The 60948-nt window shown below is 41.5% G+C and overlaps 2 protein-coding genes across 5 annotated transcripts; both read right to left on the reverse strand.

Annotated features, from left to right (window-relative positions):
• Window positions 1–23712: 23712 nt before the first annotated feature.
• Window positions 23713–47897, reverse strand: SESN2 (sestrin 2). 4 transcript variants are annotated; one of them, XM_074305620.1, is made up of 10 exons: window positions 47871–47897; window positions 32263–32328; window positions 31059–31253; window positions 29428–29610; window positions 28725–28937; window positions 28440–28590; window positions 27620–27738; window positions 27099–27289; window positions 26264–26408; window positions 23713–25555 (listed from the first exon to the last, which is right to left on the reverse strand). In XM_074305620.1, the coding sequence occupies exons 1-10, from the start codon at window positions 47880–47882 to the stop codon at window positions 25436–25438; spliced, it is 1395 nt and encodes a 464-aa protein (XP_074161721.1). In that variant the 5' UTR covers window positions 47883–47897; the 3' UTR covers window positions 23713–25435. The 4 variants fall into 4 exon arrangements, with proteins under 4 accessions (XP_074161721.1, XP_074161718.1, XP_074161717.1 ...); XM_074305617.1 differs by lacking the exon at window positions 47871–47897 and adding an exon at window positions 43354–43735 and having other exon boundaries at window positions 23713–25522; XM_074305616.1 differs by lacking the exon at window positions 47871–47897 and adding an exon at window positions 43354–43735.
• A 6640-nt stretch (window positions 47898–54537) lies between these two features.
• Window positions 54538–57916, reverse strand: ATP5IF1 (ATP synthase inhibitory factor subunit 1). Its single transcript, XM_074305621.1, has 3 exons — window positions 57732–57916; window positions 57538–57644; window positions 54538–54826 (listed from the first exon to the last, which is right to left on the reverse strand). The coding sequence occupies exons 1-3, from the start codon at window positions 57828–57830 to the stop codon at window positions 54679–54681; spliced, it is 354 nt and encodes a 117-aa protein (XP_074161722.1). The 5' UTR covers window positions 57831–57916; the 3' UTR covers window positions 54538–54678.
• Between the last annotated feature and the right edge of the window lie 3032 nt (window positions 57917–60948).

A 60948-nucleotide genomic window follows, 5' to 3' on the forward strand; every position in this document is an offset into this window, starting at 1 on the left:
GAACATAGTTCATTGTACATTCCTCCTCTCCCCCCCCCCCCCAGTCCATTAGAATGTGAAACCCTTGAGGACAGGAATTGGTTTTGGCTTTTTTTGTATTATTTTATATTATCAGACTGCCTAGCAAATAGTAGAAGCTTAAATAAATGCTTGTTGATGGATTTGGTGAAGATTTTCTGTAGGAGCTTTTCTGAGTCACAGAATCAGAAATAGTGCAGAACTGGGAGTGGCCATAGAACATGAAATATCAGAATTCAAAGAGCCTTAGAGCACAAAATGCCAGAACTGGGAGGAGCCTTAAAACATAAAAAGTCAGAGCTGGGAGGGAATTTAGAACACAGGATGTCAGAGCTAGTGGGGTCTTAGAACACATAACGTCAGAGCTGAGAAGGCCTTAAAATTTATCTTTTTTAGCCCTTTTCTTTTACATAGGAAGAAACAGCTTCAGACAGAGAAAATACCTTGCTTAAAAGACATGATATAGGAATGATTAACCCTGGCAAATATTTGTCTCTGCACTTCTGCAAATTCTTTGCAATTAATACTTCCCATTTTATAGAAGAGGAACTGGGACATACATTTTTGTATCAGGCTTGTGCTCAGACCAGTGAGGAGTCTACTATAAGCTCCCCAGGGTCCTCCCAAGCTGCCTAGGTATCAGGGAGCTCCACCTCCTGGCTCGTTTCCCTTTTTTACCTGGCTCTGACAACATTCCATCACTTGTTCCCTGGGAGAGAGGAGACACACTTAGTAACCCACAGTGACCCCATCAGCCTTCTTGACACACAAATGAATTGTGAAATACACTGGGTGGTGACTCAGCCTCAAGGCTTATTTCTCTGGTCTGCTTGGGCTAGGAGTGTTTTGCTCTTGGATTGAGCCCCAAAAGGACATTTTGTTTAACAAACAGCATGCTTGTCAAGCCCGCTTTGATGATGTCCAAAGTAAAAGGTGAACTCTGGTCTTGTAGATGTCGTGGATGGTTGGAGCTGGGTGTGTGGCCTCCAGCACGTTTTCAGGATGTCAGATGTCAGGAAGGAGGAGGCTGGCCTGGGAAAGGGGTAGGCCTCCCATTTCTTTGTGTCTTGTACTTGTTTTTTTGCACTTGTTCACTGGGGCCAACCGGTATTTTTCCTCCTGCTGTAGGTGAGAAAGAACATTTGCTTACTCATCACTAGTCTGAGAGGAGGCAGAAGGGGCAGCCAGTCCATATCCTAGTATTGCAGCCATGCCAAGTGAATGGAAGACTTCAAGCCTGAATCTAGGGGCTTAGAGTTCTAGGGGCCCATCTAGTCTCCCCTCTTCTTCATTGACATTTCTCTCTCCAATTTCCCAGACAAATAGTCCTGTAGTCTTTACTTAAAGACCTCCAAAGAAAGGAAAGATAAACTTCCCCTCAGCACAGTTCCCTTCCATTTCTAGATAGCTCTAAATAATTAGGAAGTTTATCTTTCTTATCCATAGAATTATACTCTAATTCTGTTACCCATGTGTCATAAAATCAAGAATTAATAGTTAAGAGTAGTTGGATAAATTATGGTAAATGGATGTGATGGAACACTATTGTGCTATAAGAAATGCTAATGATTATGGCTTCTGAGAAATTTGGGAAGACTTGTTTGTAGTAACTGATTCAGAGTAAACCAGGAAAGAACAATTTGTACAATAGCAACAATGTTGTAATGACTTAAGAATTCTGATCCACACAGTGATCCAGTCACAGCTCCAGAGCACTCATGTTGAAACCTGCAACATTCCTCCTGATAAAGAGGTGATGGGTTCAGGGTACAGATTGACATGTTTTTCGAACATAGGCAATATGGAAATTTGTTAAGTTGACTACACATGCCTATAACAAAGGTTTTTTGGTTTGTTTGTTTGTTTCTCAGTGGGAGGAGTAGGGAGGAGGTGAGAGAGAAAGAAGGTAGATTTTCATTCATTAAAAAAATCAAATTAAATTTTTAAAAAGAATTAATAGCTGGAAGAAACCTCAGTGTCCATTTATTCTAATCCATAATATTAAGAAGAGTCATAGTATGATAGGTCTAGAAAGAATTATAGTGGCAATGTAGTCTAAATCCCTCATTTGTAGATGAAGAAACTGAGGCTCACCTCAAAGAGAAGTGATTTACTTTGAGTTTTACTGGTAGTATGTGTAAGAGACAGAATTTGAACTCAAGTCCTTTGACTCAAAAGTCACTAGTTTTTCCACTGTACTGTGCTCTGTCTACTTCATTTCTTACAACTGGCCACCTAGTTTTTTCTCAAAGACTTCCATGGAGAGGGAACTTACCACTTCCCAAGGCAGCCCATTCCATTTTTGAGTAGCTTAGTTTGTCCAGAATTTTCTCCTGATGATCATACAAAATATTCCTATCTAGGATTTCAGTTCTTTTCTACTTTGCTGCCCTTTATGCCCTTCCCTTGGCATACTTGCATCCAATGATATTTTGAAGAGCTTGACTTCAGATGGAAAATGTCATCTTCATCCAGAGAGATAATTATGGAGACTGAAGATAGATCAACACTTAAATGTTTTAACCTTTTTTTCTTCTGATTTTTTTTTCTTATAGTTTTCCTCCTTTTTCTGTTTTTTCTCTCACAACATAAATCATATGGAAATATACAAAGAATGAATGTACACATATAACCCAAATTTTTTTTTAATTTTAAAGAGTTAATTTGAAGGACAAATCACATTGACAAGCTAGTTCAGGTTTCCTAAGGGAATAATTAGTGCTGGTTACAGTAATGTTGACTGAGTCTATGACAATTCACTTGCCTATGTGACAAGAAAGTCACTTATAAGCTAGAAGCCAAATTTCCTATATATTTTTTTCTTATTCCTATCTTTCTTCCTGCCCTTCTTCCATTTCTTTCTTTTCTTGACTATATATGAATCAAGAGCTTCCTTTTTCTCCTTTCAATTCATTCCACAGAATGAGAAAGTTTTGAGGATCTGTAAAAGGTTGGGTGACTTTTAGACTGAAGAAGAAAAGACTTGGTGGGTGGAGGTATGATATCTGCCTTCAACTATTGAAGAGCTGTCATGGGGGAGAAGAAATTGACCTGTTCCATTTGGTTCTAGAAGAAAGAAGTGGGAGAAATGAGTGAAAATTGCAGGGAGACAAATTTTGGTTTGATAACAGAAAAAAACTTCTAAGCATCAAGAATTATTACCAAAAAAATGAAATAAGATGCGTGGAAACAATGGGTTCTCCCTTGCTGGAAATTTTCAAGTAAAGGTTAGATCATCACTTGTCTGGCATGTTGCAGAGGGAGTTTGTGTACAAGTCTGGTCTGAACCAAAAGGTCCATTTAAATTTTGAGATTATGTGAATCACTGGTAATTCGGTCTGGCCACCAGGTTTTGGTCTTCAGAAGCAGAGGGTTGACCAGTAGGAAGTTTGCCACCTTGGACAGTGCTCCCTAAGCTTTTTGAAGCTGTGTTGAATCCTGGAATTGGGGTAAGAACTAGGTCTTAATTCTGGCTCTGTCTGCTACTAACAATATGATCTTTGACCTTCCTCTCATTATACTTATTTAGATTCTTTTTTTATATTAAAAAGTTATACTCAATTTTTAGGGGGAGAGTAGTAGTCTAGACCTGCCATTTAATTATCACTGGGTTTCAACATAGGAAATTCCTAATATGGAAACTCTGTCCACTGATGCATATCAATAACTTGCTGCCAAGTTATAGCCTTGGAAAGGTGCCGAGGGCATTGAAGTGTCCTGTCCATTAACCTATAACCAGGATGTATCAGAGGACTTGAACCCGGGGTTTTCTGACCCCAAGGCCAGCCTTCTGTTTACTATATTGCATTGGTGAATACAAACACTCAAATACTTAGACAAGAACAAAAAGAAAAAAAAAACTGTAAATTACTTTGATTTATTGATGATACTGTAAATTGCTGGTATGTACAATTCCTTTTGAAAAGTGTTTCTAAACTTATACCAGAAAGTCACAAGATTACTTCATTTGTTTCCAATTCTCCTTTTGGTCTTTTTTGTATTTACAGATGTTTCCACATCTGTTAACTGGTGATATTTGTTTATTTTTAGCTTTTTATTTTCAAAATATATGTATAGTTTTCAACATTTATCCTTGCAAAACCTTGTGTTTCAAATTTTTCCTCCCTTCCTTCTCTCTACTCCTTCCCTTAGACAGCAAGTAATCCAAAATATATTAAATACATGCAATTCTTCTATTCAGATTTCCACAATTATCATGCTACACAAGAAAAATCAAATCAAAAAGGAAAAAAATGAGAAACAAAACAAAATGCAAGCAAACAACAACAAAAAGAGTGAAAATGCTATGTTGTGATCCACACTAAATTCCCACAGTCTTCTCTCTGGGTGTGGATGGCTCTCTTCATCACAAGACCATTGGAACTGCTCTCAATCATCTCATTGTTGAGAAGGGCCAGGGTCATCAGAATTGATCATCATATAATTTTGTTGTTGCCATGGACAATGATCTCCTGGCTCTGCTCATTTCACTTAGCAAGTCTCTCCAGGCCTTTCTGAAATCATTCTGCTGATTGTTTCTTATAGAAAAATAATATTCCAGAAAAAGAACTCTAGGAGATGATTATGAACCACTACATAGAATTTTCAATCCCTCTAATTTTGTCCGCCTGCATTTTGGATTTCCTTCACAAGCTAATTGTACACTATTTCAAAATCCGATTCTTTTTGTATAGCAAAACAACTGTTTGGTCATATATACATGTTAGGTTCTTACTAAGTGCCCTATTCAGGTGCCAAAATGGTAAGAATCTAATATCTCATTATCTCATTAGCACTTAGTAAGAACCTAACATCTACATAGATTTTATTTAACTTCTACTCTAACTATTTAAGATGTATTGGTCAACCTTCCATATTGGGGGGGGGGGGAAGGAGGGGAAAAATTAGAACAAAAGTTTTGGCAATTGTCAATGTTGTAAAATTACCCATGCATATATCTGGTAAATAAAAACGATTTTAAAAAAAAGAAAAATAATATTCCATAACATTCATATACCATAACTTATTCAGTCATTCTCCAATACTGGGCATCCACTCAGTTTCCAGTTTCTTGATACTATAAAAAGGGCTGCCACAAACATTTTTCACATGTGGGCCCCTTTCCCTCCTTTATCCTGAACCAATTTTAACCTTATCTTGGTATAAGGTGTTAGGTGTTGGTCAGTGCCTAGTTTCTCCCACACTATTTTCCAATTTTCCCAGCAATTTTTGTCACATAGTGAGTTTTTATCCCAGAAGATGTGATTTTTGAGGTTTGTCAAACACTAGATTACTATAGCTATTGATTATTGTGTCTTGTGAACCTAACCTATTCTACTGATTGACTAATTTATTTCTTAGCCAAACTAGTTATATTTATGCTTTCACTTAAGGCCTCACAGAGTAGATGTGAATGTCAAATGAGGTCAAGGAAGCAATCACAAAGCATTCTATAGGTGTCATTTAAAAGTCTGTTATATACTAGGGGATGCTGAGTACCCAGCCCCAGACTTGTCTGTGTGTACAACAGGGATCGCCTTGGAGCTGTCAGAGAATGACTCCCTTAGCTTTGGGATCATAAGCACTCTAACCTCTAAGATCTCCCATGCATTTATCACGTTCTATTTTGTGTTGTAGTTATGGGAGCACAGAATTGTAGTCCAGGCCTTCCATTTTGTAAGTGAGGAAAATTGAGACCCTGAGAAATTATGATTTGCCCAGGGTCAACTAGGCAAGCAGAGGGTAGCAGAGCATGTTTTATACCTAAGCTCCCTTGCCTTTAAATTCAGAACTCTTTCCATCATTCCATAATGGCCACACAAGTTGTGTTTACGTCTGATCATCCTTCCTCAACTGTAAGCTCTATAAGAGCAAGGAGGGTGTCTTGTGTTTTATCTCCCTGCTGCTAGCACCTATAACAATAAGAAGAAATAGCTAACATTTACATAAAACCTATTTTGTGACAGGCACTGCTAAGTGCTTTACAAATATTATCTCTTATGGTTCTCAAAACAAGGTAAGTGCTGTTACCACCCCCATTTTACAAATGAAGAAACTGAGGCAAACAGAAATTAAGTGCTTTGCCCAGGATTGTATAGCTAAGACTGGTTTTGAACTTAAGTCTTCCTGGCTCCAGGCCCAGTGGTCTATCCATTCTATTATCTGGCTGAACTTAGCACAGGAGCTAGTACATAGTTGAGTATATTTTCCCCTTTCCCCCTCCCTCTTCTCCCTTTCCCTCCTTTGCCCTCCATTCCCCTCTCCTTTTCTTCCTTTCCCTTCCCTGTCCTCCTGTCCTCTTCTCTCCTGTCCTCTTCCTCACCTTTCCTTCCTTGTCCTCCCCTCTTTCCTCCCTCCCCCCTTTCTCTTTTCAGTCTCTCTCTCTCTCCCCTCATCCCTTTCCCCTTCTCTCTCTCTGTCTCTCTCTTTCTCTCTCTCACATTCTCGCTCTTGTTCTCTCGTTCTCTGTCATCTCTAATATCTCCTTAAAAACTACCAGCTTTTCCCTCTTGACTACAAATAGGAACATCTCTCCTATTCTTAAAAAACCTTAAGTTGACCCTGCTATTTCTTTTTAGCTCTTCTTCTAAATCTTTCCTAGACAAACTAGAAAAAAATCCTCTCCTTTTGTTGTTTCCTTTTCTCACCATGTGTGACCTTTAGTAATATAGGGCTAGAACTTCTCTGCTAAACAGAAAATAAGGGAAGGTCCTTTCCTCTACCTTTTTAAAATGTCTTGTAGCTTGATCAGAGACAGTCCTATTTCAGGGACATTTATGACATCTGTTTTGAACCTTGTCCATCATTTCCTGTATCACCATCTGCTCCACCATTTCATCACGTCTCCTGGTTCCCTTTCCTAACTCAGGTCCTAGAATGTTTTGCCACATTCTCCAACCCTCAGCTCCATGTATGACATAATGAATTTAGACATTTTCCCACAGATCTGAGAGTTGGAAGGAACTCAGTAACCATCTGCTCCAACCCCTACCTGAACCAAAAATGTCTCTGTGATACATCTGACAATTGGCTATCCAGCCTTTATTTGTAGAATTTCAGTATGTCCATCAAAGAAGAATTTGCATGTTGTTGTTATCCCCTCCCCAGTATAAGCTATGCAGAAGTATGATATATTTCATGGAGAGCTGAACTTAGAGCCAGGAAGACCTTGATTCCAGTCCTGTCTCTGACTGATAGTCTGTAAGATCCCTAGACAAGTCACTTACCCTTTGACACCATAAGCTGCAGAGAATCTACCTAAATTGGTGAGGGAGTTTTTTCTCAGAAATTCTCTGCTAAATCACTTTGAGTATAAAACCAAAATAAAAATTAGTTTCTGCCCTCAAAATGCTTTCATTTACTTTTTCTAGTGAGGGAGAACCACCATGGCCACCCATTCCATTTTAGGACAGCTCTAATGGTTGGAGACTTTTTTCATTAATTATACCTAACTAGATATTTGTTCCTGGGCTATGTTCCATTAGGTGGTACAATGGATAGAGCCCGGGCCTGAAGCAAGGAAGACCCAAATTCATTTACTAGCTGTGTGACACCAGAGCAGAGGACCTCAATTCTTCCTTAACTAAGCAAATCAGTCACCCTCTGTCATGAGCTCCCTCTTCTTACCTACTCTGTAACTCAAAAGCCTGTTCTCTACTCCTTTACTCTAGTTTCCAAGAAAGAAGCAGCCCTTTTCTTTACCAAGCCCACTCCCTTTACTTATTTCTTTTATTCCATTCCTTCTTGCTTTTTCCTGGGGAGCTTTCCCTTTTGATTATCTCTCCCTCTCTGTCTCTCTTTGTCTCTTTCTGTGATAGCCTTAACCTGTTATCTTTCTGTCTCTGTCCCTGCTATTTCTTGTCTTTCTGTTTTCTTATTGTCTCTCTGTCTCTGTCTCTGTTGTCTCTGTCTCCTTTGGGTCTCCTTCTCTGTCTCTTTTTTTATCTGACTGTCTCATCTTTTTCTCTCCCACCCCTTTCTCTTTTTCTGTCTCTCTGTCTCTTTTTTCTTGTCCTGTCATCCCTTTATAAGACTGAGATTGAGATTGAGAAAACAAAGGATAAAAGAAGATCCTATAAAAATAACAGATAAATAGATTCAATAAAAGAAATTCTAGGATCATATAATATATTGAAGGCATCACTGGGCAGGCACTTTCTATTGCTCTGCCTAGAAGCAACAAGGTTTCCTATGGGAAATTTCCCAAAGTCCTTTAAGAGAAAGGAACAAGCATTTATTAAGCACCTGCTATGTGCCAGGCATAATGATAAATGCTTTATAAGTATTACCTAAGTTGATTCCCACAACAATCCTTGGAGACAGGTTCTATTATTATGCCCATTTTCAGCTGAGGCAACAGGCAGGGAGAGGTTAAGTAACATCTTTAGAGAAATATCTGAAACTGGATTTAAACTCAGGTTTAAACTCCAGATGCGAAACACTCTCTACCGTCACCTAACTGCTAATTCTTCAGCTGTCTAGATAACTAATTGACCCATATTCCTTTTCAGTAATGTCAAATGTTAAAATCTAAAAGAAAAAGATAAATCTAGATTCATGTTTCCTCACTGTAGTATTGATGGGTATTACACTGAGAAAGTAATTCATTAGCTTTCCTCATTGAGAAGAATTGCAAGGATCAAATGAGACAATGTAGGTAAAGCATTTTGCAAACTTTTTCAGGTTTCATTGTTATCATTATTATTGGCCACTGAATAGCTGTGGTTGGTGAGGATGGAGTTGGGTTTTGGATTACTCTGGGATTTGCCTCATAAGTAAGTGGGAGGTTGACTTTACTCTTTACAGAGGGAGTTTGGAACTAGGGAATAAAACGATTAAGATGAGTAACCTGGTACCATGGAAAAATGATGGATTTCTATCCAGAGTACCTCAGTTCAAATCTATGGATTCTGCTCCTTCCTATGGCCAGTATGTTACTTTCCCTTTCTGGGCCTCTACCTTCTCACACGCAAAATAGAGAATTTGGATGGCCTTTGGGCTCCCTTTCAGCTCTTAGGTTGTGCTCGATGATTCTACAATCTTATGATGAACTTAGAATCAAGACTTGTTGAATTGGAGGGGCCAGCAGGTTCACTGGTTAAATGGTCTATCAATACTAGAAAGAGGGGTTTCATATACCTCATGAGAGAAGCTGCAACTGCAGTCTCCCAGTTCTCTTCATTCTCCCTAATTTCAAACTCAGATCAAGTGCAACCTATTACAGGAATCTTTTCCTGACTTCTTCAAATTGTTATTGCTCACTCTGTATCTCAACCCAAATCGTTCTGTATTTATTTATTTGGGGAAGTAGCTAGATGGCTCAGTGGATAGAGAGCTGGGACTGGAGTCAGGAAGATCAAATTCAAATCTAACTTCAGATACTTACTAGCTGGGTGACTTTGGTGAAGTTTCTTTCCCTTAATCCACTGGAGAAGGCAATGGCAAACCATTCCTATATATTTGCCAAGAAAACTTCATGGACAGTGTATTCCACAGGGTCACAAAGAGTCAGACACTGCTGAAAAAAAAAAAAAAAAAACAAACAAACCAATTTATTTTGTAACAACTCACCTGAATACCTATTTCCATTCCCCATCTCTAGCCACCTCCTCGGTAAGTTACATGAAGGTAAGGATTGTTTTGTTTTTGTTTATATTCCCAGTGAGGAAAGGGAGATGTTTATTGGTTTGATCTGAACTGAATTGAAACACAGTGAGAGATGATTTTCCCCAGTAGGCTTTCATTCAGAAGGCATGCTCCCTTCCTGCTTCATGTTCCCTCCTGCTTCACTATCTCATTGTAACTAGCCTTAAACTGACTTTCTCAAACTGACGGGGAGCTGGAAAAAATCCATCAGGTGTAAAAACCTGTTGCTTGCATAGTACAAAGGTCTCCTTTTCTTCTGTGCAGACCTTGCACAGCTGAGACTTTGGCCCAGGAATGGTAATTATGAGGGAGTAAGGAAGTCTGAGTCTTCTCATTCTCAGACCATTTGTGGTAGAAGATGTTTACGTCTTCATTTCTGGGATGAGGACTTAGCTGTGGATGGTGCTACCAAAGTTCTTCTTGGTAACTGTCCTCAAGCAATCAGGAGACTCATTAAAAGCCACTGAATGGAGTGACCAGTTTTCAGCTAGAGGTTGAGGAGAGTGGATAGGATGGCAATGCACCAGCCACATCCCCCCAACCCAGAAACACTCCAGACACTCTGGCCTATTTTGAGTCAGGTCTGATTCAGAGCCCTCCAGTGGGACTGGAACACAATGAACATCTAACCTTTAACAAAAGGAGCTTTATTGAGTAATAACATAGAAAGGATATCCAGGAAGGATGCAGCATTGGGAATTCAAGGCCAAGATTCAAAATGAAATCCTATGACTCTCAAGTTCAGGGCTCCATCCATGTTTATTACTCTTCCTCCTGAACCTAACTAGCAGAATCATGAGCTGGGACAGGTCATTCCTGAGCTGGAAGATCTTCTAGTACAATGTAATAACAGAATTTGTGTATTTATCTCTTCCACATTACAGAGATTAAGGAAGAGGTGTACACTCCCAGGATCTGGAAAATCTGCATAAAAGTTTTTGATCTTCCCTTTGTATCAGAGAAGAAATCTGAATTTTTTCTTTTTCTTTTGTGGGGTTTTGTGTATTTCTGTATTTCTAAACTTTTTTTTATGAAATCAGCTTGACTGTGTGTGGCTTACAGCTTCTACAACACTTATGCCACCTCCTAATTCCCATTTAATTTCTTGTGTCAGCCTGCAGTCTATTGAAATTGCAATGGGGAAAGTCATGATGTAGAAGAGATAACTGAGGAAATGAGGTACATCAGCAGAAAGCTTTCTGCCCTATCCCCTACTACTAGGGAATGGATCTTTTGGGCCATGACAGCTCCTGAAAATCTCCTGTTTAAGATGTAATGCCTTTGATCTGTGTCAATAAGAAGAATGACCACAAAAAAAAATTAAAGGTGACCAAGGGTCATTAGAAGTATTTGAAATATGAATGATGCCCAGATGTTTGTATCTCATGTATGTTTAGGCAAGCCAGAGGTGGGGAATTCTGGGAAGGGAGGAGTAACTCTGGTTGTACCCAGCCTTAGGCAAAGGATAGGGCCATGTATCTATTCCCTTCCAAGTCTTTTGATCAAGCTTGACCAAAAGGAGTACAGATTACTAAAACAGCTCCTGTATTGAGTTCCTCTTGATTCTATCTAAATTATCTTCCCATAAGTCAGCTTGCTGCCAGGAGTAGACTTCATGCCCTCTCTTCCCTTTCTAGGTCTGGAATTGATCAAACTGACATGGCTACTATGGCTCTATCATAATCTCTGTACTTTTCTAAACTTCAATATGTTCCTTCTATATGCTGTTTCTCTCTATTAGGATGGAAGCTCCTTGTGAGCCAGGATGATCTTTATGTATTCTGTACATGGCTTAGCACGATACTTGGCAAAGAGCAAATACTGAATGATTGATTTTCATTTTTTATTCATTATTATCTGTTTTGAAATGATGGCTTATCATTATAATAATATAATGAAATAATTATAATAACAATAGTTTACATTTGCCAATGCAAGGCTTTACATGCTTCCATTTTCTTCTTTTTTAAAAAATTTTTTTCATGCACCATTTTTCTCCTTATGCCTTTAGGAATTATTTTTACAGATGAGGAAATTCAAGAGGCTTTTCTGGAACTTTTCTAAGATCATCTGACTAGTAGTCCATATAGCCACAAAATAAGGCAAAAGAAAAAGGCAGAAAGCGCATTTTTGCATCTCCCTATTAGGAGCAGGGGTATGTTTAGGATTTCATCAGTGCCATACAGTACAAAGAGCATTGCATTCAGACTCAAAGGATCCAAATTTGAATCTTGACTGTTCCCTGGGCCTCAGTTTTGTAAAATAAAGAAGTTAGACTCTAGATCAATGATCCCGTGTAGGAAGCACTTCTTTAGTATGGAAACTCTGCTTATGACCAGTATTATCTCCTTGGTAAAATACAGCCTTTGAGAGATGCCTAAGATCTCTGGGCAGCAAAGGACTTTCTTTTCCTAAAATTACCTGGCCTCTATGTGTCACAGCCCACATCTTCTCAACTGCTATCCATTGTTTCAGTTTAGTCTAACTCATTTGGGATTTTCTTGGCAAAGATACTGCAGTGATTTGCCATGTGCTTCTCCAGTTCATTTTACAGATGGGGGAACTGAGGCAAACAGGGTTAAGTGACTTACCTAGAGTCAAATAGCTACTAAGTGTCTGAGGCCAAGTTTGAACTCAGGTCTTCCTGACTCCAGGCCCAGGCCCACTGAGTTACCTAGTTGCCCTCTATCCAGTAAAACTCTTTTTAATTTTCATTTATTTTTTAAAATTAAAGCTTTTTATTTTCAAAACATATGCATGGATAATTTTCCTTTTTTTTCTTTTTTTCTGTTTTGGTTTAAAACCCAGATCCTCTGGCTCTAATTTTTTTTATTAAAGCTTTTTATTTTCAAAATACATACATGCATAATTTTTCAACATTGACTCTTGCAAAATCTTGTGTTCCAAATTTCCCTCGCCTTCCCTCCACCCCCTCCCCTAGATGGCAAGCAATTCAATATATGTTAAACATGTTAAAATATATATATATATATTAAATCCAATATATGTATACATATTTATACAATTATTATGTTGCTCAAGAAAAATCAGATGAAAAAGGAAAAAAATGAGAAAGAAGACAAAATGCAAACAAACAACAACAAAGAGTGAAAATGTTATGTTGTGATCCACACTCAGTCCCCACAGCCCTTCCTCTGGGTGCAGATCATTGGAACTGGTCTCAATCATCTTATTGTTGAAAAGAGTCATGTCCATCAGAATTGAACTTCGTATAATCTTGTAAAACTCTATTTTATAGGTAAAGAAACTATAGGCTCAGTAATGGTATGTAAAGTCACACAGCTAATCAGCCAGAAAAGGAGCATTCATTCTAGATTTTTTGACTCCAAGTCTGGGCTTCTAGGCCTGGATACTTCCCTATTAGGAAGCAAATTCAAAACAGAATAATCTTAATCAGGAGAAAGATCACTTCTCCAGTGGCCTAGGGTCTGCCTTTTTTTTTTTTTTTTTTTGCCACTGGACCCAGCTGGTTCTGGAGGGGAAAGTGAGGCAGGTGACCTTGCACAGCCCTTCCTCACTTGAATCCAACTCACTTGTATGTCATGACATCAACTCCCTGAAGTCATGGTCCTCTTTGAGAAAGAAGTATAAACAACAACCTGCTGATGGGGGCTTTCTCATCGAGGACAGAACACTATGGCAAAGCTTTGAAGAAACATCTTTGCCTAGCAGCTGTTAGCTGGAACCCCCCCAAGGTCACTGGTTTCTTGGCAGGCCAGACTATTATTTTCAGTTCCTCCAGTGTTTGAGCTTTGACCTTCAGCTCCAGGGAGTGATGAGTTGAAAAGGAGTTTTATATCATTCTGAAGTTAGGGGCCTGAAAGACTCACTAAAGAAGTCCAGTGACCTCATTTTCGGGGATCCAAGCTATCTTGTCCCAAAATCGTCTTTGACTGGAAGAACTCATTGCCCTCTCCTTCATCGCTACTATCAGGCATAAACCAGAAACTGAAAAGCAATGCAATACATTCTTGGGGATAGGAAGAAGTCCCCATCCTATTATACCTTTTTTTCTCCCTGCCTTGGTAATTTTAGGAGGTCACCCAGTTAAGAGAACTTATTACAGTTTGGAGAAATTTGATATATTTATTTGTTTTTTTCAATCATATTTTATTTTTCCAAATACTTGCAAAGGTAGTTTGCAGCATTCACCCCTGCAAAATCTTGTGTTCCAAATTTTTCTCCTCCTTCCTCCCTTTCACCCTTTCTAAGACAGCAAGCAATCTGATATAGGTTAAGCATATGCAATTCTTCTAAACATATTTCCATATTCATTATGTTGTGCAAGAACAATCAGATCAAAAGGAAAACAAAAAAGGAAAAAAGAAACAAACAAGCAACAACAAGAAGGTGTAAATACTCTACCTTGCTCTATATTCATTGTCCATAATCCTCTCTCTGGAAGCGGATGCCTCTATCACAAGTTTATTGGAATTGCCTGGAATCACCACATTGTTGAGAAGAGCCAAGTTCGTCAGAGTTGATCATCACAATGTTCTCCTGGTTCTGTTCACTTCACTCAGCATCAGTCCATGGAAATCTTTCCAGGCTTGAGAAATATTATTTAGTTCAATTTAGTATCATAAACCCTTGGAAGGGGGGCAGAAAAAAATGTGAGTACAGCAATCCTAGGATTAAAATATCTAAAGCTAAAAGAAACCTCATTAAGTCCCCTTTTCCCCCCCTCTCCTTTTACAGATGAGGAAACTGAGCTCAGGAACTTGAAGTAAATTGTCCAAGGTCACATAGGCCTGATCATTCACACTCATGTCAGACACTTAGTAAACATATATTAAACACTCACCATGTGCCAGCTACAGCACTAAGCACTAGAATACAAAAAGAGACAAAAGTCAAGGAGGTAACCATCTAAATGGGGAAATTTAACAAGCAAACAACTATGCAGCAAACAATATATTCAGAATAAACTGGAGATTGTCAATAGAGGGAAGGCAATAGAATTTTTAAAAAAAATGACATTGTGCCTGGAGTTTATCATTTAATAGGAAGTATAAGGTATACACAATATTGGAGAATGATGTGATACTAAGTGAGCCAAAAAGTTACCTGCTGGAAGAGGGGAGTAGCTAGTCTCTCCAAAAGATTATAAGGTCCTTGAAGGTAGAGTATTTTTGTGAGGGTGGGGACTGAAGGAAAGGGGGCGCATTATATACAACTTCTTTTTGCATGTCTTTTAGTTGTTCAGACCTATCGAACTCTTTATGACCCCATTTGGGGTTTTTTATAACAAAGATATTGAGTAGTTCATCATTTCCTTCTTCAGCTCATTTTACAGATGAGGAAACTGAGGCAAACAGGGTTAAGTGACATGCCCAGGATCACACAGCTGGATTTGAATTCAGAAATATGAGTCTTCCTGACTTATACACTATGGCACTCCCATCTGCACACATAATAGATGATAATTAATTAATAAATTAATGGAAGTTAACACTCCCATTTTAGAGTTCAGAAAATTAAGGCATAAGAAGGGAAAGGGGCTTTCTAAAGATCACAAAGGGGAAGAACCAAACGAAATCCATTGTTCTTTCTATTACAATGAAATGTGGGGAAGATTTCCAAAGGGAGAGCAGATTTTTAGTATGGATAGGAAGGTGGAGGAAGAGGGAATCAAAGAAAAGCAAATAGATTGATCCCTTTTGAATTATGCATATTCAGGTGAAGAAGATATGTAAATGAAACAATGTTATCTTATCTGTCTTAGCTTATCCACAAAACCAAGGCTCAACCTTTACAAAAACCTAACATGTCTTGGGTTCTAGCTTCCTTTTCTTCCTAGTGCACTCTCAAAGTTATCACTGTCCTGTTGCAAGAAAGAGTCAGGATGGCCATTGAAACAAATTGTTCTCATCTACCCATTCCACCAGAGGAAGTCTTCACATGCTTGGGATGTACAACCCCCTAACTCACCATCCTTTCGTTACCTTCAACCTGGTTAGCCAGTCTGCTAAAATGGTTTACCAGAGTGTGACCACTGTGCATGCTTTTGGAGCCATAGATGAGTTAGGTGGATTAGATGAGCATGAATGGTGGGAAAGCAGCCCTGTTAAGGGTTCAGCAGCTCTCACCCAAAGGTACCATTCTTCCCTGAATAGATCCTCTACCTCAGAAGGGACTGGAGAACAGTAGATATGTTATTTGCTGCCCAATGACTCCAGGAAAAATGCCAGGAGCAGAACAGAGGTCCATATACAACATTTGTAGATTTGACCAAGGCCTTTATTACTTCCTATCTTGAGGATTTATGGGAAATTATATCAAAATTTGGTTGCTCAGAGAAGTTCATCAGTATACCACATCAGTTTCATGATGGCATGCTTGCCCAGGTCCGGGATAATGGACAATACTTTTGAGCTTTCCCAGTCACCAATGGAGTGAAACAAGGCTGTGTCTTTATTCCCACGCTTTTTTAGCATGATATTTTCAGCCATGTTGTCAAATGTCTTCAATGAGGACAAATATAGATAGCATCAAAGTCACCTACTACACTTGATAGTAAATTATTCAACTTGAAAAAGCTACAGGTCAAAACATGATTTTTTTATTTGTGGATGCAACCTCCAAAGCTGAGATACAACAAAGTATGGATCAATTCTCTGCAGCTTGTGCTAATTTTGGCCTAATAATTAGTAGCAATAACTCAATCAGCCAGATCCATCCATGTATGGAACCATCAGTTACAGCAAATGGTAAACTTTTTAATGTTGTGGATAAGTTCATTTGCATTGGCAGTATACTTTCCAAGGATATGCACATTGATAACAAGGTTGACACACTTTGTCAGAGCTAGCTCAGTGTCTGGGAGACTGAAGGAAATGTGGGGAGAGTTATTAGACTGATTACCAAACTGAAGGTTTATGAGCCATTGTGCTGACCTCATTATTGTATGTCTGTGAAACTTGGACAAGGTACCAAGGCCATGTAGGAAACTGAGTTGTACAGAGGAACAACAAGATCATGTGATGATCAGCTACAATAGACTTAGCTTTTCTCACCAATACGATGATCCAGGAAAATTCCAATAGACATGGGGTGGAAAATTACATCCACATGAACTATGGGAACTGAATGAGGATTGAAGCACACTATTTTCACCTTTTTGGTTTGTTTTGTTCTTTTATTTCTTGTGGTTTTGGCCTTTTGTTTTGATTTTTCTTTCTCACCTTTTTGGTTTGTTTTGTTCTTTTATTTCTTGTGGTTTTGGCCTTTTGTTTTGATTTTTCTTTCCTAATATCACAATTAATATGGAAATATGTTTAAAATGGCTGTTTAACCTATGGCAGGTTTTTGCTATCTTGGGGAAGGGGCAGCTAAGGGAGGGGGAAAAAATTTGGAACTCAAAATCTTATGAAAATGAAAGTTGATCCCCAGTTGATAAATGGTCAAAGAATATGAACAATTTTCAGATGAAGAAATTAAATGCCATTTCTAGTCATATGAAAAAATTCTCTAAATCACTATTGATTAGAGAAATGCAAATTAAGACAGCTCTGAAGTACCTCTTCATGCCTTTCAGATCGACTAAAGTGACAGGAAAAGGTAACAATAAATTTTGGTGAGGATGTGGGAAAACTGGGACACTAATGCATTGTTGATGGAATTGTGAACTGATCCAACCATTCTGGAGAGCAATTTGGAACTCTGTCCAAAGGGCTATAAAAACTATACATACTCCTTGATCCCATCGGTGTCTCTACTGGGTCTGTATCCCAAGAGATCAAAAAAAGAGGAAAGGACCCACATGTACAAAAATGTTTGTAGCAGCCCATTTTGTGGTGTCAAGGAATTGGAAATTGAGAAGATTCCCCATCAATTGGGGAATGTATATGAATGTAATGGAATATTATTTTTCTATGAGAAATGACAAACAGGATGATTTTAGAAAAGCTTGAAAATACTTACATGAACTGATGCTAAATGAAGTTAGTAAGAACCAAGAAAATATTCTTCACAGTAAAAGCAAGACTACATGATGATCAACTGTGATAGACTTGGCTCTTTTCTCTTTTTTTATACATGTTAAAATATGTTATAAATACAATATATGTAAACATATTTGTACAATTATCTTTCTGCACAAGAAAGATCACATCAAAAAGGAAAGAAAATTAATAAGAAAACAAAACGCAAATGAACAGCAACAAAATTGGTGAGAATGTTATCTTATGATTCATACTCAGTTCCCACAGTCCTCTCTCTCTTGGTGTAGATGGCTCTCTTCATCACAAGATCATTAGAACTGGCCTCAATCATCTCATTGTTGAAAAGAGCCACATCCATCAGAATTGATTGTCATATAATATTGTTGCTGTGTACAATGATCTCCTGGTTCTGCTCATTTCACTTAGCATCAGTTCATGTAAGTTTTTCCATATCTCTCTGAAATCATCCTCCTGATCTTTTCTTACAGAGCAATAATATTCCATAACTTTCATATATCATAATTTATTCAGCCATTCTCCACCTGATGGGCATCCACTCAATTTCCAGTTTCTGGCCACTACAAAAAGGGCTGCTACAAACATTTTTGCACATGTGGATCCCTTCCCAACTTTAATATCTCTTTGAGATATAAGCCCAGTAGAAACACTGCTGGATCAAAGGGTATGCAAAGTTTGAGAACTTTTTGAGCATAGTTCCAAATTGCTCTCCAGAATGGTTGGATCCGTTCACAAGTCCATTATCAATGTATTAGTGTCCCAGTTTTCCCACATCCCCTCCCACAGTCATCATTATTTTTTCCTGTCATCTTAGGGATTTGTCTCTTTTCAATAATGAGTTGATTCAAGGTAATTTCAATAGATTTGTGATAGAGAGAGCCATCCTCATCCAGAGAGGGAACTATGGAGACTAAATATGGATCAAAGCATAGTATTTACATCTTTTTGTTGTTATTTGTTTGCCTTTTTTTCCATGTTTTTTTCCCAGTTGATCTGATTTTTCTTACACAGCATAATGAATATGGAAATATGTTTAGAAGAAGAATTGCATTGTGTTTAGAATTGTTTCCTGTCCAGGGGAGGAGGAGGGAGAGAGGGGGGGAGAAAAATTTGGAACTCAAGGTTTTGCATAGATGAATGTTGAAAACTATCTTTGCCTATATTTGGAAAAATAAAATAGTATTTAAAAAGGGAAATGAAAGTTAGAAATCATCTTTACATGTAATTGGGAAAAATAATATACTTTCAAAATAATTTTTTAAATTGAAAAAAAAATTTAATTGACCCTAAAGTTCTCTTATATTATCAAATCATTTGCAAAAAACAATAATTTTGTTTTTCTTTGCTTACACGTATTTTCCTCAATTTCTGGTTTTTTTTTTTTTTAGTTATGTAGGTAGCATTTCTAGCTCTATATCAAATCGTAATGGTGATAATGGACATTCTTTCTTTACACCAATATAATTGTTAAGATGTCTGATTTGTCCTAATTACATATAATACAGGCTCTTGGTTTTAGATACATACTAACTATATTAAGAAAAGATCTATTTTATTCCTATGGTTTATAATATATTTAACAGGAATCTTCAAAAGCTTTTTTGTCATGTTGATATAATCATGATTTTTATTGTTCTTATTGTCATCAGTTACATTGATTGCTTTCCTAATCCTGAACCAGCTCTGTATTTTTATCATATTGATCTATGGTTTTCTTTCTCTGTTTCAACTCTCCCTGATTTAAGTATTAATGTCACATTTGTATCATTGAAAGAATTTGGTGAGATCCCTTCTTTTCATATTTTTAAAGGAGCTTTTGTAATATTGAAATTATGGTTCTTTAAATGTTTGATAGAATTCACCTGTAAATGTATCTGGTCCTTGGATTGTTTTGGTAGTTTATTTATTGCTTGTCTTGTTCAATTTCTTTTTCTGAGCTTCTTGTTCTTTTCCACTTCCCTCCCTCCTCCCAATCAAATTAATTAATGGTTTGAGATTCAAAGAAGAAATACAGTTCCTGCTCTAGAGCCCACAGTTCAGTAGGGCAGATGGTATGCAAGCAACTTATCTACATACAAGATACCTATATATATAAACAACAGGTAATTGCTAATTGACCGAAAAAACTTTTTACTTCTTGAATATGTATGCCATATGAGTCAATATTGTTAGGTTTCCAAGGAATTTCCCACTTGGTTAAATTTATTTTCCCATTTAATCCTTTGCTGGGGAATGTGGGGTAGTGGAATTTGCTTAATTAATTAGTTAGCATCAAACACCTATTGTGCAAAAGTCCTAACTAGAACCAGGCCTGAGTTAGGCACTGGGGAAACAATGAAACAATCCTTGTTCTCAAGAGGTTTATATTCTATCAAGGAAAACAACATCCACACATAGAATTGTATACAGAACATATATACAAAGTAAATACAGTAATTCTAAGGAAGGAGGAGGCAGTGGCAACTTGGGTTATGGGGATAGAATCCAGAAACAGACTGATATATAGACTATTAGCTTGTCTTGTTTTTTAGAGGGATAGTGTATCTTTATTCCCCCTCCTATCTCTAGCACTTAGGACAGTGCCTGGCCAATAGTTGTTGCTGTTGTTTGTCCTGGAAGAGAACCATGATATCAGGGAGGTAATGTCATGATATGCAAGTGAATTAGATGCAAGTACAGGAGGGCTATGCAAGGTCACTTGTCTCACTTTCTCCTCCAGAGCCATCTGGATCCAGTGGCCAGATAGGCATTTAATAAATGCTTATTGTTATGACTGAGCTTCAAGTAGAGCCCACCCTTTCTTAGCTATATTATACCTTTCCAGCACTGAGACAGTGTTCTTGTACACATCAGAGACAGTACAGGTGAAGTGATTTTTCCAGAATCACTAATCAGGAGAGTCTTTACTTATCCCCCCTTCTCTTCCTGCATCCTTTCACCCCAGGCAGAACTTGAAATGGTCTGTCTGACTCTAGGAACAAGCCCTACTAATAGAGCCTTTATTTATCTCATTTAAGCCTCACATGAATCCTGTGATTTTAGAATATATATACGTTTAACATCCTCTGATGGAATTAAGTTCCCAGGGCTCCAAAAAGTTATCAAACTGTGCATACTCTTTGATCCAGCAGTGCTACTACTGGGCTTATATCCCAAAGAAATACTGAAAAGGGGAAAGGGACCTGTATGTGCCAAAATGTTTGCAGCAGCTCTTTTTGTAGTGGCTAGAAACTGGAAAATGAGTGGATGTCCATCAATTGGAGAATGGTTGGGTAAATTAGGGTATATGAATGTTATGGAATATTATTGCTTTGTAAGAAATGACCAGCAGGAGGAATACAGAGAGGCTTGGAGAGACTTACATCAACTGATGCTGAGTGAAACGAGCAGAACCAGAAGATCGCTGTACACTTCAATACTGTATGAGGATGTATTCTGATGGAAGTGGATATCTTCAACATAAAGAAGATCCAACTCACTTCCAGTTGATCAATGATGGACAGAAACAACTACAACCAGAGAAGGAACACTGGGAAGTGAATGTAAATTGTTAGCACTACTGTCTATCTACCCAGGTTACTTATACCTTCGGAATCCAATTCTTACCATGCAACAAGAAATTTGGTTTTACACACATATATTGTATTTAGGTTATACTGTAACACATTTAACAAGTATGGGATTGCCTGTCATCTAGGGGAGGGAGTAGAGGGAGGGAGGGGAAAATCTGGAAAAATGAATACAAGGAATAATGTTGTAAAAAAAAATTACCCATGCATATGTACTGTCAAAAAATTATAATTATAAAAAATTAATTAAAAAAAGGAAAAAAAGCCCCCCCAAAATAATAAAATAAAATAAATTCCCAGGGCTCTATTTGTTTTATGTCCAGCATTTAACACAAAATGCTTGTTAATTGATGTAAATTCTTCCAGTTGTGCTTATTTCATTCTGCCTTACTTCACATATCTCTTCCTAGGTTTTTCTGAATCTTTTATGCTTATGAATGCTTTTATGCTTTTCTACTATAAAATAATAATCCATTCTATTTACATCCTACAGTTTGGCCATTCTTCAGTCAATGGACACTGTCGGTTCTCCTTGTTATCATGAAAAGTGCTTTTATGACTATTTTGCAATACATTGAACGCTTCTTTGTCTTTGATATCCTTGGGGTTAGTGGAATTGTTGGATCAAAGTATAAACAGCTCACTTATCTTGAAAATTGTAAATTGGTTTCCAAGAATGACTGGGCCAATTTACAGTTCAGTCCATTGTGTCTGTGTGTACCTGCCTTTCCAGTTCCTCCAACAGTTTCCTTTTCTGAGACAGGTCTGAGATTGAGGAAAATTAGCAGGTTACTGTGTGACCCTGCACATGTCTTAACACAGTTTCCTCATCTGTAAAATGGGTTCTAATTACAGCATTGGCATCTATTTCATAATAGGTGAAGTTTCAACCATAATATGAATACAGACCTCAAAGGATCCTGGTGAACTCAATCAACTAACTTTACTGAATCTGGAGCACAATCACACACAAATGCCCAGATATAACATTATGGGAAACAAATGAGATAACATATGTAAAACTTTAAAGAGCTTACATGTAAATGCTGGTTATTTTTTTTTTTAAACCTATCTTTGATAGGTATAAGTTGAAACTTTACAGTTGGAAATTCCACTTTTTATTTTTCCAGTGATGCTGGAGAGATGGGGATACTCAAATGTAAAAAGGCTTTTTAATGGGCAACAGATAATATGTTGACAGATATTTAACAAATGGCTGAGTCATGTGAACTTGTTTGCAGAAATGGGGTTATCAGGATAATAAGGATCAGGTCATTGTCACCAGAAAGGTTATTCTTAAGGAGTTTGGACTTAGAAACCAGTATAGCAACAGATCACTGCAGAGTGTAAATATTTAGTATCTACCATAAACCTAGCAACACATAATGACCTGATGGCTAGAATTATGCGTGGGAAGCTCACTACCTCTCATAAACTGAGAGAAGACTGTCTATATATGAACAGGGAACTTAAAAATTCTGCCTCCCACTTCTGCAAAGGAGGGATGTTCCTATTAGTGGTTATGAAACATTCCTAACATCGATTTGCACAAGAAATGCTGCAAATTATTCAGGGGAATGGGTGATTAAAAGTGGGCAGATGAGAATGAGGAATGACAAATAGTCAGCCCATTATAACAACCCAAGTAATGTCAAAAGACGTCCCCAAATGTCCCCTATGGAGGGTGACACAAGTCACTCCAGATGAAGGGTGGGCAGCTTGTAATCTTGCACCACTGGGAGGTCTTCTCTACTCCCTCCTGAGCTTCAGGTTTGTCTCTACTCCCTTCTGAACATTGTTTTTTCAGTTCTGACTCTTCATGACTCCATTTGAGGTTTGGGGGCAAAAATATTGCTTTGCCATTAACTTCTCAGTCTCATTTCATAGATGAGAAACTAAGGCAGACAGGATTGAGTGACTTGCCCAGGTCACACAGCTTGTAAGTATCTGAGGCAAATTTGAACTAAGAAAAATGTTTTCCTGGTTTCAAGCCCACTGGGCCACTCATCAATGGACAAGCACAGTCCTAGGTGCTGGGAAGACGATACATAAATAAGGATTTCAGATTTTAGATGGTATTATTTCTGGCATGAAAATGAGAATGAGCAGAAGATGGTCCCAGAGAACCATGAGATCCCAGAGAAGGGATTAGATTGGTTTAGGAGAGGACACCAATTCTCTGAAAATGGAAGACAGGCCTGGAAGTCACATGGCTGATGGCCTGCCAGCCGGCCCAGTCTACTTCCCCCTAACTCCTCTTAGTCACAGACTGGAGTCGTTTACCCTATTCTATGACGCCAGGCCCATTACCAAAAGGGGCCTGGGCACTACCCATGTTTAACTCTCAGGAATGAAGCGGAGATGGGAGTTTTACAGTTGACTCCTGCCCAGGAATAATAGCAGAAGAACACCTCCACTTCCACTTCCATCCCCATCTTGGGGTGGGGGAGACCCCAACGAAAACCAGATTATTAAAAACCAAGCCAAACCAGAAGAAAAACAACCTCAACGAATCTTTTATTTGTCAATATGGAGTATGTAGCAAAGTAACAAACACTTCTGCATTGAAACACTGTTTTCCTCCCCAGCTTTTTTCCTTTGTGAAATTCATAGGGACAGTACACATCTTTGGGGTCTTGGCTCAGGGCCAAGTGGTCCACAGCCTAGCCTCAACATACCAGCCATTTATGTCACCATGACCTGCATGATGAATAGCGCATCTGGTCAACATCTCCCCACCAGCTCAGCTCCATCCCCCTAGCCCCTCAGCGTGGGTAGGGTTGGGAGAGGAACACTGAGGGAGTAGAGCAGGAACAGCAGCTTTATTTATGAAGGATGGCAACTCCCAAGTGTCCAAGTGTAAGAAACAGAGCAGGAGGACTGAGAAAAGATGGCAAACAGAATTCACAGTTTTGATAATAGAGAAAGTGCAATGCAAAATGGCTCCAGCCCTTCTGGACCCAGGGGCAAATGGGTATGGGGTAGGGATGAGGATCCAAGGAGAGAGATTCTCCTTCTTGGCAAAGGAAGGGAACATTCAGGGTCCTAAGAACCTCTGGGTTTGCCCTTATTTGGAAGCTGTATAGAACAGTTATAAATTCTGGAACCAGAAGCTTTTCCATTTTATAGATGAAGAAGCTGAAGTCTAAAGTCTCACAGTCAGAGGCAAAGTGGGGCCAGGGAACTTTGGGGAAATATCCTGACCCTCTCCATGTAACACTTATTGTGTCACTTACTTGTCAACTTTATTCCCCAAACCCAAATTCTAGTAAACACAAGGAGTGAAGGAGGTGGGTCAAGGTGCTAGTTTGGACAGAACCTGATAGCTCTGGACAGAATTCACCCTATGACAAATCCAATTTCCCTAGGCACAAGTCAAGTAGAGATGGATGAAACCCGTCCTAAAGGAGCTTTTCTTCACATCCCAGGCCCATCCAGAAAGAAAAGACCACCCACTTCCTCTCTTCTCTCAAAAAAGCAAAGTTCTGTACCAGCCTTCTTCCTATCCTCCTGCCTTGATCTCTTCTGAGGAGCCCCACTGCCAGCAGTGGGAGAAGGGAAACAAGGCTGGGAAGGGAATCAAGAAAACACATCAGGGAGCCACAGATAATTCCTCTGACTGCCCAGGCTCCATAGTGTAACAGGGCTAGAAGAATAGGTTTGGGGGCAGGGGCCTTTGAAGTGCCCCCGGGGCTCCCCAAATCCCATGGAGTGTCAGCCCAGTTTTGTGCAGGTGCTATCCCAGGCTGTTTCCTCTTCATCCAGGTGTCCTAGTCCGTTGAACCCAGTACACATCTTTAGGTGACAGGGTTGGGGGAGAACATACAAGGTGCAGTCTTTCTTTTCAGAAACTGGGGCTTAGAACAGTCTTCCTTGAAGTAACTTCTTCCCCCTGACCGTGATGGAGGAGGGGAAGGAGGGGAGCAAGGATGAGAGAATAGCCTGGATGTTTCCTGCCTACTCTTCAGCTCCCAGCAGGGCAGGATTGGGACCCGGAGCAGACAGGCCCTTTTGGTTCCACTGGAGAGGGTGGGGAAAGGATGGAGAAGGGTGGGGGGCCCAGAGGCACTTGATTTCCAAGGTTTCACAGACAAAATCAGACTGGAACAGAGAGGGAATGTGATATGGGCAGAGACCAATAGTCTATAGATCAGAAAGGAAGCTGGCCCCCCCAGCCAAAGTAGTGTTCAGTCTGGAGGCAGGGGTCCATGGTGCCCACCATCAGGTCATGTAGCGAGTAATGGCTCGCAGGGCGTAGAGGAGGGCTGCTTGCATCCGAGCCTCCAGCAGCAGCAGATTCACATGGACCTGGAGGAGGGAAGGAGGGGTGCAGAGAGGATCCTGTTGATAGAGTTGAGACACTCTCACCTTCCCATTTTTCCAGGACTGTCCCCCATCTTATCTCCTGCGCTATCTCACCCCAGAAATCAATCAGTGTAACCAGGGGGACCTAAGAGCTCCATGTCTCAAACGCTTAGCCCAGAAGCTAAGGTGCATGGCCTCCATACATACACAGAGCCGTCTGTCTGACTCCCTGCCTTGGTTTCTGAGATGCCTTCACTATCTCCAGACCTATAGCAGGTTCAAACTGGACAGACCTTCTGATAGAAAGTCAGAACTGGGAGGCCTTAGAACCCGGGATGTCAGAGCTGGGAGGGCCTTCCTTGGAGTATAGAACACCAAGGCTAATAGGGACCTGACAGCATAATTTTAGTGGTGCAGAGTATCTTAGAGAATATCAGAGCTAGGAAAAAACTTAAACTAACTGGTTTAATCTTTCATTCTAAAGATGAGAGAACTGAGGTCTAGAAAATCTAGTCACATACTAAGCCTGTAATGAAGCTGGGACACTAACCCACCAGCTCCTCGAGCCGTCCCCCTTCCCACTAATCTTTCTACCAGTTTTTTGTTCCAGTAATTACACCCACCCTTGCCTGCGCCTGACAAGCTAACTCCAGGGCTAACTGCTTTCCCTCAAGTCCCAGCACTTGGCCCCCCCCCACTTGCTCTATTCCCTGCCATACTGCCTCCAGCAGGAAGACCCTTTACCTTCTCAGAATGCCGAAAATGCCTCCAAAAATGATTGTACATCCTCTTGGTTGTCTTCTCTGGATAACAGGCTACAGTTTTAATATAGACCTTGAGACTCCTCTCCAAGAGCTGGTTCACCTCCCCGTAATCATAGTCATCATACCTAAAGAGGATGCCCCCAAATAGTATCAATCCTCTGCTCTCAGAGGGAAGCCCAGCCTCTGCCAAAAGGAGCTCCCCTCCCAACTCCTCGAACTCTCAGCAAAGGAGTCCCAGAGTCCCAGGTCAGGGAGCCTGCTGCCTACCTCCTCCCCTTGGAGAAGGGCTGGCAAAGGAAAGGTGAGCTAGGTGAGGAAGCTTCTCAGGCCAACCTTCCTGAGTAGTCACCTGGAGGAGGGCTCGGGAACCAGCAAGTACTGCCTAAACCCACTAGAGCTGAGGCGTCAGATCCCATTTCTATGAGAGTTTCACTTTATTATAGGACCCTTCCAGAAAGATTATAGAAATGACCCCAAGACTGGGAGAAGTGAGGAGAGGGCACAGATCCCTCCAAGACCAGGGAAGGAAAGGTGGGAAATAGAGCAGGTCCCCCTTTTTTTTTTTTCCTTCTCAGTCTCTCTACCTCTCTCCTCTTTTTCCTCTATCTCCCCCCTCTGTGTCTCTTGACTTCATCTTTCTCTGAAAGGGACAAAAAGATCTCAGACAAACAATTTAGGATTTTAGGGGATGGTTCACTGCACAGAAGCCTCTGGGTGGGCAGGGTACATCCCTCTCCCCCAGGACACCACTTAAGGGGTAAATGATCGACAAAACCTTGTTGACCATCCATGAGTGGGTGGAGGCTACTTCTCACCTAATGCCAAAGACACAATGGATGTAGTTCCAGATGGCCCTGCGGAGCATAGAGGTGTCCACGCCGCTGTGCATGGCGATGGTGTTGTAGGTCAGGTTGTACACCACCTGAAACTTCTCATCCAGCAGCTGCCCCCCCTCTGGGTAGAGTCGCTGGATCAAGGAGTAGCCGTGGTCTTCCCAGGTGTAGTCCTGAGGAGCAGAGGGCAGGGGATGAAGAAAAGTCTGGTGAACACTGGGAGCACTACTGCCAGTAGCAGCCCAGGCACAAATCTTTTGGACTCTCAATGCTCACTATCCCAAAGCAAATTTTCATGTCCCTAAAAGGGATTCTGGATCTCAGTGAGCCTCCTCCATTACTATCAGCCTTGTTGGGGCTTCTTCACTAACCTCCAGTGACCACTGTGTCCAAGGTTAGGTCTCTACACTGAAAACAATTTCCAGGGTTCCAATTATTCCCTCCCCACCCCTCCTCTCCCTACATGAGTCTGGAGGGATTTCTCCAAGGAAAGGGAAGGCTACCTGAGCACGGAAAGTTGGAGGGGCTTGGGTGCCTCGCCGGGTGAAATCCTCATACCCAAAAGTGGGATCTTCCACAAAGCACAGGACATCAGGGGATGGAGTAAGTTCTAGAATATCACCTGTGGACCAAGCCAGAGGAAGGTAAGAGTAGAGCCAGTGTAGGGGCATCTGGTTTCCAACCCTCCTGCTAAATAATGTAGAAAGGTTGAGAGAAGAAACTCTAATAAAGGTACTGCTGTCAAGACCCCCACATCCCAGATCCGGCACAAAATGGTCTCCTCTACCACAAAGTCTTTCCTTGAAATCAATGGCCAGGACAGATCTTTCCCTCCACTGGCCACCATACCCTTTTTGCTCTCTCCCTTTGTGCCAGATCTAACCTTCTCCTTCCCTCCTCCTAGACTAAAGACAAGGCCCAGAAGGGCTGAAACCCTCCCTTATCCCAACACCCCAATCCTTCCTGAGAACCCTCAGATTATCCTTGTCCCTTTCCTCTACCTAGAATTAGACCCTCCAGCTTTAACAATAAATAGCAGGATTCTGGGACTCCTTCAGAGATGCTGGGAAGGAGAGGTCACTGGTCCAGTTTGGCCAAAAGGGTCCCAGCAGACATGTGTTATACCCTCCAGAATATACCTCCAAAGCTACCATGAAGAGCTATTGTTTCCCATTGAAAAGAGCCTTAAGAAATGCATATATCCGTGTATATTTGGGGGGTGAACTATTCTCTTCCTAAGGAGATATTCTGTCAATAGACAGAAGCCCTGTTCCTCCTCCTGACCCTGGGGAGTTCCAGCCTGCTAGGTCCCAGCAGCTTTACTTGTAGGGGCCACCAGAAGGCTCTCAGACTTCTCCAGCTCAAACCGGCTCTCCATCTCCTCTTGAGAGGCTGCCTCCTCTTCCAGCTGGCATTCCTGCAGAATTTTCATTCGCTCCATCAAGGCCTCTACTTCCCGAACAGCATCAAAGCCCTGGTGGTGGGAGAGGGGAGAGAGACTAGTGGTTAAGCCTGCCCTTCATCCATCTAAAAGTAGTTCCACCTCCCCGCCCCTGATCCCAGGCCCCAAGTCCAAGTTTACCCCAGATCTCAGACCTTGCTACTTACCCCAGAACTGCTCAGGGGGTCTCCATTGGGAGGACTGCTCTGCCCACTGGACGGTGAGGGCACCTGGAGGCCAGGGTTGCTCTCTGGATCCCCATCAGGGAGGATGCCACAGCCAAAAACAAAAGATGCCAGGGAGTGATAATGGGTGAGCAAGACTACTGCCTGGATGAGCTCGGCCAGGGACCAGCTGTGTTCGCCGGTAGTCAGAAGAGCCTGGAAGATAATTCCCAGTGCCCTGCTTATTACACCTGTCTAGGGTTGAGTCCCTTCACAAATCTATGAGCTGCTTTGTTCCTCATAGCTTAATCCCACACATTACCCACTGGGGATGTCCATTAGATGTCAAGGCTCATGGCATTCTTGGGGAAAAGCTGACCCCAAGGGCAGGTGACCTTTTGTGCAAATTAATGGAAAGGCAACAATGATGATCCCTCTAACTGGGGCCTGACCTCCTTGCCATCCATCCCATCCCAGCTTTTCTCCCTCATCCCTTGACATAGTTCCCTCCCGCCTAACTTAGACCCCATTCTGTTAGTTCTTTCTGCACAGAGTATCCATCACAGAATAAGATGATTGGGGACCTTAGAAGGGAGAATATCAGAACCTGAAGAGATCTCAGGATGCAGAATGTTTGAACCCTTATTTATTGATAACATATGGATGCCAGCTAGTGTAATTATCATGATGAGGCTTCCCCCTTTACCTCAATGTGCTCCTTGGTGACAAGCCAGGGCCGATGGGCCAGCAGCTTATTGATCTCATTGAGGTTTCGGAGTTTCTGGGGAACTCGATGAATGCCTAGGAACCACTCAGGGTCTCCACCTACTTGCAGGAACTCAGACATGTGGAAGCTGATCAGGTAGGAGCACTGATGTCTGGCAGAGGCCTGTGGGAAGATGGGGGAAGATAGATTAGGGAGTGGGGAGAGACTGGCCTCCCAGACTTCTTCATTCCTCTTGTCTTGTAATCAGGGAGGAATGAATGAGGAAGCTGGATGCAGGAACTTGCTGCGCAGATGTGGCCTGGATCAGCAGAACCAGACAAGATTGGTCCAAAGGGGCAGGGAGGACGAGAGCAAAGGTCAGACTCTTATTCCTCTTTATTCTGCTTTCCCTCTGAAACCATAATTCAATTTATCTTGTTTAGATCTAACTGTTGTCTCCCTCTTAGATTGTGTAAACTCCTGGAGAGAAGACAATGCTTGCTTTTTGCCTGTCCTTGGATAACTTACACCATCTGGCCACCACTGTCTCTTCCATTAGAATGCAGGCAGCTAGGTGGTGCAGTGGGCAGAGCATCAAGACTGGGATCAAGAAGACCCAAGTTCTAACTGAGACTCTGACAAGACACTTAACCCTGCTTGCCTCCATTTCCTAATCTATAAAATGAGCTGGAGGAGAAATGGCAAACTATTCCATTATCTTAGAGAGAAAATCTCAAATGGAGTCATGAAAAGCTGGATATGACTGAAGGATTTAAAATGTAAACTCTTGGTGGGCAGGGACTCCTTTACTTTTGCTATTTCTGCAGACAACTAGCTTTTCATTAATTCCTCTCTACTCCTCTCCAGCTACCCAGAAAGAATCCAGGACACCCTCACTTTGGGGCTCTTTGCCCCAATCTTCTTTCCAATGTTCCTTCTTTCCCTACCCTGGCTGGACACCAAACCCCTTTTCCCCATCTCTAATCTCACAGGAGAAAAGCCAGAATCTCACATCCATTAAACCCTTAAGCTCACCCACTGCTTCTCAGAGCATTGTGGAAAAGGCCCCTTGAGATTACTCTTCCTGTGCTCCTCTCCCCATCCCCAGAATAGACTATTCATACCAATTTATAGTTGGTGTGAATCCAACGCATCTAACTCAACTAAGACCATCACTTCTTTTGACTTTGTTCTGCTAAAGCACTCTCAGGTCCTATGGTTTTTGCCACCCATCTCGCCACTGGGACTTGTGGGCTTTTCCATCTATGGCTCTTGATTCATTCATTCACTCACTCACTCACTCATTCAATGACATTCTACATGATGTACCAAAAAATAGAGAATAACAGCTCCCACTGTTATAAATTAGGAAGTGTAAGTATTACACCCATCATCTGGATGAAGAAACAGTTTTAAGGAAGCCCAAGTCGTACAGTGAATTTAGTAGCTGGAACTAGCTTACTCCTATAAATTAGGAAGTACAAGTATTATGCCCATTTTATGGACGAAACAGTCTTAAGGAAGCCCGGAAGCCCAAGTCATACAGTGAGTTTAGTGGCTAGGACTCAATTTAGTCCCTTGGGCTGCTTCTGGTCACCTCTTCCTAACCACAAAGCTACCCCGGGACTCACCATGATGGCAATGTAGTGCCTCCAGGAGCAGGGCAGGGGTCCATCCACTCGCAGCAGCAGGCTCTGCATCTTCCAGAAGCTGCTAAGGTAGTCGGGGTGCAGGCCCATCACCAGTGTGACATTGTCCGGCCGTCCTGAGGCCAAAATCTCCAGACCCAACTGATGCTCGATGGCCACTGGTCCCTGCTGCAGGATCTGCCAGGATAGGGAGGGCTTACATTCAGAGACCTCTCTGGTCCCCCACACCCCCAAACCCTAACTACTTCATTAACAATTCAGATGCAACACTGGTCCACTATGGGATGGACAGTGATATTCCTGAAAAATGTTTCATCTGATAAAATGAGGTAAATTTATGCATTTGTCTACAGATCATTAACAAGTTGATAGAACTGAACACTCTCCCCAAATGATGGGAAACAAAGGCAAAAACATTAAGAGCCACTAGGCATTATATTCTAGTTTTATTAAGGGCAACATAGCAAGGGGCTTAGGGAAAAAGAGCTCTGATTGGCAGCATTCAATCTGAGTCACTTCCCAAGTTGTCTTAGGAACTCAAATGAGGAATGAATGCCAGTCATCGTCTCATTCTCCACTGATCTGTATAGATTTCAGCTCCAGGCACTGTGGCTGGCCAGGGTCTGACACGCCCTCTATACCATATCAGTTTCTGGTCTCTAATGCTCCCCAGCAGCAAAGGATCCTCTGGGATCTGGCCCAGACAAGACAAGAAAGGAATTATGTCAGAACCACCCAGAGCCTCCTGGAAGAACAGGATCCTCAGACTGCTCACTACACCAAGATCCCATGTAAGAAACTTGGCAAGTAAGAGATATTGGAAGTCACCAACCAGTAAACTGAATTCCTGGACCCCTTTTCATGACAAAAAAATCCAGACAGAGAAGCAAGTGATATAGTAAGTCTCCAGCTCCCAATCAGGGACAGGGCTGATCAAGGGAAACCTAATATTTAAAAATCCAGACCTAACACAAGTATGCTAGGGCAGTGATTCATATTGCAGAGAAATGCTTAATTTACCACCCCTAGCTTGTTATATACTTTATAGACCCTTAATTATTTAAAGGTTTTCCTTCATCCCTTTCTCCCAAGTTTCCTGGGTCTTCCCTTTCCTAGGCGCTTGAATTGGGAAGATCTCCTCACTCCTTCTCCCACAACCCCAGGCAAACAAATACTTCTTGCTTACCTCTTCCACTGGGATGAAGGCACTAGGGCCTCGGGGAAGCCTCCGAGTAGGGACTACCTTCTGTTCCTAAAGGAAAAAATATTTCCCATCAATGGGGTCAGAGGCAAGGGGGTAGGAATGCTGGCTCCCTGCTCTGGGCTAGGACACAGGCCTTCCTTTGGAAGAAATCTTTAGGACCTAGTGCTGGCAGAGGTCTTAGGTTAGCAATATGTGTCAAAATATAAGGCCTGCACCTTATAACAGGAGAGGAATAAAAGTCTCTCTCCGTTCACGGTTCACCCATTAAGTCTCTAGGGACTGCCAGCCCTCCCAAACTTTCAGGAGAATACTTGAATTGAACTTGTAGGATATGGCCTTAAGCCAGTCATTTTCTCTTTTGGGAGCCTCAGTTTTCCCTATTCATAAAAGACAGGGCAGGGTAGCTCTCAGAGTCCTGGTACTTCAGTTTAGGGACTCCCCCACAGATGTCAGCTTTAGCTTCAGCTTCCCTCACCTCCTCAGGCCTCAGAGGCCTAATCTCCCTCTCTTCCCCTCCTCCAAAATAAACAAGTCAGTCTGGAAGATAAGGAGCTGCTGACTAAGCAAATCCCCTTCCTCATCCCTTCCAAGCTGAAGACAGATGGAAACAGCTCTCAAGGGGGTGGAACCAACTCTGGCCAGCTGGGGAACTGTGGCAGGGAGGTTTTCAGGAGAGGGATGGGGAGACAGGTCAAAGTTGCCTTAAGAATCTGAGTTCTAGGGAAAGGGGGGAGGAGAAGAGAAGGGAAGACAAGCTCACCTGGAAAGTGTCTCTCCCCCCCTGCCCCCCACCATCTTCTGTGGCCCACAGGGTCAGCTTGCCACAGAGAGCCCAGTGGGAAGATCCCAGGAAAGGAGATAGCAATTAGGCGCCTGAGTCCCTTCAAAGGCCTCCTGCAGCTCCACCCCCACCTTTCAACTCCATCCCAACCAACTTCCCAGGGAAGATAGATTCACACTCCCACATACCCAATCATTACATAAATACAAAGAGCTTTTTTCACAATAGCCACTTGGGGTCAACAACGAAAATATGATGATCTAGTATTTACAGATGAAGAAATTGAGGTCCTGAGGAGTCTTGTCAGTCAACAAGCATTTATTAAGTGCCTATTATGTAGCAGGCACTATATTAAGTGCTGATGTTACAAAGAAAGGCAAAAAAAAAAAAAAAAAAAAAAAAAGATGTCCCTATGTTTCCCTCGTCACCTATGGACAGTCTAATGGGGAGAAACATGAAAACAACAATGTACAGAGAAAATATTGACAGGGTATGTACAGACAAAATACTCATAGGAGAAATGGAGGTAATCACCAGAGAGAAAGCACAAACAAACAGTATAGGGATTAGGAAGGTTTCTTGTAGAAAATGGGATTTTAGCTGGGAACAAAAGGAAGTCAGGAAAGCCAGGAGGCAGAGAGAACATTTCAGATACAGGGACAGTCACTGAAAATGTTTGGCAGTCTGGAGATGGAGGGAAGCAGATGGCAGATTTCAGAATGGCCTACCTGAGATCTGAACCCAGGACTGGATTTCAGTCTAGTTCTCTCTTGGGCCAAATGAGATAATACTTGTAAAACATTTAGTACTTGGCACACAACAGGTACTTAATATAATAATGCCTCTTTCTCCTTGATCACAGCCTGCCCCATCTACCCCAAGGCACTCTTATCCCCCCTCCCCTTCCCCAGTCTTAGGTTACTTCTCCTAAGGCCGATTCTTTGATAAGATTTGGAACTAGCAAGCATTAAATGAGGAAACTGAGGTCCAGAAACCAGGTAGTTAGTAACACAGAATTCAAACTCAAGTCCTCTGTTCCAAGTCCTGTGCTCTTTCCATTATACCATTCTGAGGTAAATTCAATGGGGAACAGGGAAAGAGGGCTTAGGAGCCAGGTCCTGTCATGTTGGGGGAAGAGTTAGCTTATCCTTTTTGGGCCCTGACTCCTTCTCCACCTCCCAACCCTAAGCAATCAAAGGTCTGTCCCCAAGATCAAAGCACTATCTGTCCTTCCCCAGTTAAGTAACCCCTGGGGGAGCTCTGTGCCAAATTTACAGGAGAAATCTGAAAACCCAGCTGGCTACAAGAATGAAGGATAGAGGAGAATGACAATTTCCTCCTTCCACCCCCAGATGCTTTCCATGTCCAGTTACAACATAACAGCTCTGGGACCCCAGCCCTGATTCTGGAATTAGTGTTTTTCTGGCCACCTAAAAGGGAGCTTTGATTTTCACTTCTCATTATTTGTTAAAGGTATCACCACCCTCGATCTTTCTCCTTTCTTTTCCTTCTCTATTTCCATGAAAAATATTAGCACCACCATTGCAATCTCCCATGCTGAAAACTCCTATAGTCTCTTCCATCGTTCTCTAGTATCCTTTTCTTCCAACCTTCCAAACCATCTCCTTGCCAACTGATTTTCTTCATCCCTTCCAATCCTGATAATTTTGCTAAAGAACAGTTCTGATGACTTCATCATCCACCTTAGAGACCCCCCATTGCCACTTAACAGGTCAATCTAATAATATAAGTGGAAAAACCAATAACAAACTTCTCAGTGCCAGGGAGGCCCTTCACAACTTCATTCCATTCCTCTATACGCCAATGCTTAGGCCAGAGTGGGTTGCTGCCTGATGGTCAAGATTTATTTATGCAGTTTTCCATTTCCATCCTGAATCACATCTACAAAATCCCTGAAAATGGTTATCTATTCTCCACTTGAGTTCCTATTTGTGATAGGGAATTCACTATTACTTTTGGAAAGAAAAAAATTTGCCTTCCTGTAGCTTCCATCCATGGGTTCTTGGTTTATCCTGACAGCTTGTGTACCCAGCTAGGTGGTACGGTGGATAGAGAGTCAGTGCTGGAGTTAAAACTGACCCCAGGCAAATCACTTAACCCTATGTGCCTCAGTTTCTTCATCTGCTAAATGAGCTGGAGAAGGAAATGTATCTTCGCCAAGAAACCCTCCAGTGGGGGACATGAAAAAATGAACAGGGCTGAAATGATTGAACAAAACAAAGTTGTGGTATCTGAATATGTACTTATTAGAGCAGTTAAAAATAATAAATATAAGAGGTTTGAGAATTCTCATATATGAATGGCCACAAAGTAAGCAGACTCAGGAAAACAAGAGACACAATGAATCCAACAATATAAATGGAAAAAACTATAACAAAGCAATATAAACGGAATGCCTCCATAATATGACCAAGTTGAATCTCAAGAGAAATTAGAAGGCTTTTCCTTCTCTTCTTTAAAGAATCGGTTATGGGGATACAGCAAGCGAGGTGGGGTGATGAATAGAGCACTAGTCCTGGAGCTAGGAGAACCTGAGTTCAAATTTGACTTTAGATACTTACTAGCTGTGTGATCCTGGGCAAGTCACTTAATCCTGAATGCCTCAACACTCCTATCTCTCCCCCTCCTCCCTAAAAACGGATTATGGGTAGAGCATTACAAATGTCATACTTCTTGATGTATTGCTTAGGTCTGCAGAATTGTGAAGAGGTGAACATCATTATAGTTGTCCTTATGATAATTCTGAAGTTACTGGGTCTCCATTGTGGTGATAACTTCATTCCCTGATATATATCTGTCTATTGCACGCCTGCTAAACTTAGACAAAATTGATAAGAGTAATCCCGGAATTTGTTGGTAAATGTTTAATAATCCAGTCCTCTAAAAAGAGAGACTGTGTATAAATTATGTACTCATGATTCCAAATACATTACATTGTTAATCTAGACAATCAATTAAACAATAAATCAAGATCTGGTTTGTCAAAGCTGTTATATGTAAGATAGAGCTGCTGCTACCACATCCCTGACTATAGACCATTTGGCCAGAAAGAGGTAATAGATAAATTTGAGAAGCAAATCACAAGCCTGGTATAGAGACATAATGATATGAATAATTAGATATTTCAAATTATTCAGACATCTGTTAGAAGGCTTGATATCTTTTTTTTGTCTTCCCCCCTCTTTCTCCAAAAAGTAGAGTATCTAATAATTTCCTGACTTGTCTTAGTGTTCATCTCATTTTAAAAGGTGGAGGATCTAACGAAGGGAAGCTTTGTTTTGGATCTGATTCCCCCAAACTGGCTGCTGATACAGTGATGATAATCCTGAGGGTAGAAGAGGTCAGTGATCATTCCATAATTGTTTGACATGTATCTTATAGTTTTTTTGGGGAAAAAAAATATTTCAGAGGGTTCAGAAAAGATAGGGAATATCCCATGGCATTTCAGGGAGTTTTTCCCCAAAGAGGAATATGGGACAATCAAGAATAAAATTCTAAAGAGAAAAAGAGGAACAGTTCCAATGAAGAGGAATAATAGGATTTGTCAAAACACATCTATGTGGCTGAGCAACTTCCAACTTGTGTTGGGAGAGAAAAATCAAAACCAAAGGGAAAAAAACCAAAGGGAAAAAAAAATGAATATGGTATGTATTGATTTTACTTTCATTCTCCATAGTTCTCTCTCTGGATACAGATAGCATTTTTTATCCAAAGTTTATTGGGATTTCCAGCAGTGAACTGCTGAGAAGAACTAAGTCTTTCATAGTTGATCATCACACAATCTTGCTGTTGCTATGTATACTATATCCCTGGTTCTTCCTGTTTTGCTTAACATCAGTTTGTGTAAATCTTTCCAGGCCTTTCTAAAATCAGCTTGCTCATTTTTAAATAAGATAATATTCCATTACTTTCATATACCATAACTTATTCAGCCATTCCCCAATTCATGGACACCCACCCACCTCCCAATTCTTTGCCACCACAAAAAGCTGCTACATTTTTTGGACACGGGGGTCGTTTCCCCTCATGATTTCTTTGGGATACAGATCCAGTTGTAGTACTGCCAGATCAAAGGAAATGCAGTTTGATAGTCCTTTGGACATAGTTCCAAATTGCTCTCCAAAATAGCTGGATCAGTTCACAACTCTGCCAACAATATATTAGTGTTCCAGTTTTCCCCACATCCCCTTCAAAAATAGGATGAAGGGAAATATGGTCATTAGAACTGTAAATGTGAATGAGATGAACTCTCAGAATTAGTCAAACCTAATCACAAAATAAATAAGGAAGAAACTAAGGAGATTAATGGAATCCTAGAAAACCATAGATCTATCCTATGATAGACCTCTGGAGAAAATTGAATAGTAACAGAATGGAATACACCTTTCTTTCAGCAGTGCATAGCATATACACTAAAATTGTTTTAGGCATAAAAGTTTCACAATCAAATGTAAAAAGGTAGAGATGCTTTTTAGACCATAAGGCTTTGAAAGTTATATTCAATAAAGCGCCAGGGAAAGACAGACTGAAAACAATTGGAAATTAAATAATCTAATTCTAAAGAATGAGTGGGTCAAATAAAAAAATCATAGTAATGTTTTCATCCAATAATGAGACAGCATACCAAAACCTATGGGATGCAGCCAAAGCAGTTCTTAGGTGAAATTTTCTCTCTCTAAATAGTTATATGAATAAAATAGAGAAAGAGAAGATCAATGAATTGAGCTTATTTAGATTTTTAAAAAAGAAATGTACAGAAGATGAATGAATGAGGCCAAAAACAAAAGAATGCTTCAGGAATTTTGAAGTTCAGAATGAGCTGAAGTTAAAGAAAACAAGAAAAAGATTTTTTTTTAAAGCTATATTGGGAGAAAAAGGAAGACCAAAGAAAAGGAGACAGTCATAAAAGAGAGAGAAGGTAGAATTGCTTAATTCTTGTTTTTGTTTTTGTTCTTTGTGCAAAAAGGGGGAATGACCTTTACATTGGAAAGGAAAGAACAGAGAATTCCATACTCAGGTAAGGAAGTAGTAAGAGGACTTGGTCCCTGGAAAGCCAAGTCCCCTGACTGGGGCAAACTACAACCTTGGGTTCAAAAGAACTGGCTGATCGGATTGCTGAGTAGTGATATTTGAAAGATCAAACAGAAGCATTTTAAATGACGAAAACCAATAGCTGTAGCCACTTCCAAACTGTAGTCTGCAAATTCTAATTTGTTCCAGTGAGTTTGACTTCTATTCCTGGCAAAATTGAGAATGCATTAAAGCGATATGGATGAACATCTGCAAAGGAAGTTGCAGTAACTAAGAACCAACATGGCTTCATTAAGTACAGGTGGTGCCAGAGTGACCTCAAGTCACTTTCCTGACACACCTGCTAAACTAGTAGACAAAGGGAAAACTATGGATATAGTCTACCTCGATTTTTAGTAAAACTGTTGATGTGTCACACTGTTCTGGACCTGTCAGGAAGGCAATCAGATGGATTTCCAAAATGAGCCGATGGATGACAACAGAGTAACTGACAGAATCAAGATCCAAGAGGATCCTCATAGGTCGGAACTATTAAGACTAAAAAAAAGGAATTGGTCTTCAGAAGATAAGGCTTAGTAGGCAGGACATAATTGATTGTCTTAAATTGTCTAAAGAGATGTGACAAAAAAAAAAAAAAAAAAAAAAAAAAACACCAAGATCTAACAATTTCTACTGTTCAAAAGTGGCTAGAACCCCTGTCCTACAATCCTGAGTTCAAATTTGACCTCAGACACTTAATAGCTGTTTGACCGTGAGCAAGTTACTTAATCCTATTTGCTTGAGATATTTAAGTGACCCAGGATATACAGATGTAGGGGACATGCTGGATCCTGGGTCCTAGACTAGCTTATGAAAATTACTAGCATAAACATTTTCTAAAATCACTAACACTATATGTTTAGACTTGCTGGGCCCCAAAGAAGGAACACTTGCTCTGTAAACTATTCTTGAAACCAGGCAACCAAGTTGCTGTTTTGACTCTGTTTTTAACAGACCCTGTGGCTAGGTTATTGTCTGAAAAAGACTATTTTTAGTAGGCTTAGTATTTCTAACATGGATCAGGGACAACATTTTAGTATAAAAGTTTTCTTCCCCCTGACCCTAATTACCAATTAGCTTTGTCAAAATAAAGCTTTGACTTAAAAGAGAATCTTGTAAGAGCAGTTTCACTCCTATTCCACTCCAGCAACATAGCTATATAAAATAGGTATACAAACCAAACATTTACTGATTATAAACCATCATTTTGAGACTTCCACAATCAGTTATAGACCTCAAGTGGGATACAATGCAGTTTAAGAAGCCCTAAGGACTCCAGAAAATCCTTCATTCCATACTCTTCAGCTTTATCTTTTAAATCAAGGCACATTAACTGAAGAACAATTATTCATTAGGATTTAGGGCAGAAAAGGAGTTTTCCCTAACCTCCTTCCTCTCTATTTAATGATAAGAAAACCGAATTCAGAAAAGGGAAATGATTAAAGTTACATGGTGCATTAGTATCAAGCCAAGGCTAGTACACAAGTCTCATGCTGAGCTCTACTCAGCAGGTTCTGGGTCTGCCTGGAAAAAAAAGCCAAATGCAACACAGAACAAGAGAAAATCAAAAATCCCTTTCTTCTCAAACGATATGAACAGATGATTTTCATATGATAAAATTAAAGTCATCTATAGTCACATGAAAAAATGCTCAAAATCATTATTAATTTGAAGAAATACAAATTAAAACAACTGAGGTACTATTTCACACCTCTCAGATTGGCTAAGATAATGATAAATACTGAAGGGGATGTGGGAAAACTGGGACACTAATGTATTGGTGGAATTGTGAAATGATCCAACCATTCTGGAGAGCAATTTGGAACTATGCCCAAAGAATCATAAAACTGTGCATACTCTTTGATCCACCAGGGCCACTGTAGGTCTGTCTCCCAAGGAAATCATAAAAGAGGGGAAAGGACCCACCTGTGCAAAAATGTTTGTAGCAACTCTTTGTATGGTGGCAAAGAAATGGAAAATGAATAGATGCCCACTGATTGGGGAATGGCTCAATAAATTATTATATGTGAAAGTAATGAAATATACAGTACGGTGATGATAAACAAACTGATTTTAGAAAGGCCTGAAAAGATTTACATGAACTAATGCTGAATAAAACAAGCAGAATCAGGAATACACAGTAATACACAGTAATAGCAAGATTTCGTGAAGATCAACTATGAAAGATTTGGTTCTTTTCAGTGGTTCACTGATCTAAGGCAATCCCAACATGATAAAGAAAGGTGTATTTAAAAAAAATGCACATGTATAATCAGAAAAACAATATTAAAAATACTTGAAGATACCTATTCTTATCTTCTGTCTTTTGTTCTTCCCCCAATCAGGAAATTGCAGTTTATAAACACTCTATAACCCTAGCATATGACCCTTCACCTCCCGTTTCCAGGCCTTTGTCTTTGCTGTCCCTCATGCCTGAATGCCCTTCCACTTTACCTCTTCGACTATGTCTTTGATGATTATGTATTTTATATTCACATTTGCCTCCTCTTTAGGAATGAGAATTCCTAGAAGGCAAGGACTGTGGTTTTTTTTTTTTTTTCTTTTTTCTTTTTCTTTGTTAGTGCCAGTACTTAGCACTGGACTTGGCACAATATAAATGCTTAGAGATAATACTTGTTGGCTGACTGACTGGCTTCTAGTTTTAAAGTTATCTGGGGAACTGAGAGGTTAAATGATTTTCAAAGTATAAATCAGAGTCCTTCCAGTTCCCCCATCTAATAGTGAGGCTCATTTCTCCCTAATGGTTCTAAGTACCACTTAGTCAGCACTTAGCAGTGAAGACTCTCCTTAGCACACACCCAAAGGGTTAGGGTCTCTCTCCACTTGGGTTAAAACCCTTTAATGGGGTTCCTGTGGTCTACACTGTAAATTTCAAAGCCTTGGCCTGGTATTGCAGACTCTCTCCACCCTTCAGTGCCACCTTATCTTTCTGCTGCTAGTTCTGATTATTCCTAATCATGTATTACAACTAAATTAACCTACTAATTATCTGGTTTGAGGACTCGAATCCCCCAGTATGAAAAATGGCTTAGACTTCATCAATATCTCCATCTCCAATTCTACTGCCTCCCTGAAGCCTTGTCTGATTCCTGTAATCAAAACTAATTTTTTCTCCCCAAATTAATCCTTTGTGGATGCTCTTTTGTAAGAATTACATGAGTCTGCCTTGTGTCCCCCATAGGCTTTGGGGTGAGGACTCGTTATCTAAATGGGTATAACCCTGGCTCACTAATTTGTACATGTTTTAAAAATTACATTTTGGGGGGGTGTTTTTATTGTTTTGTTAAATATTTCCCACTTTAACCTGGTTTGAGCTAATGGCAGGTGAATGTTTGACTCTTCCAGTATAAACCATGTGAGTGTCCCTCTTCTATAGGTGTGGTCGGATCGATTTTGCAGTGGTAAAGTCCTGAATTGACCGTCTGGAGGATCGGGGGCTCAGGATCTGTCTGGGAAAGTTCCCTTGGACTCACTCTTCTTATCTATCAACTGCTTTCTTGGGGGAAAAAAACCACCCAAACACCTGCTCTCCAAAAGAAAACAGACTTCCTTGTCCTTCCAAGCTTTCTCAAGACAGTAGGAATACTCATTAACTTGTCGGTCAGCGGCGAGACATCTCCGAAGTTTTCCACTGGGGAACGATTCTATCAGGTGAGAGGGCACGGCCTTGCTCCTTCCACTGCAGAGCTCCCACCCGCCCCTGGACACACCTGGAGGAGGGAGGGGGCGGAGTGTCCGCTGGAGAGGGAGAAGGCTGAGTTCTTTTTTTCACCTCCGGAAAGGAACCATTAGTCTTTCTATCACACTAGCCCCTAGAGGTCGGGGAGGTCATTCGGAGTCCTCCTTTATTCGGGAAGTAAGATGGTTTAGGGCAAAAGAGGAAGGTCTCCGAGGATTGAGGATCAGCATTCGAATCTAGTCTCTACTGTTACTATCTATGCGACCTTACAAGTCACTCCGTCTCCGACGATCTCCCGTTTTTTCCTCAGGAAAAGCCTGGGGCTTTTATTCTCAGGCCCCCTCCAGGACTACCCGGGCAGTTCTCACGTAGATGGAAAGGTTGCACTCCCCTTCAGGAAGTTCTCAGTTTAACACGTTGGGAGGCACTTCTACCCCTCTCCCCCCAACATTTCATACAAACCAAATCTGAAGTTTGGAAACTTCAAAAGGGGCAAATCTTCCCAAATGCAAAAATATTTCTAAATCCTGGAATGAGATTCGGACAGGAGAAAGGTCTGATCTAAATCAGGTGAGGTTAGTCCCGGAAAGCTTCCTGGAGGAGGGGAACTTGCATAGCTCATGCCTCAACAACGTTTTCCAGCTTACCAAGCTTTTTCCTCATGACGAAGGGGTGAGTAAGGTAGAACAGACAAGCGCCGAGGCAAGGATGGGGACACAAGGCTCAGGAGGGCCAGGTCTCCCAGCTACCAAGTGGCTGAGCTCACTGCTCAGACCGCTGGCTCGCGGCTGCTCGGTTCTTTTCCTCAGCCCCTCTTGGCCAAAGGCGAGAGGTCACCACCAGGCTCCTAATCCTTTTCGGGAGCTCCCACGAAGTCGCCGGCTCTCCCCAGTCCAGGGAGCACCTTGCTCCTTGCCGTAGGGAGCTTTTTTCCGCTCTTACCCTCCCCCCACACGCGGGTCCGAGATCTCCCCTCCACAGTAAGGAAGACAGCGGGGACCGAGGAAGGGCAGGACCCGGGAGCACCTCTAAGTGCCCTGAAAGTCTCCTCCTCCGCCCCAAGAATGAAGGATTTCTCGCGACCATCTCCCCACAGGCACAGTTCCAAGACCTCAAAAGAAGGTTTTCCCACGGGGAAAACAGGAAAGAAAAGGACAGGGTGGGCACCGACGGGCCCAGGCATGTCTAGGCTTGAAGGCTGCGCTTACTGGGCAAGCCGCGGGCCAGTCCGTGAAGCCCCTCCTTCCCCCACCCCCTCTCGGTCCCCAGAAGCCGTCCCGGGGTAGTCCCGGGGAAGGAGGGTGGAGGAGGAGGAGCAGCAGCGGCGGCAGGAGGTCAGCGCCGGCCAGTTGATGCAACCCCAGAACCAGGTTACATTCTATACTCAGCTCCTAACTCCCGATCCCAAACCCAAAGCTGCGCCGGCCGTCGGAGCTGTCCCGAGGCCAGAGGATCCCTCCAAAATTTGGGAAAACTGCTGGGTAGGGTCCGGCTCACTCACCTCCGCGGCCCCAGCGCCGCCGCACTGAGCGTACGGGATGTAGCCCTGGATTCCGGCGCAGCTCTCCGCGTCCGCCACGATCATGGTGCCAGCCAGCGCGTACCTCCCCTGCGGGGCTCGCGGGACGGGTCGCGGGGGCGCGGCGCGCAAGTGGATCCCGGGGTCGTCGACGCTCCCAGCGAGGCGGGGCTCTGCACCTGTCCGCAGCACGGGAAGGGTGCCTGGCTACCGGAGGGGCGCCCCAGGTTCTACAGTGTCCCCAGGGGGTCTTAAAATTCTAGAGTGAAGAGGGTCTTGGCAATCACAGCTCACCGACATCCCGGCCCCCGACTGCCTTTAGCTTCTCAGGACCCGACCTCGGCAACAGGGACTACCCAGCCGCAGGTCGGGGGGAGGAGTGGGGAGGGCGGGGATACAAAAGCCCCAGGCTCTGGCCAATCACCTACTTGCTGGTTAGGCAAGAGGAGGAGACATCTTTCCTCTACGAACGGCTTCTCTCAACTATCTTCCAATGGGCTCAGGGAAGCGCTGAGAGACCTGGGAGTTGTAGTTTTTAACCCGTAGAGAGACCAAGAGTGACATTCCCAGATAGTCATTTCGATCGCCTGATGAAATGCAACTTTTTAGGGTCTGGGCCGGGCATCTGAATGGAGAATTTCAAACCAGTTCATGCTGCAGATTGTAAATTCCTGGTGAGATTATCTGGGGTGTCAGGATGGAATTTGGAAGAGAAATGCATATTGATATCGCTCCAGTTAACTATATTTTTATATTTATATTGTAATTAAATATAAATCCGAACCTGAGGGAATCTTAGGTCAATATATCCAATTTGCCCTCAAACAGGCCTGCATCTTCAAACATACTAGATTCTCCAGACATTCAGATATGATCTGAAATTTTCCAGCAGGGATTTCATAACTTCCCTAAGAAATTCTTTTTGATGTCCAACTTGAATGTTTCTTGCTGGAGTTTCAGTCTTTTTCTATTCCTTTATTCTCCTTAACCAGTTTGCACTATTTGACTATTTAACAGTATTTAATCACTCATAGATTCTTCAATCAATTAATCAACAAACATTTGCTAAACTTCTCTAAGTGTTGGGGCACCAAATTTGAAACATTAAACTATCTTGGTTTTCTCATCTACCAGATGATACCTCTTGGCTCCTTACATAGATTCCCCTCTTTGATTCCCTCCTCCCCTATAAAGGAGGGGGGCATTTCCTCCAACTTCTGACCTTGACCCTTTTCTGCCTAGGAAAGGGAAGAAAGAAAAGGGAAGGAGTAAGGTGGGGAGAAAATAATAGGGCTGAGGGAAGGGACTGCTAGTTGATGCAACATCGAGCCTGAGTTACATTTTTCCAACTCTCTCATGCATACACCATCCCAACTCAGAAGCTGGGTTAGGAAAGGGCAGCTAGCACTTTAAAATTAACAAAAATGGAGATAGACCTGAGGAAGGTCTTCTGGGACTTGTTTGACCTTGGGAGAGTAGGGAAAGTAGCTAGGTTCCTGACACTTTCCTCTTTTCAGTTTGGATGTCCTTTATCTTCCAAACTGCCCCTAGCACTTCCATGCTGTGGATTTCTCTCAAATTTATCTTTTAATCTCTGATCTCTGCTCTCAGTTCAAGTTTCAACCTACTTGTTGAATATTTCCATGAAAATGTATCTCTGGGAATTAAAAAAGCTGTAGCTTTTTTATACTGAAAACTGAATTCATCTTCCTAAAGGCAGTTACTTCCTCTTGGCTTTCTCCTTTTTGTTAATTGTTCCAGATATTCCACTGAAAACTTGACTCATCTTTCTCCCTATACCATATCAGTTCTTGTCCATTTTTCCTTTCTACTTCCAGAGTCCAAACTCAAATGTAGGTAATGGTGATCATCTGCCACTTAGATTATAATAATAGCTTCCTCTTAATTGGTAGACTATTTCTCTTCTCCTGCCTCCTTCAATCTAGTCTACCCCTCCTGCTAGAAGAATCTTTCTTTTTTGATGCAATCCATTAAATGATTTGCCCAGGATCACTAAATAAGTGTCTGAGGTCAAATCTGAACTCAGATCCTCCTGACTCCAGAATTGGGACTCTATTCACTGTGTCACCTATCTGTGGGCGAGGAGGACCTGGGAATCTTTTTAAAACTTAAGCCTGACCCTGTTACTCAACTGTTTGAAAGTCTTCAATGGTTTTCCTTGGTATAAAATGATCAAGTTTAATCTAATTCTGGCATTTAAGACCCTCCACAATTGGCTCCAAAATTCCTTTCCAATCTTATAGAATGGATTAAGAGCTCCAGGAGACTTTAGTGGTTACTTAATCTCTCTCATTTCACAGATAAGTAAACAGAATGAGATTAAGTAACTAGTCCAAATCACCCCTTGAGAGTAGCAAGGCTGGGATTTGACACCAGGTTCCTCTGACTACAAATGCATTAATATTCATGATATTGATATTTCAAAGCACAAGTTACCCTTGTGCACACCGTGCTCCAGCCAAACTGTATTAGAAGACATTTCCAAACACACTTTCCCATTTTCCTGCCTTTATTCAACATACCTCTTTCCTCTTTTTCTCTTCCTCTCTCTTCATTCTCCCTCTCCTTTTCTCTTCCTGTATCTGTGTGTATGTGTATTTTTCTCTTCCCTTCCTTCCTTCATCTCCTAGACCTGTCTGTTGAAATCTCATTATTCTTTAAGGATCAGCTCCAATGTCATTTCACCCCCAGAAATAATGTCTCTTCCTACCTCCCTCCTCTCTGCCCATCGCTCTGTCTGTCTCCCCCCCCATCCCCACAGTACCACTTACTGTTACCATAATTCTTATTGCCTACTGCCTTAATGTGCAGTTATTAGTATCAACATCTTCTTTCCCCCATAAGACTCTGCCATAAACTCCATGACAGGGATTGTGCCTCATTCATCTCCAATAGCAACAATAGTACAAAGTACTTTGTAATCAAAATCTTTTTTTTTTTTAGCTCACAAAAGCCTTAGATTGGTGGTGCAAGTATTATTCCCTTTTTGCAGGTCAGGATATTAAAATTTAGAGGTACAGTGGTTGGCCCAAGGTCACATAGAAAATGCCAGTTTCCCAACTCTCAAATACAATTCTCTTTTTGCTTTCCCAGGCTGTTTCTTCGTATCTCCCTTCATACCTTATATACAAAAGGAACTCAATAAATACTCATTCAATTAAAGGATTCTGTGATTTGAAATGGTCACATAAAGAAATCCAGGTGTGTCCCTTCAAGTCTGGTTGAAATTACCAGTCTATCCAATTGATTTTTCAGCTTTCACTCTTTTTTTCAGAGCAATAAAAGGAGCATGCTAATCTCTAGTTCTCGAATCAGTATCTCCAGGTACGATTCCAAAGCCAGGGAAACATACTAGACCCAGAAATTTAAAACAAGCCCCAGTACACGAGCTGTGCAGAAGTATCTATGCTAAAGGGAAGAGTGTTTCCTTCCACCAGTGAGGAAGGTAAAATGATAAAGACTTCAAAACCAGCCTAAGAGGGACACCGGTAAATTGGAAGGGAAAAAACAGGTTTGAATTTTCGCAAGCAGATAGTGCCCTCTGCTGGGCATATGTTGTTACAATTCAAAGTAGTAACAGAAAAACGCTACCTTTGAGTTTCTCTTGTCCATCCTCATTATATAGAGAGCACGAACCCGGAGGCCTCAAGGGGACTGCCATTGCACAAGATCTGAGCTTGTAATGGCATAAGTAGAATACAAACCCAGCTCCTCTGGTCAGAGGCTTCTGGCCACAGCGCCCAAACAGCCTGATTGCAGAGACTGGATCAGCTTGTCAGTGGTGACCAGCTATGTGGTCCAAGCATTACTCTGAGAATGGTTCTGCTTTTAGGCATAATATGGCCAAGGTCCAAAGAAGCCTAGGGGCAACTCCTTAATTTTACAGAATAACCGAGGAAGAGAGAAAGAGATGGAGTAGGGGCAGAGTTGTCCTAAATCACACAAAGTCTCAGTAGCCTAAGATCAGACTGAAACCAAATGTCTAGATTTCTGATTCAGGCTTGTGCCCCATTGTACCACAATGCCCCGACAGCCTAACATTTCTCCCAAAGGACAGTACTCTTCCTCTCCATCTATCAACATTTCCCAATTCCTAAAATATGCCTACATATACCCCCAATTAAAAAAAAAAATCTTCCTCCTTTCCAAGGCAATATCCCTCCTGTTATTCCCAATAGGAGTCCTACTCACCGTCAGGATCCCCTTCTCCCAGGCTGGATGCTCCCAAAGCAAGAGCATTCCCTCAGCTTCCTCAGACACCGGATGGCCTTCCTTTGCCCTTTGCTGAATTCCCTTGCCTCTTTTTCATCTCAGATGCTGCTCTGATCCCCCTCTTTGGGCTCATCTAGTTCATACCCCTCATTTAACAAATAAAAAAACCCTGCTGCCCAGACATGTGAACAGCTACCTTCCTAATGCAATCCATCAGAATTGGGCACTTTCCCAGGCGGGGGAAACCCCTAAGGGAGAATCAATACCATTGCAAGCATCTCCAGAAGTCTTCAGAACGTTTTGGTCACACCTTCCTCTTGGGCTTGCAGATGAGGTGTCAGGTAGACTTGCTCTGATCAGGAACAGTACCTTAAACCCTTCGACTTGCTAGCTTTTTTTCTTTTTCTTTTTGCTCAGCAACAGGCTCCCTTTTATATGTTGACTAGTGGCCAATTAAAAAGGAGATGGGTGGGATTTGTCTGGCAGCCAATAGGTGACCTCTGGGAATAGCTCCGGGAAGCTGATAGGTGCAGTCCAGTTTCTGACTTGGTTACAGAGGCTAAACCAAGGGCCTTTCAGAAGAATGGGGAAAGGATGCTCTTTAAATCCTCGGAGTTCTGCCTCCTAATGCTTTCTGATAGGTAGTTAGGTAGTAGCCTACCTGTACTGCACAAGACAATGAACAGCTCTTTTTCCTCTTGATTCATAGGAGGGGGGTAAAAGTGGGGTGGGGGGTAGCTGGGGAAAATTCAAGGAGTTAGGCTGCTGACCGATGCTCTACCAGTCAACATGGTGCCAAACTGGACAGGTTTTTGTTGTCAAGTGGGAAAGTATTTAATATGGCTAACTGGCTCCCTGACAATACAGTGATGTTTTAATAACCACTTGTTGATTTTTTTTTTTAATTGTGTCCGACTTTTTGTGACTCCATTCCTTTTTCAGTTTGTTTACAGAGAAGAAAACTGAGCCAAATAGTATTAAGAGACTTACCCTGGATCTACAGCTATTAAGTGTCTGAGGCTGAATTTGAATTCAGGTTTTTCTGACTTCATACACAATACTCTTTATCAATTGTGCCACCTAGCTTCCCCTTAATAGCTATAATCTTAAAATTCTCAATGGGGAATTTGAGAAACCATTTTAATCATCTTGACATTGAAAGAAAGTAAACTAGATTTGAAGATGACTTAAAATAAGTTTTGGTTCTGCCACTTAGAATTGTGTGAATTGAGGCAAGTCACTAATTCACTCTGGACTTGTTTCTTTCTCTGTAAAACTGAGCTAATTGAATTAGACACAGTGATGTTCTGAGAAACAAATGAGGCCATTCAAAACATGTTATGACCTATAATTAACTCTAATTCTATATTTACAATGTCAGGAGAAATCAATAAAATTGTTGGGTGTATTGGATGGACTCCCTGTGGCTGACATTGGAGGATAGGTGTAATAGGGAAGGGAAAAATCAATTCTCCAAACTTATGAAATTAGCCCTACTTCAGTATTTCCAAAAGTATTTCCTAGTCCCAGGCCTCTTAAACTTTTTCCACTTTTAACTCTTCTCATCCAAGAAAATTTTATATAATCCCAAGTATACAGATATATAAAACAGATATACAAATCAAATACTGACAATAATAATTTTATGATCTCCACATTCAATTACAAGACCCCATATGGAGTACTGACCCATAGTTTTAGAAGCTTTGACCTATTCCACTCCCTTCATTTTCCAACTCCAGGCACTGAAGCCTTTTCCAAGATTATACAGCAGGTTGGAGGTGAGATTGGCTTGGAAGACAGGTCTCTTAATTCCCAGACCTGGGTGCTTCTCATTGCCTCATGGTTCCTCATTGTCAAGACACAGCCTGAGGTAGTCAATCTATGTGGCAATGAAGAGTAGAAGAATGAACTTCAGAACATGGTAATTTGCCACAAAGTCAATGGAATTAAGTGCCCATACTGACATTTTTGGCAGGCAGGTGTCAGTGGACAGTGAGGGGTTTGGCATTCTAAGTTCAAGTCTGGCCTCAACTCTGGCTATGTGGCTCTGGACAAGTCACTTAACCCGGTCTGCCTGTTGCTGAAGATGGCAAACCACTCTAGTAACTTGACCAAGAAAAATCCAAATGGGGTCAAGAAGAGTTTGACATGACTAGAATGACTGAATACAAACAACTGGTGTTTGTTTTAATAGGGTGTTAGGAAACACTGGCCTCTTTTCTTGTAGGTACTGCATGAAGGAACAAATCCCTGGTACCTCCTTCTGGGTACCAGTTGCTTCCTCTATCCTAACATTCCTTATTCTATCTTACTCTTCTAGCTTGGGGCCTTCAGTTCCTAACCTTGGCAGGATTATTCAGCTGGGGATCACTTACACCTGTTTTCACTTAATAACTTTTGAGCTTTAACAAGGCTGGGAATGATTTTGACAAGATGGAAAAAAAGGCAAAGAACATGAAATAGAGGAAAGAGAGAATTGATTGAACAGAACAGAATCACTTCCCCCCCCCCCCCCCTGAGGCTGGGGTTAAGTGATTTGCCCAGGGTCACACAGCTAGGAAGTGTTAAGTGTCCGAGACCAAATTTGAACTCGGGTCCTCCTGAATTCAGGGCTGGTGCTCTATCCACTGCGCCACCTAGCTGCCCCCAGAATCACTCTTTAAGGGATTCTACCCATCTTGCCATTTGTCTTATTATGATTCTTTATGGCACACCTCATTAACTGCTCTATTCATCTTTCCTAAAGTCAGTTTGTCAACTAGCATTTATCAAGTATTTATGCCAGGTATTGTTCTAAGTGTTGGGGAGGCAAAGAAATGCAAACAAATAAATACAATTCTAAGAGTACAAATGGCAGAAAACAGCTTGTAAACAATTATGTACAAAGTATATACAAGATGAAGTGAGAGTAGTCTCAGAAAGAAGGAACTAAGATGAAGGACCGCTGGAAAAGTCTTTTTGAAAAGGGGGGGGGGGGGAGGACTTTAGCTGAGACCTGGAACAATGTCAGAGAAGTAAGTGGAAAGGTTTCTAGGCATGGGAGACAGTGACAATCCTTAGGGTAAGAAGGTGGAGTGCCTTGTTTAAGAACCACAAGGTGGACAGTGTCATATGCCTGGAGGTGGTAATCATGGTAAGAAAGTATGAGACTGGGATGTAGGAAGAAGCCAGGTTACAAAGAGCTTTAAAAACCAAATGAAGGGTGAAGGGTTACTGAATAAGAGGGTGAGTCAGAACTGCACTTGAAAGATGACTTTGACAGTAGAATGGACAATGACTTGAAGTGTGGAGACCAACCAGTAGTGATGAGAGCCTGCACTAACTACAGTGATGTGTCAAAGAAAGGGACATAGGTCAGCTATTTTACAAAGGCAGAACTTTTAAAGACCTTTAACAACAAATCGGATGAGGGCTCTCTGTGTGTGTGAAAATGATGACTCGAGGAAGAGAACTAATTTAGAACCTGGCTGACTCAGAGAATAATAGTACACTCAAAAGAATTAGGAAGTTAGAGTTTAGAGGGAAAGAAAATTAGTTCAACTTTGGATATGTTGAGTTTAAAATGGTTTCTTAATATACATTTCAAGATGTTCAATAGGCTATTAGAGATGTGTGTTGGAAGCTTAGGACTGTACAAGTAGAACTGATATCTTGTCAGCACAGAAAGTCACCAAGGGAAATAGTATAATTGGAGAAAAGGGCCCAAGACAAAGTCTTGAGGGATACTGACCTTAGAAAGCATGACTTGGATGAAGATGCATAGGAGCAGAAGAGAAGTATCAGGATAGAGTTGCATTATGAAAACCCAGAATATAACATTATTAAGGAGCAAAGGATGAATGATGTCAGTGGTCAGGAAGGATAAACATTGGCAATTAAGAAATCATTAGTGACTTTGAAGAAAAGTTTTAATTGAATACTGAGGTAAGAATATTACAAAGAGGAAAGAAACTAGGCCATCTCAATAAGATCAGTCACAAAAGGGAAAGATATGGGACAATAGAGCACATTACTGAGGATTTTTGGAGAATTTGAGGGAGACATGGGCCTGTTTGTATACAGTGGGAAAGCAGTCAGTATAACATAGACATTGAATAATTGGAGAAGTAGGGTTTATAAAGGGTGTGACCTATTAAAGACTAGATGGGATGTGATCATTCAAATATGTAGAATTTTGTTTGGTAAGACCACCTCTTTGTGTAAAATAGGGATGGAAATAGTTGCATTTGAGATATTTGAGATGAAAATGAGAGGAATGATCTATGAATGGCTTCAACAGTAAAATGAGTCAAGGTTCTCAGTTCAGAGGGTGAAAATTCTGTAAGTAAAGAGCTGAAAAGCCATTGTGGGAGTGGGATGGTGGTAATTAGGGAGATGTAAAAGGATTGCCTTGTCCTGTGAGGGCCCAGCAGCACAGATTATGTAACATAATTTGTAATGAAACCATCCAGTATCAGTTTCATGATTTTCTCCAGCTTTATTCAGTTAAGTAGGAGTGAAGGCAGCAGATGGTGTAAGTAATCCAAGTTAGGGTTTGGCAGGGCAAGATCTCTGACAGTATTAAAAAGGGGCAAAGGATTTAAGAGGACAATGTAGAGATCAACTGCTTCATAAAGGGTTGAAAGGGCAAACAGTGCAAAGTCAATAGTTGGAGAAGAACTGAGGTGGCAGATTACTTGGGGATCAATGAGGATGAAAAACAGGTAAGGATGAGGGAGAAGTTGAAAGTGTGATCAGTTAAGATAATAGAGTTCATAAATATGCATGTGTAACACAAGTAGTAAGATCAAGGGTATGATCATTTTCTGTGTGTGGCTATTGGGAAGCACATTGGGAGGTCATGGGAAATGAGTTACTGAGTTGAGTAGTTAGGGTTAATTTATTGGAATAGCAATATATATACTGGAGCCCTCTAGTTTAAGGACAAATACCTTGACTGATCGATTTGAAAACTCCTTGTTATCTAGTTTAAAGACAAATCAAATCTGATATGAGGGCTAAAAAGTACCTCAGACCTTGAGTTTACTGCTCCCTGATACTCTGGTAAATAGGGAACTGAGAAGTGGCAGAAAACACATTTCTAACAGTTTGTGGTAAGATTGTTGACATTTATTATCCAGTGACACAAAAGGACCTTGTTTGTACTAGAAACAAGTCAGGTGACGGAAGTGTTTGAAGTAATTTTGGGGTATTCTAATGATGTGCCTAAAAGATAAACCATTCAATCACATTTTTACTGCCCATCAATCAGAAAACAGGATTCTTCTACTCCATGTCCTACTTTCCCTTCTCCAGAAGTTACTAAATTGAGATTGTAGAGGACTAGGTAATCAAAGATTTAGAGGATTTAAATATAGCATGATTTGGGAAATGGGCAAAAAGGAAAACTCCTCTTTCCTTAATTAAATTCCTTGGGGGAAAAAAAAAAAGCTTGTCTCTGCACTTGCACTTTCTCAGACACTTTGAAAAATCAAATGATTTCTCAGTAGTAAATATGGTCTTTTCTTGGTCCTCTTTCATCTGGTTCTGCCTAGTTTCTTCTCTTAAATTCATCTGTTCCTCTTTGTTAGCTCATTACCCACATCACATTCACTAACTTTGATTATATCCCAGGGTTTTATCCTGGGCCTTTTCTCTTTTGGTGATCTCATCTGTTCTCAGGGGTTCCATTATCTCTATTTGGATTTTTTCCCAGCTCTGTCTTGTTTCCTAAACTATAGTTCCACATCATCAAGTGTCTTAAATTAAAATGAATATTCCATAAACTTCTCTAACCGGTCTTTGGATTTCTGAATTACCATCATCCTTCTAGTCACCTAGATTTTCAACATTTCTTAGTCAGACTCCTCAATTTGCATCTTGTGATTTCTACTTCCACAACATATTAGGCATCAGCCCCCCTTTACCCACTATATGGTCCAATTAATATTATACATCGAAGATAAGGACATCTCAAATTCTTATGTTCTACAGGTATCTCAAAACATGTTTAAGACATTACCATTTCCCTAACCCATCCCTCTTCTAAATTGCTGGAGGACACCACACGCTCATAATCATCTTGCATCTATATACACATCCAATACTTCCATCTCCTGCCTGGTCAACTTCCAAGAGTTTTTACTGGTTTTGTCTCGTCTCTGTGCACTCTAAGGTAACCTAGTGATTGCTAGTGATTTTCCTAAAGCATAGGTTTGACCACATCCCAACTCTTCAATAAACTCTCCTATTAGGATCAAATATAATCTGTATAACCTTCTTCCATAACTTCTGTAGTCTTTAGTTTGGGTTTTAGCCCAGGCCACAATGGCTCACCTTCTCTGCTCCTTACAAAAGACTATTTCATTTCCATTTTCCCACTAGCAATATCTCATACTTGACACTCTTCTTCCTCATCTCCACCTCCTGGAACTCCTACTTTTAAAGGAAAGTAGATCAGAAACCAACCACTTCCCAAAGCTGTCTTATATTAATTTTGTATATATTTTGTAAATCCTTTTACTAATACTTCTACAACTAAGCACAAATGTCAGACACCATGCTAAAAGCTAAGCATACCAAAAAAAGAGGGCAAAAAACAGTATCTAGTCAAAAGGACTTTATAGTCTGATGGGGGAAAACATGAAGACAAGATAAATTGGAGCTAATCTGTTAGAATTAAAGCTTGAGGGCAGACACTTTTAAAACTTTGTATCATCAACACTACTTAGCACAGTGCCAGATAATAGTAGGTGCTCAGTATTACTGCTCATTGCTCGAATTAGCCCACTTACCTTAACAGTCAATTCAAAAAGGAATGGCAGATTAAAGAAATTAGATAGGCAATGATTATCAGCACCACAGATCATTAATTCTCATCAAACCACTTAAAACATTTACTACCAGAGTAGCTGATCTTTCTTTGTGACATAAGAAGGCACCTAGAAGAAATCAGTGATCATAGTTTATTACCATTTAATTGCAATACACAACAAAAGTATATCAAGCTAGGGAGTGTCACATCGGGCACACAAGTAGTGGACAATGATTCCATATATAGACCAAGGCTGACCACTGAACAAGAAAATCAGCTTAATCATCATGATCAGTTTTCAGCTTTTTCATCTGGTTCTTATGACGCTCAATTTCTTTCTGCAGGCGTTGTATCTCCTTCTCGTGGTGCACAATTTCCTCCTGATGGTGTTTCCTCAGGGAAGCCAGTTGTTCTTTGCTCTTCTCTCTACAAGGACACACCACCTCCATGTTTGACCCACAGTCTCCACCCCAGATTGCCTCATCCCATAAGAGATAGCCTCAAGCACTTACACAGCAGAAGCAGGTCTGTCCCTTTTCTTGGATCTTCCTGTAGATTATTCATTTGAAAAATCTCTCCAAACTCTAAAATATCATGGTTCTTGGGTGCAGGTTAAACACAGCATGATTGCTATAGTTTTGGTTTGCTTTACCCTGTGATTTGGAGGACCCAAGAAATATCTCAAGCATTGTCCTTACTCTGGTGTCCCTTAAGGATCATTGATGGCATTGAAGTAATTCCTCCACCTTTATAAGTCACAGTCTCTCCATGTCTTATGAGATGGTCTTATGAGAAGACCTCCAAGATCTTACAAAATTTATCACCTGATGGCCAATTTTCAGTGAATGGAATTCAGTTACTGGTCCTTAGACAGTCTGTCATGAAGTACAACCTTTAAATACTTCTCTATTTGGTTTGACCTATCCAAATTTAAGCACTGTTGGAATATAAATTTATCTCCTTATCATGACAGAGAAGAGGATTATATTAACACACGGGGCATCTTTTTAAATTCTACCATGAAGGTTTCATTCTTTACACAGCCTTTATTAAGAGAATAATAGGCCCAAGAGTGACATAACATTAAATCTTAGTGTAAGTTTTGATGTAAAGAGTCTTTTAGAGGGGTAAAAGAGGAGGGTCCACTGAGAGTGAATAAAGTAGCAACCAAAAAACACTTTAAAGTGAGATTAAGAAGACTAGATCCAAAGAAGAGCAAACTCAAAAAATGGTACAAACAGAGCTTGTGTTGTTAGACTCACTGAAACACCCTGATAATCAGTTATCAGAGGACTTTAGTGGGAATTATACACACATAAAGGATATATAACCTTCACAGGCCTATGAGAAAGGGATTCTCATTAATTTTCATTTTTTTGATTTTTGATCAGTTGCTTTTTCCTTTAACACCTGACTCTTGAGCCCTGGATCTTGGAGTGGTTTGCCATCTGTTTCTCCAGTTTATTTTACAGATGAGGAAATTGAGCCAAACAGGGTTGTGACAGTCACCCAGTTAGTAAATGTCTGGGATTAGATTTGGGTTGAGAAAAATTAGCCTTCTGATTCTGTGTGGGATAGGCACAACACTCTACCTGCTGTGCCATTTAGCTGCCTCACCTAAGCCTCAGGACATGGAAATGTAGACTCTACTTGGACAGAAAACATTTGTGCATCTCAGTTTTGGGTGTTTTTTTAGGGAGGTAGGATGGAGGTCAGAAACTGGGGTCACTTTTCTAGGAAATCCAGGTAAGGAGATTCTCTCTTACCAATGTATAGTGGTAACTGTCCTGCAATTTATAGTGTTAGAGCAGGGATTCTTGACCTTTTTTTTGTCACGAATCCCTTTAGCAATTTGGTAAAGCCTTTAGATACCTTCTCAGAATATTTTTAAATGTACAAGTTTAAAAAAAGAAACAGATTTTGGTCACTAAAATATTTTTAAAGCATGCTCATGAACCGAAGATTGAAGAATCACTTCACAAAGAACTGCTAGGGTCACACACAGGTAGTATATATCAGAGGCAGGACATGAATTCCTCACTCTGAGGATAGCTCCCTCTCCATTATGTCACAAAGCTCCAGGTAAACTTTTAAAATTGTACCGTTGTCTACTAGAGGTTTTAAGCGTTAATAAATTTGCCCATGAAATTTAGTTTATCACAAAATAAATGCCTGAATGCTATGCAGAACAGATTCTTATGGCTCTAGTTAAAGAACACAGGTCTAACTCAATAGTGAGCAGGTACGGTGGGACACAGCTAGAAGTAAACTCGGGAAAAGACTCACTTCCCTTCTTTTGGGAAGAAAGGCTATGCATGGAAGTTAATTTAGCTTTAACCTTTAACCTCCGTGGGCCTCTTTCCTTGTTAGCAAAAAATTGGTCCGGCCGCTCCCCCCCATTTCTGAGTGAGCCGGTTTTCGTGCCCGAAGCGTTATCTTTTCCTAACTTACGGGGCAGTGGCTGACAGGGCGTGTAAGAAGCTGGCCAGAAGGGCCGCGGCAGGGGTGAGAATCACAAAATCTAAAGCTGGGAAGCATCTGTTCAAACCTCGGAGAGTTACGGATGAAGAAGTCTAGAGGTAATTTATTCAAGGTCACACACCTAGGAAGCAGCAGGGCCAGGATTCAAAAGCTCCTCTTTGGGTTCTATCTCCACTGCCCCCCAAATTGAATCCAGGGGCTTCCCTAGCTGGAGACCTGCAAAATGGCCAGGACCGGGAGGCCCCTATCTAGACAGCCCCGCCCTCCAAGGAGGCTCAGCCTCTGCACGGGCGGGGCGGAGGAAGTGGAGGCCAAAAGTCAGAGTGCTAGGAAAGCTGAAGGGAAAGGGTCGGGGGCTCGTCCCCACAGGCTGTCCCTCTCCGTCTCTCACCCCCACCCAATGTTACCCCTGCAAGGCCATTACTTTGTTCTCACAGGTCGGAGTAGTTACCAATCCCCCCCAGGGCAGCTTGGGCTTCAGATCGGTCTCTTCTTTCAGGTCTAGGTCTCACGAGAAGTCCCCCTCCCTCGTCCAGTGGTGATGGGATACAAGAGGGACCCCTGGGCTACCAGCTGGGCTTGGTGGTCTAGGGGGATTTGGGGGTGGCGGGTTGCCCCCGGCGGGAGGGGGGAGGGGGTATGGGTTCTGCCCTCACCGGAAGTACCGGTCCTCCTCGGCCTTCTCCCTCTGGCCGAATGCCCCGCCAGCCTCCCGGATGGCGCCGGCACTGCGGCCGACATCGTCACCTTGTTTGCTGCTGAACTGCGGAGACAAGAGGCGGAGAGAGGGGAGTGAGCGAGGCCGGGTCCAGCCGGGTCAGGCCGGACAGCTGGGGAAAGCTCGCAATACCTGGCGGGAGTACTCCAAGTTGTAGCCTCGGGCCTGCATGGTTCTGGCGCCCCACAGGCCGAGCCCGAGTCGCGTCGCTGCCACAGCCGTACACGCCATGCTCGCTGTTACAGGTAATACACCCACCGCCTCTCTACAAACGTGAGACCTTCAACGAGGTCGGGTCTACGAGTTCACGTCATTCTTCGGCGCCGCCGCGTAGCCAATACCCTGCCCAGAGGCCGGAGTGAGTGGAAGAACAGCGAATCGGGATCGGGAAAGGGCGGGATCCGGGTAGGCAACAACGACTCCTAAGTGAGAGGTGGAGCCAACTTGCAGCCAATCACGAACAAGGGCCCTGCGGACAGCGCTCGCCTGGGGAGAGTTGTTGAGAAGGGGAGAGGCTGGGACGGAAGGGGAGGGGAAAAACCGGGCGAGGCAGGCTGAGGCTGGGCGTTTGCACCAATCAGAGGGTGGAACCTCTGGGACAAGTTGGAAGTTGGGCATCTTTTTTTCTTTTTCTTTCTTTTTTTCTTCCTTTTTTTTTTTTTCCCCTGAGACAATTGGGGTTAAGTGACTTGCTCAGGGTCACACAGCCAGGAAGTGTTAAGTGTCTGAGATCTTATTTGAACTCAGGACCTCCTGACTTCGGGGCTGATGCTCTACCCACCCGGCCACCTAGCTGCTCCCACTGGGCATCTTTGTCATTTAAAAATATATTTTGATAACTTTTGTTTTTATGTTCTCCTTATTTCCAAACATTCCTTCCCTCTCACCTTCCCCAGAGAGTCATCCCTGTGGAGAGAGAAAGTCATCTCCCTTCCTTTCTCTAGCGGATAGCCCTTCAGTCCTGCAATCACGAGTTCGAATCCAACCTCAGACTCGCACTAGCTGTACGCCTGTGGACAAGTCACTTACCCTGTGTGCTTTACCTTCAAATCAAAGACTTGGAAAACTCCAAACTGCTTTGCAGAATGGTCATTCCAATTCAAATACTGATCAGCAGGGTCATAGCCATCTTTCTTCAAACTTTCCAATAGGGTTCCCATCTTTGGATGGTGGTTGTTCAGTTGTTTTTTTGTTGTGCCTCAGTTTCTCCAATGTTCTGCCTCAGTTTCCCTGATTGCAACCTCCCTTTTCTGCTCATTAGAACGGAGATAATTAGGGTTGTGGAGATCTGGCATTCCAAAAGGTAAACCTCCAGATGTCCTATCTCAGATACCTAATACCTGAGTGAGCCCAAGGAGGAGCAAGCTGCCCCTGTGGACATCTCCTACAGCAGAGCTATCCTGTCCTGAGGCCCACTATCACCTTAGTACACCCTGGAGGCTATCTTGTATTAACAGGATGACCATGACCACCGACTGATTTACTGCCATACACAATTAGCAGTGAGCATCCCCAATTTTGGGTCCTTTGCCATAAAATATCCCACATTGTCTCATTAATTTTGAGTTCATTAGAAACTTTGTCCTCTTTAAAAAGTTATAATAAAGCTTTGTCCCTTAATTTGGAAATGGTTTGAACCTGTGAATTCATTCCAGATGACTCCCTTCCTGCATAACTTTGATGTAAACTGAGATTTTTTTTTGGGGGGAAATGATATAACCTCTGGGGGGGCTGGATGTAAACTGTGTCCCCTTTGGGGAGACTCTTAAACCCTGGGAAAAGCATACCTTCCCCAGTCTAATCCTTCCCAAGTTAAGTAGTTTTATTCAATCAGAGATCTTGGTATCACCCTCCATTGAAACTGAGCTCTTTTGGGGGTGGGTCAGGGAATTTCCAGACCCTGGGAAAAGCCTTCAAACTCCCAGTCGTGGGATTTTATTCAACTGGAGATCTGTCTGATGGTCTTCTAAGGATTAGCCCAGACAGCTCCCAGCCCCAGGCCAACATTTATTTACCCATATAACCAGGGGTCTGTTAACCCACCTTTGTCAAACTCCTAATAAAGAGTTTTGCCAGCTAAGAAAGCTTCCTTCTTAGTGAACAATAAAATTTCTCTTTTGACATACAGATTGTAGGTTTGGGAATTCTTTCACATTGGACCTATGGGGACCAGAGGGGATTCCCCACCCCAATTCTTGCACCTCTTCACTACCGCTAATCTCATCATTTACACCTCATCAACTTGTATTTCATCGGTACTAAATTGTTTTCTAGAATGGCTAGACCAGTTTCACGGATTCACTAACACAAGTTAAAGTTCCTATTTACCCACAGCATTTATCATTTTCATTTTTGTTAACTTTGCCAACTTGATAGGTGTGATACAGTATTTGAACTGCTACTCCAGGGAGTCCAGGAGGTGGAGGTGAGAAGGTAGAACATTCTAGACCTGGGGGACTGCCAGTGAAAATGCCCAGAGTAGGGAGATAGTGTTATTTAAGGAAATCCAAATAGGCCAATGTCACTGAGTTGAAGAATTATGTGGGAAGAGGAGGGTGTGAGGTACAAGAAGTTTAGAAAATTGTCAGGGAGCAGGGGGAAGGAGAAATCAATCAAAGGAATCCCTATTCTTACAAGTGCAGGGACAGAATACATTTTATCTTTTTATTCTCAATGCCTCCTATGGGACCACCTGGTACACTTTTAGGGATTATTTTTTAGTTCCAAACCTGTAACTTTATCCATGCAGCAAACTTTTTGTGAAGAAGCTACATCACACAAATTTGTAGCTGTTCTCCTTTTCAGTCTTCCAGAGTTGCAGGTGGATGTGGAGGTAGTGGCACTGACAAGGCAAGTGATTTGTCTAGAGTCAAACCAGTGCCAGAGATGGGGCTCCCTCAGCCCAGATCTTCTGGTCTCACTCACAGTTTTTCAACTACTATATTAGGTTTTGTTAAGTGTAAGACTTCACAGTTTCAATAACAATTGATTATCAAACCAAATTCTTACAGTGTAGAGAGCCTGGAGCCAGGGGAAGTGGAGATGCAAAGTTTAGATAAGATAAAAGTCCCTCATGGAATTTACAGTATAATAGTCAACTAGACATAATCTTTTATCAAGCTCCTACAGTGTCCCAGGCACTTTATCCCCACTAAGTGCTGATAATAAAGATAAAAGACAATTTCTGCTCTCTAGAAGCTCCCACTTTAATGGAGGAGACATGCATAGATACATGTATAAACCCAGTGTAGACAGAATAGATTGGAGGTAATCTCAGAGGCATTAGCTTTAAGGGGATTTTTTTCAAAATGTGAGATATGAAGCTGGAATTTGAAGAAACCCAGGAGAC

This window comes from Sminthopsis crassicaudata, chromosome 3 (assembly GCF_048593235.1).
Source record: "Sminthopsis crassicaudata isolate SCR6 chromosome 3, ASM4859323v1, whole genome shotgun sequence".
Lineage (NCBI taxonomy): Eukaryota > Metazoa > Chordata > Mammalia > Dasyuromorphia > Dasyuridae > Sminthopsis > Sminthopsis crassicaudata.

Coding starts and splice junctions, on each gene's coding strand:
- SESN2 (XM_074305616.1), bottom strand. CDS start 43,437: ATGATCGTGGCGGACGCGGAGAGCTGCGCCGGAATCCAGGGCTACATC. Junction 26,409..27,098: donor CATTGTGTCTTTGGCATTAG/GTGAGAAGTAGC, acceptor CATCCTCTTTAG/GTATGATGACTATGATTACG. Junction 25,556..26,263: donor ATTTTCGGCATTCTGAGAAG/GTAAAGGGTCTT, acceptor CTCTATCAACAG/GATCCTCTCTGCACCCCTCC.
- ATP5IF1 (XM_074305621.1), bottom strand. CDS start 57,830: ATGGCGTGTACGGCTGTGGCAGCGACGCGACTCGGGCTCGGCCTGTGG. Junction 57,645..57,731: donor ACTTGGAGTACTCCCGCCAG/GTATTGCGAGCT, acceptor TTGTCTCCGCAG/TTCAGCAGCAAACAAGGTGA. Junction 54,827..57,537: donor GAGGAGGACCGGTACTTCCG/GTGAGGGCAGAA, acceptor GTGTCCTTGTAG/AGAGAAGAGCAAAGAACAAC.